This window comes from Pinus tabuliformis, chromosome 5_2 (assembly GCF_031772625.1).
Source record: "Pinus tabuliformis cultivar Carrire ecotype Pingquan chromosome 5_2, CPIR1, whole genome shotgun sequence".
Classification (NCBI taxonomy): domain Eukaryota; kingdom Viridiplantae; phylum Streptophyta; class Pinopsida; order Pinales; family Pinaceae; genus Pinus; species Pinus tabuliformis.
In genome coordinates, this window is record NC_142306.1 from 574,628,196 (window position 1) to 574,700,284 (window position 72,089).

Sequence of the window (72,089 nt, forward strand, 5' to 3'; positions counted from 1 at the left end):
GTGGTCCATGGATGTTGGTGAGGGTTGGAACCTTAAATGAGGAAGTCGAAGCTTCCTGCCAGTAGAAGCTAGTGATCAGATCAAGGGGTTGGAGCTCCCTTCAATTAGGAGATAGACAACGAGTGAAGGTTGTAGCCTTCAGTAAGTGGGTTCCTATGTACTGGTATGAGTCTGAACCAGTACAATAATTTAATAAGTTTTTGATATTAATAAGTTTTGAAGACTGAGATGACAACAACGGTGGTTTTCCTCCCATATTAGTTTTCCACCTTAAATCCTGGTGTTCATGTGTTTTACTTATGTGTGATACTTTCTTCTATTCTTATTGCACCTATATACTGCTTATCAAATGCCTAATAAATCTCTTACATTCTGGTTCAAGGTTAACAGATAAAGAATTAGCTATTTTACAAGTTTACTGAGCATACACTAGTTTAGTTTCTTTTACAACAGTCACATATATATGGTAGTTGGCTTCACTCAAGTCATGTATACATTTTAGAAAAGAAAATTATTATTGTGAGTTTTTAAAATACTGATTCACCCCCCCCCCCTAGTATTTTTCCCAACAATTTGTATCAGAGCAATTCCTTCAAAAGAATCTTGATCGATTGAAGGAAGATCTCCCAAGATGAGCAATAAAGATGGAATGACAGCTATCGTACGACCACTCTTCAACAGAAATAATTTTATATGTTTGAAGACAAGAACCGAATCCTATCTTCAGTATCTAGGAGTAGACATTTGGGAAATTATGTAAGGGGTTACCAATATCCAGCTACAGTTCCCACAGATGCAGCATAAAAGAAGATGTATGAAACCAATGCCAAAGTTGTCAATGCATTATTGGGAAGTCTGACAGAATAATAATTTGTCAAAGTTATGTAGCTAAACAAAACAAAAGAAATATGGGACAAAATCATTCAAAGTTATGAAGGTGATACCAAGGTAAAAAGTGCTAAACACCAAACTCTTAGAATTCAATATGAAATTCTTAGAATGCATAATGATGAAAGTATTGCCAGTTTCTTTCTACATATAGATGAGATTGTAAATCACATGAAAAATATGGGTGAAGAAATAAAGGACACTACTTTAGTAGAGAAAATCTTAAGATCTCTAACTCCTAAATTCGAGTCAAAAGTATCTGCGATTGAAGATAAGCATGATTTGCAGACTCTTACTGTTTTTCAACTTCTTGGGATCCTGACTGATTTTGGAATGAGGAAAGAAGGTCCCTCATAAGTCAGAAAATATGCATTTAAAGCATCTGTAAAAGGAAAATAAAAGGAAGAACACAAGGCATCATGATACATATCAAAAGAAGATGAGGTGAACTTTGTAAAGAAACTTCAACTTGGCACCAGAAGGTTAAGAGATAAGCTTCCCTTAAAATGTTTTGCTTGTGGTAGAGTTGATCATTATGCTACTAAAGGTCCTCATAAAGACAACCATGGCAAAGGGAAGGATACTGCAAAAGATAATAGGAGATTATTTGACATTAGAAGAAGTTATTATTCTAATGAAGATAGTGATGGTTTGTCAAATAGCGAAGAAGGTTAATCTGATCAAGATCTTAAATTAATCGTGGCTTTTGAGAAAAATAATAATGAGTCTAATGATAAATTTATGGATGCTGTAGAGGAAAAATATTTCTTTGAAGAAATTACACAGCTCAAAATTTGCTTGGAAGAAAACAAAGTAGCCAGAGATACTTTGAAGCATCAACTCATAGAAAAGGAAAAGCATAATGGGAAGTTAGAATGTGAAATAGTAAGTCTAAGAAAGGAACTTGAAAAAATAAAAAATCTGAATCTTAGATTTGCTAAAGGATTTGAAATCTTAGATGAAATCATCAAGGTACAATTCTCTCCTCTTATGAAGACAAGTCTTGGATACACTAGAGAAACATATAAAACATAAATGTCTTCAGCGATCACCAAAAGCTATCAAAATGCAACAAGAACCGGTTAGCAAAGCTTCAGTCAGGCAACAAACATCAATCAGGAAAGCTTCAATAATGCAACAAAAACTAGTAAGCAAAGATTCAGTCCTCAGCAAAAGAATAAAGGCATTCCACAGGTAAATCATGTTCACTCGAATCCAAGGATGAACAACAATAGAAGAACCAGTCAAAAGGTAAACAAAACTAAAATATTCTATGATCACAAAAATTTCTTCTTTAATGGAAATTTTTTCTCATGTCATAATTTGGTCATAAGGTTGCTCAATGTGTTCCATAAAAAACTACCATGACTAGAGAAGCAAGAAAACAAAAGAATGAGACAAGAGTAAAGAAGAACACGTAGAATATATTCTCACCTCCTATAGATGAAATTTAATTCTCATTTTGAATTAACTTTGGACATGAAGAATCTGAATGCAGGAGAAAATTACAGCCAACATTTCAAAAGGAGAAAATATCAACAAATTCTAAGGTTTGGAAAAGGAAGGATTTACAGTGTGAAAGTTGTGGCATAGCATTGTTTGTAGAAGGACAAGAAAATCAATGGTACATTGATAAGAGATGCTCGAAACACATGATAGGTGATAAAGATAAACTTATTTCATAAAATGCTTTAGAGAAAGAAAAGAATGTCACTTCTGGAAATGACTCATGTGCTATCATTAAGGGTAAATGTTCTATTTTTCTAAAATAAAAAGCTAAAGCTGGTAATCTTATGTATGTTGATGGATTAAATCATAACTTTCTGAGTGTTAGCCAAATGTGTGACCAAGGAAATGAGTTGGTATTATGATCACAAGAATGTGTGGTTCGTGAACTTGACACGGGAAATACCATAATAAAAGGAACAAGAACCCCAAAAAATATGTATATATTGAAAGGTGGCGAAGAACAATGTTACCTAGGTAAGGCAAAATAAAAATGGTTATGTTATCCAAGATCTTTTACTTACAAATGCATCGAAATTACATATAACAGAGTTAATTAACCATGGAACTTAAAAGAACATAAACAATTCCAAAAATAATACGAAGAACACAAAAAATCATGACACAATGATTTGATTATGGAGTTCATCCTGTTTGGACTATGTCTCCGAGCCCAATTTAGATAATTAGGCCATCTACAACCTTCTCAGAACCTCCCTGATACTCAAGGAAAGGCTCTGGCCTACTACTAGGGTTAGGGTCTGTTGTATGCGGTAAAATATATGTATTCAGCTAGTCCTCCCCTCCCTTTCTCTGACATAACTGTCATATATATAAGATCATGGAGGAATCCCACAAAATCAGGAAGTTACAACATAATGTAGGAATTTACAGGGTAAGTTCCTCAGAAAGAATACCAAAAGGACACCGCTCACAACCAGATCTCAAATCAATACACCAGTATTTTTGACGTGGTTAAAACCCTCAGAGTGCAAGGAGGGAAACAGTCCACGGCCTGTCCCAACGTGGGTACAGACAATTTATTAATCAAAGAATGAAAATTTACATAAGCTTCTCTCATGCACGGATTACCCGAACAATGACCCTCCATGCGCTTTAAATAGAACTCATGGACCAATCGGGTGTCAAGCCACGGATCAAGTGTCGGTAATACCGAGGTGAGAGTGAACCGTCGGATCACTACATATCGTGACCGTCGGATTGTAAGTTACAAAATGTACAACGCTAAAGAAACACACTTTACCTAACTCTAACCTAACTCTATACTAGACCAAGTTGAACTTAACTATATCCTATGTGTCGGAATATCCTAACATCCCCCCTTAAGAACAACTTGGGATAGGATTGAAGGATTTACAAATATGACACAATAGGAGAAGGAAGGAGGCACTAGAGCCTATCCCCCCTTAGTGACAACTTCCTGAACTCCAAGCATATATCGAAGTTTAGTGAACTTCGCCTCTGTGAGAGCCTTTGTGAAGATGTCTGCAACCTGATCATCTGTTGGACAATATTGCACTTCAAGAACATGGTCATGAATGAGCTTTCTGATGAAGTGCATGTGTAGTTCAATGTGTTTGCTGCGCTGATGCTGGACTGGATCTTTGCATAGCTGAATGGCACTTTGATTATCACACCAAAGTGTGGTTGGATGCTGCTGCTCAAAGCCAAACTCTGATAGGATCTGACGAAGCCACAAGGCTTCCTTACTAGCTTCCACGGCACCATGATACTCTGCTTCTGCTGATGAAAGAGAAATGGCAGCCTGTTTCTTACAAGCCCATGTAATAGGTCCTGAACCAAGAGTGAAGACATAACCGGCAAAGTGCGCGAATGTGCGGGAATGAAAAAATCCGCCCCCACAAAATGGAGACTTGAACCCAAGACCTCTACTCTCTTAAAAAGTCTTTGAACCAATTGATCTATACAAAATATTTGAGAGAGAGAGAGAGAGAGAGAGAGAGAGAGAGGGGGGGGGGGGGGGGGGGGGGCCTCGATTTGCGTGCTTGCCTTGGGAAGGCTCTTTTCCCCTACAAAACACATAACACAAAACCCAACACGAATATGCAAAGAAAAAACGAACCTTACGGCTCAAAGTTAGCTTTAGCCAAAAAACTAGAATTTTTAAAAAAAAAATCTCAAAGTTAGCTTTTAACCGAAAAACTAAATATTTTTCTCAATGTTTCTGATTTTCCAAGATCACACTAAGGTGCAGGGAAAAGAGCATACGCATGAGAAAAATCCTTTCTTTCTGTTTCTGATTTGCCCAGATCGCACAGAGTCGCAGGGCAAAGAGCATACGTAGAAATGAAAGGTATAGATCCGGGAAAAAAAAGGCTAAATAAACCGAAACCGAAATAAGCAGAGAGAAAATGACAGTAAACTGCAAAAAAAAAACACTGTATACCTCCCGATCTGAAAAATGACGCAGCTAGGGCTACCGGAAACCTTTTCGCGTGAAACGAAAGGGGTTCCTCACTGAAACAGATGCTCTGAACGCAACAGAGCAGTCCTCTCGGCCTGAAAGCAGTCAGAAATAGCAGATCTAGGAAACGACAGCCGCATGCAGTTCTACCGGCTTCAGATTTGGATCACCAACGGACGCGGCCCTCAAATAGCTTTGATACCATGTAGGAATTTACAGGGTAAGTTCCTCAGAAAGAATACCAAAAGGACACCGCTCACAACCAGATCTCAAATCAATACACCAGTATTTTTGACGTGGTTAAAACCCTCAGAGTGCAAGGAGGGAAACAGTCCACGGCCTGTCCCAACGTGGGTACAGACAATTTATTAATCAAAGAATGAAAATTTACATAAGCTTCTCTCATGCACGGATTACCCGAACAATGACCCTCCATGCGCTTTAAATAGAACTCATGGACCAATCGGGTGTCAAGCCACGGATCAAGTGTCGGTAATACCGAGGTGAGAGTGAACCGTCGGATCACTACATATCGTGACCGTCGGATTGTAAGTTACAAAATGTACAACGGTAAAGAAACACACTTTACCTAACTCTAACCTAACTCTATACTAGACCAAGTTGAACTTAACTATATCCTATGTGTCGGAATATCCTAACACATAATACCCAAGGTTAGCAGGTAGAAGGGATTCATGGCAACAAGTCTTCCATAGTAGAAAATCCAATGTAGAAGAAAGAAACCCATTACAACAACGCATCAGTCTCGGAGGTAGTTTTATCAGTGCTTCCAACTTATCGGCAAACAATCCAAGCCCAGACACAGGCATCCCATGATAACTATGGATCCAATAGGAGTATTCATCGTATGCCATAATGTTTCACATCCAACACTCCCATCACATTATCGCAATCAGCGTGAAACCCTCGGTGCACTGGTTAGCGCTCTCCAACATCTACGGACCCTCCGGGTTTATTAATCATGATATATAATATATCGGGTCTGGTCCCCATATCATAGTATCACAGTCAGCGCCCACCATGAAATCATAATCGATACTTTTTCCTGAACCACATCGCAAGGACCAACTCTTTTGTGCGATTGTGATATGCGATGTATATCACTTCACATCTAAGTCTTGCCAGGGCTGATTCGTAACTCTTGTGGCCTACGATATGCGATATCAAAATCACAGTCGGGAATACCAGGGGACGATTCTTGCTTAAGCGCTCCTCCCTTTCGCCGATATGCGATATGTGGGGTCCAATGGCATCCTGCCACATGGCGCTCCCTTATTCACTGAAAATATGTCATGTCATCTCTTCCTTGCTACATGGAGAAGTCAAACTCAAACTTTGACTTGCTATAACTTTCTCATGTGGACTCGGATTTGAATTTCATTCACACCATTGGAATGAGGATGATGAGTTGTTTGATCTGATGCTAATCTTATCGAGATTTTTCCACTTTGATTTTTGAGCCTTTTGTCATGCCACTGGTACTTTTTTGAAGATCCACCTTGATCAAGCCTCCCCACTAAGAGATTTTGGACCTCCAAAAGACTTTTTAGTCAATTGGTAAGTGAGAAAATTTCTCCCTCACTTTTTCCTCCATCCATCGAGCTTTTCTTGGATTAATTCCTTTGTAGCCAACATGGATGTACTACACATCTCCCCATTGTGGAGTTATGGTCCTTTGGTTGAGTATGATATATTCTGGTAACTTATCTAGATAATCAAGTGTAAAATCATCCACTGTAGGAATCTATGCTACCTCCTTGGTATCCACAATAAATGTAGGTTCATAAATCTTTAGGTTTTCCACATTTAGCACATAGTACATTTGCATATAAGATAGCAAGTCAAGATGAAAATCATTATCTCCAATCTTTTCTAATATGGTGAAGGGACCATATCTAATGGGTCTTAGTTTCTTCCCTTCTCCCTTCATTCTATCTTTGGTGATATGGATCCATACTTTTTCCCCAACTTGAAACTCATGGTTAACTCAGTGCTTATCATGTCAAGATTTATACCGAGCTTGAATCTTCTCCAATTGATCCTACACTACCTGCTGAATTACTTGTATCTGCTAAATGAACTTCCGTGCCTTGTCCCTATAATATGGTCCATTGCCATCTTCCTCCTTCCCAAACACCATGTCCAAGGGATCTATGGGTAGATAGCCAAAACATGTCTCAAATGGTGAGATCTGTGTAGATGAATGTGCTGCTCAATTCTATGCATGTTGCACAAAAGGAAGTTATTCATCCAACAACTTGGGATGTTTCCCACAATAGCCTCGCAACAAGTGTACCATGATGTGGTTGAGAACCTCTATCTGTCCATCAGTCTGTGGATGAAATGTCATACTTCATTTCAGCTTGGGGTCCATCATTCTCCACAAGCTGGTCCAAAACTTTCCAAGATAGCGGGAGTCTTGATCTGACACAATAGATGTGGGCAACCCAAAATGGATGCAAACATGCTGAAAGAAAATAAAAGCAATCTGCTCAGTAGTGACCTAATTTTTACAAGGCATTAAAGTACACATTTTACTAAACCTATCCACAATGACATACAAATAGTTGTGACCTTTCGTAGACATTGGTAAACCTCCTACGAAGTCCATGGACACACTATCCCATGGTCGACTCGGAATAGGGAGTGGTGTTTAGAGCCCGTGTTTTCTATTAGAGGGCTTTGAAATAGAACAAAACACACAACCCTTTACAAAGCGAGTCACAATGTTTTTCATATGAGGCCAAAAACAAAACCTCTGCAAATGACATAAAGTTTTCTCAATGCCAAAATGACCAGACACTAGAGAGGTATGAGCCTCTTAGATTACACGAACCCTTTCACTAATAGGTATACAGAGTTTTCCGAGGTGGTACAATAGATTTCCCTGCAAGAAATAATTGTCCACCTGCAATCCATGAGTCAATTTCTCATATATTTCTTCAAAATCATTATCGTTAGCATATAGTTCATCGTAACTTTCTAACGACAAAGAAATATTTTGCAAAACTACAGATGCAGAAATAGGAGGGTGAGAAAGCATATATGCTACTTTTTTGCTGACACCCTTCTTATATTTTATTACCAAATGAAACTGTTGGAGGAATCCCATCCATCTGAAGTGACGGGCTTGCTGAAGCTTGGTGTGTGACTGAAGATATTGCAAGGGTTGATGATCCAGGTGGATGATGGTATCCTTTTCGAGAAGATAGTGTTTCCACTTCTTTACACTCTAAACCAAGGCATACAAGTCCCGGTCAGACGTAGGATAATTCGTAATAGCCTGGGAGAAAGTCTCTTAATGGTAACAAACTAGATTTCTTTGTTGCATCAATACAACACCCATGGAATATCCATTGAAATCTATTTCAATTTATAAAGGATGTTGAAGGTATGGTAAGGCTAGCACCAGTGCCGTGCTGATCTTCTCTTTCATTGTATCGAAGGATTTCTATTGTTTTACTCCCCACTAAAAGGTCTACTTCACACTAGTCAAGGAATGCAAGGAGGATGCAATAATGGAGAAGTTCTCTATGAACCTTCTCCAATATTGCACTGCACCCAGAAAACTTTAGGCTTCTATGACATTTGTGGGCTCATGGCACTCCATTATCGCCTCCACTTTAGAGGGATATATCCTTAATTTCCCATTACCGACAATATGGCATAAATAAATTAGAGAAGTCTTTCCAAATTCACACTTTGACAATTTCAAATATAATTTCTCTTTCTTCAAAACATCAAGAAATTTCTTTATGTGACACACATGATCCTCCCATGCCCTACTGTACACAAGAATATCATCCAAATACATTAGGAAAAAATGATCAAGAAATGGCCAAAATAATTCATTCATTACCCTCATGAACGTGGCTGGAGCATTACACAGTCCGAACGGTATCACCATCCATTTGAACAACCCCTGCTTGGATTTGTATGTAGTTTTCCAGACCTCCTTCTCTGCAATTCTCACCTGGTGGTAACCACGTGATCTTTTTCAATGCCTTGTAATCCATGCACATTCTCCATGTGTTGTCTTTCTTGGGCACCAACATGATTGGTGAGCTGTAAGAAGAAGAAATTGGTCAAATGAATCCTTGATTTAACAATTCCTGCACCTATTTCTTGATCTCCTCCATATCAATAGAAGCCATCCTATAAATTCCAACATTTGGTAAAGGAGAATCTTGTTGTAAATGGATCTCATGTTGGATTTCTCATTTAGGGGGCAATCCTCTCGGTTCCTAAAACAATTCATCATAGTTAGAAACAATTTCAAATAATGTGTTCTTATGATCAAGATCATAACCTCTGAAAGTGTTAGCCATCTCGACTTATTTCACCCTCACTACCATGAGCATGCACCCTTTACTGGAATTAACTAGTATTTTAATCTGTCCTACACTGACAAGGCTAGCACTAACTTTTGTGTGATGAGATCTGACTATATATTCTACCCCATCCTTGGTGAGGTGGTATTTGTTTTCATGCAGAAAGAAAAAAACCTTTCTATCATATAAATATGGGCTTCCCAAGATGATTCCATATATGTCTAAAAGTACTACGTCTAACTTTACCTCATCAACTAGTTTAGAAGCGATTACAAATCTGGCCCTACATTGCTTGGTGACCTGCAATTTGGCTTTATCTCTTACCCGACCAAGTAGGTATGGACTCGGATGAGGTTTAGTTTCAAGGTCTATCCTTTTCACAAAGGAATATGAGATTAAGTTTGCTTAGGAACCTGAATCAAACAGAGTTTCCACCTTTGTGTGCTTTATGACAACTCAAATGTGGAACAACTCAATTCTCTTTCTCTCACAAATGACAGGCTCATTTAAATAACTAGTGCTTGTAACCGAATTAGAACTATCATTAATAGAAATAGCACCTCTTGCACCCATGGTTGTGATCAATGTCCCATCACCAGAATCCGATCCAAGGTCCTGCGCTGTTGCCACTGTCTTTTGCTTCCCCTTTCCATTAAATCTCTTCAGTCTCCGTTCTAGATGTAGCTTCTTGCAGTGGTCCTTGTCATGCCCATCCTTCTTGCAGTGAGTACACAACAGTGTTTCTCTGCCCCCCTTCTTGATAGTAATGGTCTTCTTATCCGTCCCTTTTCCTTTCCTCTGGAATTTTTCATGTTGAGGGTTGAATGACATCTTCTTGGTTTAGTAATCTCGGTCATTCTTGCCTTGAATTTCAAGATGTATAGCTTTCATGATGGCCATATCAATTAAAGTAGGATCGAATAGTTATAATGAGTGTAAGATGTAACTATGTAGCTCACCTATGTACTTAGTTACAGTTTCGGGCGCATTTAATGAGATGCCTAGATTCAGTGCTTGTTTCTGAAATTCCTCCGTGAAGCTTTGTACATTTTGGCCCTTACCTTACCTTAAATATTTCTAGTCCATAAGTACGTTTTTCTTATAACCCAAAGGGTAGAACTGGTCCTTTAATACATAAATAAAACTAGACCAAGAAGACAAAAGGTTTCCTAACCTCGTGCTTCCCTTCTGTAACTTGCTCTCCCACCAAACGAGAGCAGTCCTACTCACCCAAAGAGATGCTAACTGGAGTTTCACCTCATCTTCTTCAATTTGTTGGATTCGAAAGTAAACCTCTATCTATCTGATCCAATTATTTATTTTTTCTACACTACATTCTCCATTTTACATGGGCAGATCGAACTTCATGTCTAGCTTGAAGAACGATTTCTTAGAGGGCTATTTGGAATTTCTATGAGAGTGATGAGAACTATCACTGGAAGAAGGAGAGGGAGGAGGATCTTCTCCAACACCTACCTGATTTCCTGATCGATGATCATCAACATCCTTCTTCTCATGCCAAAGTGCCTTCTCATACTTTGCGAACAACTGGTCAACTTTTCCTGCCATAATGTAGAATACCTTTTGGAAATTCTTTTCCTCTTCCCAAAAAGCTTCTTCATTAGCCATGTTTATTCTTCACTATGCACATCCTACTTCAAGATCAAAGAAATTAAGTGTTCCTTATCCTCTTCACAACTTGTTCTGCGTTAGCATAAACTCATGCAATTCACATCTACAAAGACCTCCTCTGCTACCAAACTTGATCCAAGATATTTTACTTACATATGGATCAGAATTACATATAATAGAGTTAATTATCCATGGAACTTAAAAGCACATAAACGATGCAGAAAATAATCAGAACAACAAAGAAAACCATGACACAATGATTTGATTATGGAGTTCGTCTAGTTTGGACTACGTCTCTGGGCCCTTCTCAATAGTGGGGAGGTCTTCTTTGTATTAGTGGAATAAAATAGATAAAATTATAGAAGCAAGCAATTACAACCATTATAGCTCCAAGCTGATAGATGGGCAGAGAATGGAGAGCCTAGCTTTGAAAGCAAACAAAAGCATAAACTCCTCACTAAAAATAGTGCAAAAATGCCTATCCAAATTCCTAATTTGGATAATCAGGCCTTCTGCAACCATCTCAGAACCTCCCTACTACTCAAGGCAAGGTTCTGGCCTACGACCCAGGTCAGGGTTTGTTGTATACAGTAAAATCTGTGTATTTGGCCAATTCTCCCCTCCCTTTCTCTAACACAACAGTCATATATATAAGATCATGGATGCATCCCTCAAAATTGAGCAGTTCCAACATAATACCCAAGGTTAACAAGCGGAAGGATTCATGGCAACAACCCTTCCATAATAGAAAAGCCAATGTATAATAAAGCAACCCATTACAACAATGCATGAGTCTTGGCTGTGGGTTTAACAACGCTTCCAACTTATCGGCAGACAATCCAAGCTCAGACACAAGCATCTCATGATAACTATGGATCTAATAGGGGTATTCACCGTATGCCATAATGTTTTGTGCCTAGCACTCCCATCACATTATCGCAATTGGCGTGAAACCCTCGGCACACTAGTTAGCACTCTGCAACATCTACGGACCCGGTGAGTTTATTAAGCATGATATATAGTATATTGGGTTTGGGCCCCTTATCACAGTATCACAATCGGCACTTTTTCCAAAACGCATCACAAGCACCAACTCTTTTGTGTGATTGTGATATGTGATATGTGATGTATATCACATCGCATCAAAGTCTTGTCGGGGTCAATTCGTAACTCCTCTAGCCTGTGATATGTGATATCTCAATCGCAGCCGGAATGCCAGGGGTCGATTCTTCTTTAAGCACTCCTCCCTTTCATCGATATGTGATATGCGGGGTCTAGTGGAATCTTGCCACATGGCACTCCCTTATTCGTTGAAACTATTCCATGTTATCTTCTCGCTACTACCTGAACAAGTCAAACTCAAACTTTGAATTTCTCTAATTTTGTCATCTGGACTCAGATTTGAGTGTCGTTTTGCACCATTAGAATCAGGATTATGAGCACTTCAATCCGATGCTAAGATTATCTAGATTATGCCACTTTGAGTTTTGAGATTTTTGTCATGCCACTGGTACTTTTCTAAAGATCCACCTAGATCATTATGGCACATAAGGTTGGAACATCTAAGCTTCTCTTAAATAAGCAAATCAAGTAGGGTCAAAGTTGTTTGTGATATACCCTACATCACCATACTAGAAAGTACAATATCTAAGTCATGTCAATTCAGTAACCAAACTAGAGTTCAATTCAATGCCAAATAAGGATCAGCAAGTAAGCCCATTGAACTTATACATACTGATTTGTGTGGACCAGTAAGGGAAAAGTCACCTCGTGGAGAACAATACTATATTTATTCATTGATGACTTTTCTAGAATGTGCTGGATCAATTTATTGAAACACAAAGATGAAGAATTTGATAAATTTAAAGTCTTCAAGGCATCAGGTGAAAATGAATCAGATCTAAAATCAAATGTCTCAGATCTGACTAAGGAGGAGAATACATATCAGATGAATTCTTTGATTTATGTGAACATCATGGCATAAAAAGACAATTTTTTGTAGCTAGAACTCCTCAAAAAAATGGTGTGGAAGAAAGAATGAATAGAACTGTTCAACAAATGGCTTATGCTATTCTTGATGAGTCTAGAAATACTGACACATTCCGGGGTGACATTGCACATACTGTAGTAAATATTATCAACAAGGCCCATGTTTCTGTGAATAGTGATAAAACTTTGTATGAACTTTGGCATGGTAAGCCTCCCACTGTAAAACATTTTAGAGTTTTTGGAAGCAAATGTTTCATAAAAAATAATAATGAAAAACTTGGTAAGCTTGAAGCTAGAGAAGATGAAGGAATACTTATTGGTTACTCATCTATAAGCAAAGGATACACATGTTACAATAAGAGACTTCAGAAAATTGTTGGGTGTATTGTTGTTGTGATTGATGAAGCATGCACAGGGCCCAAAAAGGTAACATCAACAAAAGAGGATGATGATGATGAATGCTTTCCCACATCAAATCGTAATGATATAGAAGAAGAAACTAATGAAGCAACAAAAGAAGATACATTAGACAAAGAAAAGGCTCCATCCAAGTATGTTCAAAAGAATCATCCAAAAACTCAAATTCTAGGAGAAAAGGAATCTGTGGTACAAAAAAGAATAACCCTTGTAGGCTCTTCTAGTTATCTAGCTTTATTAGCCACCATTAAACCACAAAATATAAATCAAGCTAGTAAAGATGAATGTTGGGTTAAGGCCATGAATGAAGAACTTGATCAAATTGAAAAGAATGATACTTGGGAATTGGTTCCAAGGCCTCATGATAAAAATGTTATTGGGACAAAATGGATATTCAAAAATAAGTTGAATGAAAATGGAGAGGTCATTAGGAACAAAGCTAGACTTTTTTGTAAAGGTTATGCTCAACAAGAAGGTATAGAATTTGAAGAAAAATTTGCACCAGTAGCCAAACTTGAAGCCATAAGAATGTTTCTTGTATTTTCAAGTTTTCAAAATTTCAAAGTTTATCAAATGGATGTAAAATCTGCTTTCCTTAATGGAGATCTAGAAGAAGAAGTATATATTGAACAATGGAAGGATTCATTTTGGGAATGATGAAAACCTTGTATGCAAACTCAAAAATGCTTTATATGGGCTAAGAAACACTTCGCAGGCATGGCATTATCGTCTTGACAAATATCTTCAACAACAAGGTTTCACAAAAGTATCTGCATACAACAACTTGTACACAAAAATTGAGGGTGATAAACTGGTAATTATTGTTGTTTATGTTGATGATATCATCTTTGGTAGTAATGAATAATCTATGAGTTAAAACATTGTTTCTGTTATGCAGAAAGAATTTGAAATGTATTTACTTGGGGAACTAACCTATTTTCTTGGTCTACAAGTGCAACAAGAAAAGAATGGCATCTTTCTCTTACAAAAAATTATCTCAAGCAGATTCTGAAGAAGTATGGGATGAAAGATTACAAACCTGTATGTACTCCCATGATGACAATATGTAGCCTCAGTTCTAATGGTGATTCTCTCTTAGTAAACCAACCAAAGTACAAGTCTATGATTGGAAGTTTTCTTTATCTATCAGGTACCAGACTAGATATCATGCATGCAGTTGGGATTGTTGGATGTTTCGAAGCCAATCCAAAGGAATCACATCTTCAGTCAGTAAAGAGAATATTCAAATATCTCCAAGGAACCGAAGACTTTCGTCTATGGTATCTAAAGGATTCATATCTTAGCCTTCATGCAAACATAGATGCAAATTAGGCTGGAAATGTTGATGACCAGAAAAGCACTAGTGGAGGTGCATTTTACATGGGGCCTCAATTGGTATCTTGGTTCAACAAAAAACAAAGTTCCATTTCCTTATCTACAGCAGAAGAAAAATATGTAGTTGCTGCATATTGTTGCACACAACTTCTCTAGATGATCCAAACATTACAAGATATACAAAACAAATTTTCTCCACCCATCTCCATCCTGTGTGATAATACAAGTGCTATTAGTATTTTGAAAAATCCTGTTATGCACTTCAAGCCCAACCATATTCCCATTATCATTTTCTACAAGAACAAGTGAGTGAGAAAAAGGTTAAATTGGAGTATGTTCCCTTCAAAGAACAAGTTGATGATATATTTACTAAGTTGGGTGGTAGTGTCAAAAATGTAATCCCATTTGGTTGGGTGGTTGAGTCAAATATGTATCCCCACTTGGTTGGGAAATTGATGTAAGTATGAGTCCTTGGTGATAGAAAGTTCATACTCAGTTGATTTATAGATTCATGTTATGCATTTTTCCAAATCAGATCCAACAGGGGGAGCTTTGGTCCACCCTTTAGCCTTGATGTCAAAGGGCAAGAATATCTTGGTGTTTGAATAATGGTTATTTGATGTATCTACCAGGTTTCTATAGGTTGAGGTGATCAAAACCAACATGGTTTCCATCAAATCCAAAGGGGGGATTGTTGGCATTATTATGCATGTGTTTTACTTGATGGAAACTCACTTGTAATAGGACAAGTATATCATAACTAGATGAATCCACAGGTCAGTTCAAAGGTGACAGAATGATGGAAAAGAATGCCAAAATGATGGGTCAAAGGTTTACAGATCATAATCAGAAGTTTGATACAGGTGAATATTTGAAAATATATACACGAGTTTGGTGAAGCAAAGCAACATATGGTTTTTTCAACATGGTATTATAAATACTAGGGGTCTTTTACCATGGTATTGGCTCATAGTGATGAGCGTGACAATGAATATTGATCATGTCAAATATTACCACCGAAACTAGTGTAGTTTTGACTCGTGGTATTGGATAAGGGCTAAAATATATAAAGAGGTGAAGATCAAAGTGTTAGGTTTGCAAGTGAAATGGTTTTTGATGAGTACTTAAAACTGAAGTATATTTGCATTGTAAGGGCCATAATTTTCACATAGATTTGAAATAATTATGCACCGATGAATAAAATGATGGATTAGGAACATGAGACCTGAAATGAATTTCCATTATATGATATGCTCATGGATTGACTAGATCTAAGTACTGACACATGTTTTTATCTCTAAATATTATGATATGTGTCTTTCTGAAGTTTTGAATAACTACGAAATTTTAGGTCAAAATTTGTAGATCTATATGCTTGTTAGTCGGGAAAAGCGCATATACACTCGGGTTTGCTTCTTCAAAGTCGCATATATAAGGTGAAGGTGTTTTTTATTATAAATGACTGATCAACCTGATCAGTGCTACTATTTCTCTTTTGTCTTTCAACAATGTCCTCATGATGATCTGGGTTGAGTGATAATTTCTGAAGTAGAACTGATTGAATGATGAAATTGAATTTGTTTACATGTTGATTGGTTGAAAATATTATTGATGTTGCTGAATATATGAGGGTTTTGTAAGCTAATAGAATATTTCAAAATATCTCTGGTCAACTCTGTGTATCATTCAGAATTAGAAGTTTTTAGTTTTTAGTATATTAAGATCTGTATGCTGGTTTCTCTACAGAAAAGTGCGTATAAATGTGGGTTGCCTTAAGTGAAGTAGAGAATACATTTTGTCATTTGAATGATCACGGTTGCAGTTAATTCTGTGTGTTGAAGAAGTATTCTGAGTTCAATTCTGTGTACTAGTTACAGTGATTTGACTATTCCAATTGATTGGTTGCATTTTGATTAAGTTTCAGTTGATTAGGTTTCTATGATTAACTGATTCAGTTGTGTCAGATATTGATGATTGTATTACAGTGATGAGTTATAGTGTTATTATTGAGCTTAAGTGTTGATATTGGATCCAATGTGAAAATTTATGAAATGTGGTCCATGGATGTTGGTGAGGGTTGGAGCCTTCATTGAGGAAGTTGAAGCTTCCTCCTAGTAGAATCTGGTGATCAGATCAGGGGGTTGGAGCTGGAGAACGAGTGAAGATTGTAGCCTTTAGCAGGTGGGTGCTTGCATACTGGTATGAGTCTGCACTAGTACAAGAACATAAGAATTTTTTGATATTAATAAGGTTTGAATAGTGAGATGACATAAGCGGTGGTTTTTATCCCACATTGGGTTTCCACCTCAAATCCTGGTGTTCATGTGTGTTACTTATGTGTGATACTTTATTCTATTCTTACTGCACATGTTTACTGTTTATTAAATGCCTGATAAATCTCTTACATTTTGGTTCAAGTTTAACAAATAAAAAATTAGTTGTTTTACAGGTTTACTGAGAATATGCTAGTTTCTTTTACAACAATCATGTATATATGCTTGTTGGGTTTAGTCAAGTTGCGTATACATTTTAGAAAATAAAATTATTAGTCTGAGTTTTTAAAATACTGGTTCAGCCCCCCCCTCCCTCTCTCAGTATTTTTCCTAACAACTTAACAAACCCAAAACCTTTCACGGGATGCGTAGAATTGTCTCAAAGAATTATCCTTAAATTATTCTCCCTTTCTATCAGATCAGAGTGTACTTCTTTATAACTAGAGAAATGATGAGTGGCCCCACTATCAACTAACCAACTATCCCACAAATACAGTGGAGAAGAACTAGTAAGAACATAAATGAGAATGTATTTAGATTTATTCATTACATTACTTTTGTACCTCAGAGTCTTTGATTTCTTTTGAAGAGGATGACATTCTTCATGATCACTTGAAGAGTCTTTTCTTATTATTCCATATCTTCTGTCATGGTCATTATTTTGATAGTCCTTTCTTTTTTTGTTATTTAAGTTGCCTCTAGTGTTGTAGTGATGTCTCTTGCTCCTTTCGGGACAATCACGAGCATAATGACCTATCTTGTGACAATTGAAGCATTCAATATGAGATAATGATTTGTCAGACCTTATTTTTGACTTCTGAGAAGGAAGTTTCCTTGATGGATCCCCTTTTGCCTTTTTCCTTTTATCATGAGAGATATATGCGTCAGGCTCACCCTCTTCATGTTTTTGAATCCTTCCTCTTGCAATCATTCTTGACTCTTCTTGAGTGAGATTTCCAACAATTTCATCAAATGTTGGAAGGAAATTTCTATTGTTGATGGTAGTAATGAAGGTTTCCCAAATAGAGGGGAGACCTCTAAGGGTCATGGTTACTAGTTCCCTGTCAGGTATATTCTCTCAAACTCTTTGCAATTGATCTTTAAGATGAGAGGTCCTCATAATGTAATATTGAAAAATTTCCCCTTTGTTCATCTTGAATTCCTTGAGTTGATATTTTACAGTGATGATTTCATTTAAGTTTTTCACTTCATACATGTTGGCTATCTTGTCATACATATCTTTATACCTTCAAAAATTCCCAACATAAGCAAGTAAATGATCTTGTAAACCATAAACTATAATTTTATTTTCTTTAGACTCACCTTTCTTCTACCTATTCTTGAGTGTAGTGGAAGAATCTTCTGAAGGCTCAAGTATACTTCCTTGAATATATTCCAACACATCATTGTTATCGGCTATGATATCCACTATGACTTTCCATGCAGCCAAGTTTGATGCATCACCCAACTTTTCGTGCTCCTTGAAGGTAGAGGATGACATCTTGAATTTGAATAAGGAAATTTTATTTCTGAAGAAGAGGGCTTTAAAGCATGTCTTCTCTTGGGCTTGAATTTCACCTTAGCTCTGATACCATGTTAAATTTTCAAATTGTTCAATGTTGTATCAGTTACTTTAGCCCAATTTATCTTTTCATTAACAATGCATCCAATTTGTTAGCAGTATAATCAATCATAAACGTAACTAAAGAAAGAACAACATATGAAATGATTGAGAAGACAACAACATTGGTCCAAGACCAGGGAAAAACCCCACTAGGGGGAAACCCTTTCAAATATTCTTCTTTAGCAGATCATCATGAAAATTTTACAACAAAGAGTACAATGAGCTCAATACATATAATTTGTAGTGGAAAATAATAGATCAAATCTACAAATATATAGATCTATAATAACAACAGAGAAACTAGGATCTAATAGATCATTGAAGATAACTGAAGCTGAGATGCCAAAAACTTAGATCTGGAATGGGTCACTCTCAACAACACTGTCTGCGAGCAACTTAAATTTTAGGGTCGCTCTCATGAAGACTGCATTTGTGTGACTATAGCTTCACAGTCACTCTCAGTAGGTCATTATGCATTTCGACCTCAGCCTCAAAATGAAGAAACCCAGAGTCGTACCCTTAAGAAGCTGTGTGAGTGACTAGAAGGACCAAATTCACTCTTTGGATGAATTGTGCCAACGACTACACTGTTAGAGTCACTCCCAGGGCTTCCTAGCGTGAGCGACCAAGGATTGAACCCTTCAAAACTCATAGTCACTCCCTCTAAACTATGTTAGAGCAGCCAGAGAGCCAAAGTCGCTCTCTTTACCACTTTGTTCCTGTGACCATGGACGAAAAACATTAGATTTGAGCCTGTGACTGAGATCTAGAATACCCTAACTCAGAGAAAACCTTTCACTTGTGATATTGGACCCAATGAGGACTTCTGCCAATGAACCTGTGCAAGCTAAGAAAAAGTAGAAGAAATAAAAACATAACTTCAGTGTGTGTCAAATGAGCTTGAGGTATCTTCCTTTTATAGTTTTTCTTGAGGGTTTACTTGAGGCTAAGATTGACCCAAGTAGTTACTCATGTGGTTAGAGTCAAGCCATTCCCTAATGAATGAATTAATAATATGATTTAAAACTTAACTTCCACTTGACAAAATCAAGTGATCTTTAAGTTGTTTTCGGTCCTCTCAAAAAGAGAAATTTAATTCACATATTTTCTTGATCATTTGAGTTTTCTAATGTGGAATTTGTCCCTAGTTGCAAAAATTAACATACACTACTTATTGTAATTTCAATTTTGGTTTCATTTATTTCCCTTTATGCCATAGCACCAGGGATCTCAACATGTATTTTTCAAAATAGTTAGTCAATTAAGAACTATGAATTTTACAAACATTGTAGTTTTCTTTTCTTTAACATGATGTATGTGAATTTCTCGACACATGTTTTATGGCTAAAGTAAAGGAAATGAAATTGTCTTTCCTATGGTAATTATGTGTCATTCAAATAGAACATAACATATTAGTAACAAAGAACAAGCATTTAAAAAACGCGCGCGCGATAGGGAATGCGTTCTGCTAGGTTTACGACCAGCTGCCGCCGCCATGGCTGCTCCAGGGGGTGCAGAGCCCTCTCCCACCCCTCCGATTTCGCTTGCAGAAGCCTTCAAGAAGATCCTTACGCAGAGAGGGAAAAAACGAATGCAGCCTGAAGCTCCGAAGTTTATCAAAAAATTAGAAGAAATTCCAGAAATTGCTCTGCCAGAAGACCAGACAATCAAAATCGCCCTTGCCCTGGCTGACAGAGGTTTAGTAGGGCAGTTTATGGGACGATGGCCAACAACCAAATCGACTGATGAATGGGTGCAAAGAAACTGGAGACCCCTGCTCCCAAACAATGTAATCAGCTACCCGATTGGAAGGGGCTACTTCATCTTTGAATTCACTACCAAGGAAGACCGAGATTTGGTGTTCAGAAATGGCCCATATTTCATGGGAAACCAAGGTCTCTTTCTGAATAAATGGACACCCAACTTTGACCCCTCAGTCGATGTCCCAAAGGAGGTCCCTGTTTGGGTTCGGCTCCCCAATCTTCCAATACACTGTTGGAGCTACCAAGCACTGCAAAAGATAGGAAATGGACTGGGAAGATTCATCGACAAAGCTGATAACAAGGGCCAATACACCTGCGCCAGAATATGCATGGAAGTGGATCTCGAAGCTGGGCTACTGGAAGCTATCAAGTTGACAGTGGGAGATTGGCATCACTACCAGAAGCTAGACTATGAGAAACTCCCATTTAAATGTAGGATCTGCCATGAACATGGCCATTTTCAACGAAACTGCCCTAAAGCACCATCAGGGGATAAAGAGGAAGAAGAAGGATGGAAGGAAATAAAAAAAGGAAAGGTAGTCTCAAAGCCAAACGAGAAGAAGCAGACAGAATCAAAGGGAAATCCCCAGCCCAACGACAAAACCAAACCAGTCTCAAATGAAGGCCCATCCACAGCTGAAAAGGGGGAGGCCTCAGAGAAACATGAAGAAACTGAAGGTCAGCCGAAGGAAAGGAAAGAATCCGAAGAAGAATCAAATCCCCAACTAACCAAGGCAGATCAAGGGGGAAAAGTAGGCGATGACGAGCACATTAGTCTTGGCTCTGAATCAGGAGAAGAATCAGAAGAAAGAGAATCTGAATCAGACAGTTCTCAAATCTCTCCTATCAAAACATCCAGGGGCTGAAAATCCAAGAAGAAGCAAAGAGAGGAGAAAACCTACATGGATGTTCTCCAAGGTTCCCAGAAAACCCTCAAGGGAATGATGAATACCAGATCCGGGCACAAGAATAACAAGGCTCCAAAAGGAGCCACTCCCCCCCTCTCCAGTAAATAATGAAATACGTCTCCTGGAATTGCAGAGGATTAGGTAGCAGGCTGAAAGAAGAGGCCCTGAAAGACATTGTAAGGTTGCATATGCCTGAAATCCTTCTCATCCAGGAGACAAAGATGGAGGACTCTCTTCTCCTCCAATCCAGCAAAACATTCTGGCGCAAAGGCCCTGGAAGAGCTGTCAGTGCTAGAGGTGCCTCTGGTGGGATCGCCTCCTTCTGGGACAGCTCCAAATACGACTTGATTCAAGAAGAAAGTGGCCAGCACTGGATTTTCACTCAACTCCTTCACAAAGATTCTGGTCAACAAGTAAGTTTATTTAACCTTTATGCTCCAGTCTTGCCATCGGAGAAAAAAATTTGCTGGGACTCGCTCCAGTCCTTTCTTGTTTTGCACAATCCAGGAAATATCATTATTGCAGGGGATCTGAACGTTACGCTAGCTGCTGAAGAGAAAAAAGGTGGTTCACCTGTAAGGGACCCTGCCAGAGAATGGGTAGAAGACATCATGAACGAGTGGGATTTGGAGGACATCAAACCTTCAGCCGGGAAATATACTTGGTCTAATAAAAGACTAGGTCCCAGCCATATAGCAGCTCGCTTGGACAGATTCCTTGTCCAAACCTCCTTCCTCACTAGTGGTCTAATGACCTCATCCAAAATTCTGCCCAACTGCACCTCTGACCACAAACCCATAAGTCTGGAGCTCTCAGTGGATAGATTTCTTGGACCCATTCCATTTAGATTTAGCCCATTATGGATTCAGCAAGAGGGGTTCAATGATGTGGTTGCTGAAGTCTGGAACCGGAAAATTCAGGGTTCCCCTTTCTTCGTGTGGGAAGAAAAATTGCGGGCTCTTAAGAGAAAGCTCAAGGAATGGGCAAAAGCTTTGAAAACTCCTGCTGCCAATCGAAAAGAGTCTATAGAAAATCTTGCTGCCCTCCAATCCTCAATGGAGAATTCAGATATTACCCAAAGTCTGCTCCAAAAAGAAGTTGAGTTACAAAAGGCCTTTCATAAAGCCAGTAGGGACGAAGAGGAGTATTGGAGACAGAAATCTAGAAACTTATGGTTACAAGCTGGCGACAAAAATACTAGTTTCTTACACAAACATGCCGAAGCCCGAAAGCAATACAAAAATGTTTCAGAAATCCGATTCCAAGATACAGTGGTTAATGATTTTGAGGGCATAAAGAGAGCAGCATTCTCCTTTTTTAAAGATCTCTATTCAGCTCCTGATTACCAGCCTATAGATCCTCAAGCATATCCATACAATCTGATACCCTTCTGTGTGCAAGACCCCGTCAATAATATGCTGACTGCCCCGATCAGCATGGATGAGCTCAAGAAAGCTTTGGATTGCATGGATCCGGATAAAGCACCAGGGCCTGATGGGTTCACTGCCGGGTTCTTTCAGTCTTGCTGGTCAATTATCAACAAAGACCTTCTGAGAATGGTAAGGAAATCCCAATTTTGTACTAAGATAGGAGGCAGCACCAATTCAGCCTTCCTGGCTTTGCTTCCGAAAGAAAAAGGAGCTTCTGAGTTCAGTAGATTTCGCCCCATTTCGTTGTGTAATACTAGCTATAAACTTATTACCAAAATAATATCCATGCGCCTCAAGAATATATTGCCGGACATCATACCGGAGAACCAAGGAGGCTTCATCAAAGGGAGAAAGATACTGGATAATATTGTACTGGTTCAAGAGGCAGTACATTCAAGTGTCCAGAGAAAAGAGAAAGGAATGGTAATAAAACTAGATCTGGCTAATGCCTTTGACAGGGTGAGGCATGACTTCCTATTTGCAGTTATGACAAAAATGGGCTTTTCAACAAAATTCACAAATTGGGTGAAAGCCTGCATCGCCTCTCCTTGGATTGCTCCGCTGGTAAATGGAAGATCAACTGAATTTTTTACAGCTTCAAGGGGATTAAGGCAAGGCTGTCCGCTGTCCCCGCTTCTCTATGCCATACAAGCCTCAGTGTTGAGTTTCCAGCTCGACTACTGTCAGCAAATCCAAATTCTGCCAGGTCTCAGAATGGTGCAAAATGTCAAAGAAATAAACCATGCTCAATTTGCCGATGATACTCTGCTACTAGGTGGAGCGAGTATTATTTCGGCCAATTCTTTCAAAAAGGAACTGGACATCTATAAGGAAGCATCCGGCAGCAAGATTAACTACTCAAAAAGTACAATCTATGGCTGGAATTGCTCAGCTAAAAACCTTGCTGATATAGCTAGGCTTCTTGAAATGAAAATCTGTCAAGACTGGGATTCTTTCAAATATCTTGGGATCCCAATTTTCAGATCCATCCCCAAAGTTTCCCATTGGATGCCCCTTTTGGACAAGCTCAAACTCAGAATTAATGCCTGGGGAGCCTCCTGGCTGAACACTGCTGGGAAAATTATCCTTATAAAATCTGTCTTAACAAGCATGCCTCTGTTTCAGCATTCCATTCTCCTCGCCCCCAAAACCTTTCTCAGTAAAATGGATGGTATGCTGAGAAGATTTCTGTGGGAAGGGGGAAAAAACAACGAAAGAAGGCTTCATTTAGTAAATTGGGATACCATTAAGAAACCTTTCATAGAAGGAGGCCTGCAAATTAGAGACTTGGCTGCCCAAAATCTCGCTCTTGGCTCAAAAATATTGTGGAATATTGTGGCAGGAAAAATAAGCTGGAGCAAGAAAGTGCTGTGGAAGAAATACTTTCAAGGTCAACGATTGAGATGTCTTGATCTTCCTCCAAAAAATTCCAAAGGCTCCCCAATATCCAAACTTTGTATCGCTACTCTGGACAACTTCAGGCCCAACCTCTATTGGATCCCAGGTAATGGGAAAAAAATAAGAATTTGGAATGATCAGATTCTTGGAGACCAGCCTCTTCATCATATAAAAGGCCTGGCAAATATTAAGCTATGGCTGCATTCCAACAACAAGGAAACTCTATGGGACATAACCAACTGGACGGAGGATGCTGAAAGAAGATGGGACAGCTGGAATCTCGGGGAGGTACCACACCATTTGCAATCTGAAGCTTCTTTACTGTTAGACAATCTGCAAGGGAAATCACCATTATCAGCAACAGCCAAGGATAAAAGAGGGTGGGGCTCCCATACTGGCTCCTACTCGGTAGCTGAAGGATACAAAAGTTTAATTACTGTCCCGAATGTCCCTCCAGACCCAACGCAATGGAAATTCATATGGAACTTTCCTTCTCTCCCTAAAATAGACTTTTTCTGCTGGACACTTGCTCATAATAGTATTCTCACAGGAGACAACCTGAGAAAACGGGGAATGGAAGGGCCCTCCAGATGTCCATTATGTATATCAGAGGAAGAAACAGCTGATCACCTGTTGCTGCTGTGCCCCTTTGCCAAGGCAGTCTGGAAAGGGGTCCTGAGTTCAAGGGCGGACAAGATTGAGCTACCAAGAAGTGTGTCATCCCTGTTCTACGAGTGGGCCAAGCTACCTCCAATATGCACCAACAATAAAAACCTCCTTAGGACTGCTTGGATGTGGACCCCTAAATACATATGTTGGAAATTATGGCTGGAAAGGAACAACAGAATCTTCAGAGGAGAAATCTACACTGTAAACAATGTTATATCCAAAATTAAAGCTTTATTGGGAGAGACTTTGGAAGCTAAGCCAACCCTAAGGAATGAAGCAAAGCTGGACAATGAGGAGGAGCTGTGGCTAAAAGAAATCGTTCCAAATAATCAACCCATCCCTACTATTCCTACCACTTGCCATGCTAAGTGGGAAATCCGTCTGGAAGAACAGGAATTTCTAAAGTGGAGATCGGCACTAGATGACCATTGTCTTTTCTTCGACGGGGCCTCTAAAGGCAATCCAGGAGCTGCGGGAGGAGGTGGAGTGCTGCTGAAACCCGATGGGTCTACTTTACTCAAGTACCATTGGGGTCTGGGAATCGAATCAAATAATAGAGCTGAGGCTCTAGCTTTGTGGCAGGGGCTGACTCTGGCTCTAAAACGGAACATTCAAACATTGACGGTCTTCGGAGACTCTCGGCTCATCATTCAAGCAATGAATTCTCCTTCGAATCAGTGGCAGATCCATTTAGGCCGAATTCTAAAGAAAATAAGACCCATGATGGCTAAGTTTCAGAAAATCTCCTTCTTCCACATTATGAGGCAGCTTAATACTCAAGCTGATTTTGAAGCCAACCTTGGAGCTGCCAGAAGCCAAAGAACCCTATCAGTCAACTTGGAAGATTCTCTCTGCATCATCCCATAATCGGATTAACCAGTAATTCTGTTTTAACACAGAAAACCCAGAAATTTGCTTGCTGGAAATGGTGTTTCAGCAACACAGTTATTTTATCAGTTGCTGAAACTGGTGTTTCAGCAACGCCGCTCGTGGTGTTTCAGCAACGCAAAATTTGACGTCAGGCTCTGTACATTCAATCGGACAGCTGCCCATTTCGCACGGCTCTTTCTGCTCCAGGGGAAATTGCTTTGGCAAAAATCAAGGCGCTGGAAGGTTAGAATGAAGACTAGAGATGGAAAACGATTTTCATACTCCCAAGTGGAAATAGCTCATATCCGATTCGCTCCTCTGGCAACAGAGTTAGAGGAAGGCTCCAGAAAGGCATACTCAGGTTGTCAGAAACAGCTGGTAACATCAAGGTAAAGAACCCTCCGGCAGAGACACAGCGTTGCTTCTCCAAAAGACGACCCTGAATCAAAGATTGATCATGGAATCGTGGACTTCATGAACTCAGAGAGAAATGAAATTGAGAAACTCAATCCAATGTAAAAGCAAGCGGCAGCTGTTTTGCCGCCTTTTAAATAAAAATCTAACCGTTAAAGTCAAAAAAAAATTATGTGTCATTCACAATTTTTCTGAATAGTTTCTTTGTTGTACGAATACGGTCTTCTCCTATTTTCTCTAAAGAATTGTTTACATATTATCTTTAATTTTCAATTAGTATTTATCGTAACTTCTTCCCGTTTCTAGCACTAGTTAGTTAGACATTGAATATCTAGTTGTTGAACTAGTGAATAATAAGTTGATTCTCATTTTATTATTATTATTGATTCCTGTGCATAGATGTTTACTTTTTATGAGGTTATATGTTGATCCTAATTCCCATAAGGGGTTAAATATATAAGTTGATTTCAATAGTCATAGGAAAAATAGTGGTTTTCAAGCTTGTAAGGTAGGGTGAACTCGCCTTAATTAAATCTGAACCAGGGAAAGAAACTACAACCATATAAAAATGGAAAAGGCCCTACAAGTCCATGCATTATTCCTACCAGGACTTCTAGGTTCATTCTCAATCCATGCTAGTAAGTCCATAACCTTGCTCGACACTTTAGTAGTTTCAAATATTCTTTAACTGGAAAGATCACACTTAGCTCGATTTTTGACCTTCCTCCATTTAATTTGTTGCCTAGATTTAATAGTATTCCTTGAATTTAGGATGTGTATACTATAGTTAACCATTTACTTCAAAGTAAGGATAGTGGAGAAATTACTCTATCTACTAATACAATATATATATATATATATATTTTTTTTTTTATAGCATATTGTTCGTACTTTCCTCTATATATACTTATCATTGTAATTACAACCATTCCTACATCCCCTTTATCCCCTTCTATCAAATATTACATGCTTCTTTACTTTTCACATTTTAATGAAGTCATAACTTTGAATAGAGTTTGTCTTTAAGAAAAAAAAATTAATCTCTTTCTCTTACATGGTTGCATATAATCCCAACACAGGGAAGATAGTAATAAATCATCTGTACATGCATTTTTTGTATTATAAAATCTAAACAAAAGCATGTATTATTTATGTTATTATGGCAACTCATCAATTAAACCATTAATATAAAACCAAGAACTTAACCAAATTAAAATAAGAACTTAATAGAGTTTAGTTTACCCATTACTGCCTTAGGAATATGCCAAAATCGAGCACATTCCACCCAACCTTGAACTACCTCCCATAGCCCCCCCCCCCCACGAGCTAAAGCCTTCCTGCCATCATGAATAAACAACCACTGTTGATGCCTTCAATAGGTATTTAATACCCTTCCTTCTTGATAATGTTTCCTTTAGTGGTGTCCCACTTTGTGGACCTTTTTTTATCCACTTACCTAGGCTTTTCCATAAAAGCCCGCCTTTCTCTCTCATGGAGTTTTTATGCTTTTCCATGTTTAGCATATTTCTCCAACTAAACAGCTTAATGGATCTTTCTCTCCCATCCATTAATCTCATCTAGAATTTCATCTAAAACTATTATCATGAAGGCATGAAAAAAAGTCTTCTAAAATCTAGTTCTCGTTTCAAGAATATTTCCAAATTGTTTATTTATTAACTCAATTAAAAATAAAATAATTACATCGTCATATGTTTTTCATCATGGATTCCCTATCCAATCAATCCAATAATAGTTCCTTGTCTAACCATAATAGTTTTTTTGAAAGAAGTATCACAGGGGTGTTACATCTTCCCCCCTTGAAGTAAACACCATCCTTGGTGTTTCCTCAGTTCCATATACATATATTTTTTAATGAAGGGAAGCAAATGATGCGTGTGTTTTCTTTTGTCCCTTTTCACTATAAGCATATATCTATATTTTAAGTGATGGATTAGTTCCAGAAAAAACATACTCATCCTGATTTCAATTTTGTTCTCTAGCATGTTTTAATACATGCTAAACATGTGTTTCCGACCACAATTTGCAAGCACACAACAAAGTCAACAATGCCAATATAGTAGACCAATAATAAAAATAGATCCCCTTTTTGTACCCTTACCTACCAAGTGTGATAAGTGATATGTAACTCATTCAAGATTTATTTCATGTAATTGCCAAGTTCCTTTACAACAGTAAAATTAAAATTCTAGTCACTTACTTCACTACTCGTTATTTGTCACGACTAGTGATCTATCATATCGTATAGCGTTCCATGATATTCTATCCTATTTTAAATACTTTTAATTCAAATTATTTCTTTTATACGATATTAAAATACTTGTTCTAGAAAAATTTCATACATATACCCATGATTACTTTTCCTATACCTATATAGATGGGTTGAGATTTTATTAATATATACTGTGATCATAACAACCCTGCTATTAACCATTTCTTATGGTAAAGTAGGGATGCCATAACATTTACGTATGCACTATGTAACTATAAAGCCTTTGTTCCCTTTCAACATTTGTGGGGAACCCATAATTCCAGTCTATACATGGCAATATCAAGCCTGCTTTTTTTTTATTTTTTATAAAACCTTATTCACTATTTTCATTTATCTTACTCCCTTCCATTTCCAACCTTTCCCACATTGTAGGTTATTTATGTAGATTATGTTCATTTAGCTTCTGCATACAACTATGGGGTCGTTGCCCTTTCCTTTATGAGACGTATCCCCTATTTTAACATATACTATGTTACTAAAATGGGCTCAAACATGATCATTCTCTATTTTTAAATTTCATAGGAGAATAACTAACCATGCACTGAATCCACCATTCAAGAATACATTAGATCTGCCTATAGTTAAGGGTCATAGTCAATACTATATATATATATATTATTTATTCTCTCAGACCAGCGTCTTCATACCGAAGGTTCCAAAACTTCTAAGTCTTTGTGGAACAATTGTCCTTTTATCTAGTTTTATGAATATATCAAAAATAAATATTATATTTTAACTTACATACCATACATCCATCAAGGTCTAGATCAAGCTCACTATGCTTCCCTATCCAACAACAAGTAACATTTCGTTGTTTTTTTTTTTAAATATAAAAAAAGAGACATTGATCAGTACAAACATGTGTATTTTTAACATAAGCAAGACATTTTTAGACTATAGAGAACATTTTTTTTCATGCATGTCCACTATTTTTTTTATAAGTAAAAACTCATGCTTAGAACAAATCACAAACATACTTAGTCCTGCTTGATATTGGACTACAAGATATGTGGGACTAAATTTTCCCACTAACCATTGGATAACTTATAAGGGCCACTTCCCTTAGGTCACTTTTCTTTTCCTTCTAGCACATATTCTCTACGATTCTAGAGTTATGATGGTATAGGTGTCATAAACTACAGTGATTCTATTATGGTATGATTGTGTTGTCCGACTTATATTTATGTTCATTTTCCCCTTATTCTATTGATTCGTGGCACATTCATATGATTAACTATTTTTATTTTTATTTTTTTTAGTTTTTATATTTTCAATAGGTGGTTCCTAGCCCTAAAATTTTAGAATCCTATTGGGCTACAACAACCAATTTAATCCACCTTCCCTGACTTGTAATATTTCGTAAACTTAATTAATCTTTAATTGATTACCATTCCAATCAACCAACTTTTTTAGTTACTTTTATTTAATGCTATAAAATGGACTAGTTGACAAAATTTCTGATGTATCAACAATAATAGTCTATAATCCCATATAGATCAAAAGTCAATTTTGTCCTTTAGGTCTATGCTAAGTGAGGGTTGTTTAATGCTTTTCAGGGCCTTTAAAATTCCTTCTTTTGGAATTACCTGTTCTCAATATTGAATTTGACTTTAATCCATTTCCTTCTTACGCATATATCTGGGTCACCATTTTTTTATCGTAAAGCTCCCCTGGAATCTTATATACGCATCTTCTCTTACATAGTTATATAGTAACTTGGACACTGCAACTATAAGAGCACCTTTGCTCAAGCTCGTCCCACAGAACTATATATGTGCTCTTTGTTTTTCTTCCTTTCTACCACTTATTTCATTATTACTTAATTCAGTTATCTCGATTTTCGATTTCGCATACATGTTTCTTCCTATAAAATACATGTTTTATTTTCTTACAATGACCATATTTGACTGAGACTATTTCATTACCGTCAATAATTTTAAGCTATTTTGTGTTTCGAAGTGACTAAAATTCATTAGTGCATGTTGTTGCGTCACTAATTTATCACTATTATTATCACTTCTTAACATCCATTTAATCGATTTCTATTGTTCTATTTATCATAATTCATCATATAATTCCATTTCATAATTATTTATGCTCTTGTGGATAAGTAATACTTATTCTCCTTTATTTTTAATAAATTGATGATTATTATGCATGATTTTGCCAATGATGGTTTTGTTATAACATCACTCACCATTTTAGCCTCCAAGATCTCTTCCAGATTGGAAATTTTATCTTTAGCTCATAATCAAATATTCCAACTAAGAAATTTGTTGGGATAAAAAGTGACACTTTTGTGTTGGATGTTTTGGGCAAACAAAGAAGAATCGTGAAAATCAGAGACATGGGTTTCGTGTAGAATAGATCAAATTAGTTTTTCGATATGAAGTTTTGCAAAATCCAGTCTGGATTGAGAGAAAAGCAAGGTTCTTTGAACAACATTTTCGTAGATTTTCTATTGTGACTCTTTTCTAAATTGCTCCAATTGCAATACTAGATTCAACTTGTTCCAGCTAAATCATGATGGAAAGACTTCTGAGATCTCATCTTGCTTATTGAAATTTTGTAACCAATATAAATTGTATGGGAAATCATTTTGTAGTCAGTTTGTTGTAAATTTCCCTTTGATATTTATGTATTTAAAATACACAAATTAGAGAGAAAAAGGAGATAACACATATGGAGCATATCAAATATTGAAGGATCTTCTTTTGGTGTGTAACAACAGAAATTTAGCTTGTAATTCATTTTTATGAATTAATGAGAATATTAGTATATTGCAATTATGTGTAGTCCATAAGTCTTAGCCACGACCCTGATCGGATAGTTGGGCCCAATATTTTAGTTAGGTGGTATTGTATATGGTTCATGTGGATAGGTATGCTTTTTAATTATATCATTAAAACTTTATGATTGTTGTTTCATTTCTTGTTGCTTTATTATATTGATGTTATTTCATATTGCTATTATTTCAAATTGTTGTTACTCAAAATTGGTGTTACTCTGAATTGTTGTTACTTTGAATTGTTGTTACTCCTTATTGATGTTATTTAAGATTAATGTTATTTGGTTTGTTAATTTCTGTTGGATTGATTTAGAAATATTTTGGGTCAACGACCTTGTATTTAGTAATTTCCCAATACTGGGTATGGAACCTGTGGCCTTCATAGACCTTGCATGATAATATTGAAATAAACAGATCTACCATGGATTGACAAATAAATGTAAGAGGGTATGAATCTATAAACAATATTAAGACCTAAAAATTTTGTCACTACTGTCAGGGAGGCTATCAAAGGTGCAAAAGTACAACCAGTATTGACCATAAGAACCACTTTCTCATCTTGGTCAAGCGAAGCCTGCACCAAACCTTTTCTAGGACCCAAACATTATATTGTTTTGATTATTTTAATTTTATTCCTTTTAATTAATCATAGGAACCCCTATCTCATCCTAGTCAGACAAGGATTTGCACCAAATCTTTTCTAGGACCCAAGCATTAGATCACTTTGATTGTTTCAATTTCATGCCTTTTGATTGATTATAGGAACCTCTCTCTCGTCTTGGTTAGGAAAGGTTTGTACAAACCCTTTTCTAGGACCTCAACATTAGATCACTTTAATTGATTTAATTTCCTTCCTTTTGATTTATTATAGGAACCACTCTCTCATCCTGGTTAGGCAAGGTTTCTACCAAACCTTCTCTTAGACCCGAGTATTAGATTGCCTTGTTTGTTTTAAGTTTCTACCTTTTTTACTGTGAAAAACACTCTCTCGTCCTGGTCAAGAGAGGTTTGTACCAACCCTTTTCCAGGACCTGAACATAAGACTTGTTTTGGTTGTTTTGATTTAATTATTTGTCTCTTAGATTGCATGAACAGGGAAACAAAGTTAAGGGGCAGAGGAAGACCCCCAAAAATCACAAGTCGAGGTCAATAAGAAATTCACAATATGAAAACTATGGGAAATCAAGTCTATATTGAATACTGGCTTCACTTTGTCATTTTCTTGCAACATCACTCCCTACTTCAACAATTCTTGGCACCATCCTTAACGGGGAAGTTGGTCTCTCATACCCTAGTATTTATTAACATGCATTTTTCAAATTTGGGTATGTGCATACTTGAGGCCTTATTTTGAAAATGGATCCATTGGAAGTACTCTTATACATAAGTATATTTTATTTTTCAAGGTAGATTAGGTTAATGTAGAAAATATAATAAATAAGGAGATAAATAAATAAATTTATGTATATGTAAAAATAGTTGTTTTTGTTGCAACACGTTGTGAAAATTAACATCGGTGATAAATATTTGAATTTATTTATGTATGTAGATGAATTATATCAAAAATAACGTTTATACAAACATCCATATTCATTTTTATTACAATTTTTGAAAAATTGCTTAATTATTATATCTTATGGATTGTGGGCTTGACAAAATTACAAAAAACATAGTTGGTAAAGTCATGTTTTGAGGGACCAAATGGACATATTTTAAAAACTTGTTTATATCCTAAGCATTCCTTTATCTCCACTTTCTAATCCAATTTAAATCACTCAATTTGTATTTGAAACTAAAACGTTATGACCAAAACATTGACAGGATGTCTAGTAGGAAGCTCAGAAACAAAGTTTGGTTAGTCCATTTTTGGAGGCCTAAATGACTAGATTTTGGAAACCTGTTACTATTACTCTATTAATATAGTTTACAAATAAATTTAAATCACTCTATTTCAATATCATATGATAAAGTTATGGCAAAACATTGACTACCTATTGCAAATCAGAATTCTTAAAACCCTGGTTTTTTGGTTGTTCATTGACATATTTTACCCATCAATTCTTCATGCCTTCAAAAATATTTCTATTGGATATATTTACATTAATATACTTTAATATCAATTTTTAATCAGCTCAATCCATCATCAGATGAAAACGTTATGCTTAAAATATCAACTGTTGGTCTAAGATGGGAAATTGAAAATGGATCTGCTTTGTGGGTTTTTCTAACTAAATTTGACATATTATTGCATGGATTTTTTAAAACTTGTTTCTATTGGTGATATGTATTTTAATTGTATTTTATCTTTTTTGGAATCATTCAAATCAGATGAAAAACAAAAGGATTTATGATTAAAACATTGTTGGTTACTATGTCGACCACTGGTCTCCCACAAGTGACAAATAAATTTTACTTTGTTATTTATTTTTGTGGATTTGTTTTATAGAGTAAACACTTGTTTTTTTTTCATATTTCTTGGATTAAGAAAGCTTGTATACCTCTCTTCTTCCATGATTTCATGTTTTATTGTAGGTAGATGCTCGTTTTTTGTAGGTTCGAGGAGAATAAAGAAGATCAATTTATGAACGAGTGATTCTTGAAGGAAATGATAATGAAATAAGAGAATTTCATCCAAGAATATATTAATAAATTTGATATTATATTATTTTGATTATTTCTAGGTGCCATGATCTAAAAAAAAAAACAAATTTGATCATAAGAGCTTGTTGCAAAATTGTTCCCACTATTGTTCACCAACATAGAGAAAACAACATGAAGACTTTTCATCACTTAACAGATTTATAACAAAAGAAATGGGGAGTTGATTTCCATTTGAAGATCTAATTCATTTCCACCAAAACATTTTTCCATTCTTTCACCATTGATAAATTGTTGTTCTTGGAAGCCGATTGATGTTCCCTTAGGAAACGACATTGCTGCAACCAAAATCACAGCCATTGTAACTTAAGTTATTTATTTATTTATTGTTTTTCAATAAAGTGTTGTTTCTTTTCTGATTTCCCGAATGTTTTTATGTTTCGGGTGTTGTTTGCTTCAAAGTCACATTTTTTTTTCTCAAAATAAAAGAAGAAAGTTTTTAAGTTTCATGATGTTGCTCCACATATATACTTTTGTTCCCTGTTCTTATCAAGTATATGGTTTGCTAAAATCTAATATAAAAAAACTCTTATGGTAAGTCTTCTTAGGAATGATTCACTCTTAATTGCTCAATATTTTTGAAAGTGGCTATGATTGTTGGATGACTAATCATCCTCCATGTCACCTTGCTAGGATCACCCATTGAGTTAGTTTTGGGTAGGATTGCAACAGTCATACTTGATACTTCATGTCTACAAGCTTAAAATGGTATGGGTAGTTTTGAGGTTCTAACATGCAAAAATGGTACTATTGGATAAATAAATTTCAAATCATAATTTTTTCTACCTTACTTATAGTTGTTTTTCCCTATGTCACAACCATTGTTTCATTTTTTCCTCTCCCTGCTGCTACTCCAGTCACAATGCCCTTTTTCCCTTTTCCCTACTGCTACTCCAGTCATGGTGCCTTTTTTTCCTTTCCCTTCTGCTACTCCAATCACAGTTCCCTTTTTCCCTTCCCATGCCACTACTCCAGTCACAATGCCATTTTTTCCCTTTCCCTGCTACTACTCCAGTCACAATGCCCTTTTTCCATTTCCCTACTATACGCTCAGTCACAGCTGTTGTTACCTCTATCACAATTGTTATTACCTAAGTCATGGTTGTTGTTACCTCTATCACAACTATTATTACCTAAGTCATGGTTGTTGTTACCAAAGTCACGGTTTTTGTTACCTCAGTCACAACTATTGTTATTGGCCAATTTTCACATTTGATTCAACACATGTAGGTCTTTCTAAATTTTTTTTTCTCCTTGGTGAATGGAAAATAATTTTAATGTTCTAGGTCCTCTTTGACATAATGATTGGGTAGTCAATTTATTTTTGTTTATCTATAAAAATAATATTATTTTTAAGGAATAATTATGCAAAGATGATTTCATCATGCCAACTTTCAACTTTGCTAATTTTTCAAGTCCTCGATCTTGTAAAATTTATGATTATGACCACAAAATTGTACTTAAATCATTCTATCACTATCTAATGAATTGTTCCTCAAACATAATCTTAACAAAGGAAAACATATTTATCAACAATCATTTGAAGATTATTATTTTTTGAGAAGAAAAATTACCCAAGTTGAAAATAGTTACTATAAAACTTTTTACACCATCCCTAGCTCTTAAGGAGTTGAGATGCCACCCCATCTCCTAAGTAATATTTTGTTGATTAATAATAAAAATAAACATAAATAGTCAACTAGAGGATGGGAGGTCTCATCACGAGCCGATCTGCCATGATCATAGGTCTTAATGAAGTGACATTACCACTACTAGTCACAAAGCTAGGATAATGGCCTTCGGTAATAAAACTGAAGGATAAGAGGTCTCATCACGAGACAACTTGTTCACTTTTATTAGCTCCTTAGGTTGGAATTGTTATTAAATGGTTACCAAGCCAGAACAATGATCTTAACTAGACATCTAATTAAATTGAAATTCTTTTGTAACTATGTACTTATTTCTAATAGATGGGACACTTACATCTCAATGGGTTAAAAAGACATCCTTGTCGAGGCTATGGACATCAGCTAGCAGTCGTGGTGATGCCTATGGTATAGAAGTTAATTAAATACTATGATCTACTTGGTTACCTTGTTTTCTCAAAACTAATTTTCGATAAAGCCTACAATTGCATATATAAGGTTTGCTAGACCTCATGGTTCATGGGGTAATATTTAATGAGTTCTTATATGATGATGGCTATGATTTATATCTATTATTGATTTATAAATATTCACTTTACACTTCAGGGATGAAACTTTTAGGATATTTTATATTTGACATCTTGTATCATCTAATCTATCATTCCTTTATTCTACAATTTTCATATCTTTAACCAATGATAGTTTCTTTTGCCAATCAGTGTCCATTTATTCGTAGCTTAACAACACTTATTATTTTGGGGTAGGATAAAGAGACCTAATTCTGATTTTGAATCCTAGGTTATTGGTCAGACCTTGAGAAGCAAAGACTGAGATAACTAATTCTCACAATTTTTGTGCTCATAATGACCAAAGCTTAATGGTCTAGGGAATGCATCATTTTATCCTCATTTTACACTCTTTTATATTCCTTTTTTATCCATTATTATCGCATGACCTTCACAACATGATTATGTCACTTTTATATATAATGAGGTAATTGAGGTGACAAATCACTGATTGAGGATACTCATGAGATGTGTTATAAAGATCTTGATGATAAGCATGCTAATCATTTTGGGGGAAGGAAACCCTGCTACACTTTCTGATTACTTCTTTTTTCAGCTTGCATGGCTTCCACCTTATGCATCACTTTTAGCATCAGATTAGCCTGCATAAGCTTCAACAAATATCATTCCATACATGTCATTCCACATTTTTACAGAAGTAAAATAACATAAGTTTTTTATTTATTAAAATTTTAGGAGAATGTCATGAAAAACCACTGAGCATTATTTACTCATATTTTTGAACCATTATTTCCCCTTCTTTATCACTTCCCATTTTTTTCTTTTTTGAGAGACACAAAAGCTTTCAGTTTGGGGGAGTGTTACTTTCATTAATTTATTTATCATGACAACACCATTAATATTATTTATCATCCATCGATCTCCTTATTCATTCTCAAAACCCACCTTATTCCATGTTGTTATACACCAAGCAAGAATTTCAACAACGATTGTGGCAACCACCTGAATTTGTTTTCTAGTGTATTGCATGAGGACATGCAACATGTTCAGTTTGGGGGAAAAGAAGGAGTTGCTATGCATGATGGATGTTTTCTCATTTCTTCCTCATTTAAGGGATACAATTTCACTTTTATACAATGCATAAATTTCTTTGCATATATATTTAAAACTAACAACTATATTCTTGTGATTTTCAGACAACAAGAAGGTATCATTAAAATGAACAAACCCATAAATTTTCAAGCTAAACTAGTTTGTAAGACTCTAGAAATCATGCACTATCACCTACATCCATTCTTCTTATATCTCGGGATATGTGGATCATATAGCTCTACTTTTTGGAGTGAGGAGGTATTAATATAGTAGAAATCTTCCTACAAAATTTCAGCAAGATCTTATTTTAGATATCATTTTTGGGATTCAACTGCGTTAAGTAAGTCATTCAAAGTATGACCATTTCCATGAGAGGTAGTCGTAAAGTGACTAATTTCTCATGATTTTTGAATAGTTCACTTAGCACTCATTGCATCGGGTGATGCTCACAGGGGTGAAGAAGTGGGATTGAAACTAGTGAAATGTGGAGAACGAATCACATAGCATCAATCATCACTTCCGGGGCTTGCACCCGGTAACCAGGACTTCCCAGGAGGTCACCCATCCCAGAACTCCTCTGGCTCAAGCGCGCTTAACTGTGGAGTTTTTCCCCACAATCAAGCCCACTTAGCTTGCTACCCCATTTGCAAAACCTTAGCAAGTATTGTGCCTCATGAGGCACAATACTTGCTAAGGTTTTGCAAATGGGGTAGCAAGCTAAGTGGGCTTGATTGTGGGGAAAAACTCCACAGTTAAGCGCGCTTGAGCCAGAGGAGTTCTGGGATGGGTGACCTCCTGGGAAGTCCTGGTTACCGGGTGCAAGCCCCGGAAGTGATGATTGATGCTATGTGATTCGTTCTCCACATTTCACTAGTTTCAATCCCACTTCTTCACCCCTGTGAGCATCACCCGATGCAATGAGTGCTAAGTGAACTATTCAAAAATCATGAGAAATTAGTCACTTTACGACTACCTCTCATGGAAATGGTCATACTTTGAATGACTTACTTAACGCAGTTGAATCCCAAAAATGATATCTAATATAATGCACTGCGAAAATCCCCCATACTTAAGATCTTATTTGCAGTTTTTGAGAAAATGGTTAATGAAGTTTGTTGTTACTTGTATCATATTTTGCTACAAATTCATATACATATGGTTGAAAGTCAATGTGAAAATTGTTACAGCTTCACCAACATTGCTAGAACTGAATAACTATTGTTTTAAAGAAGCATTTGGGGAAGAAGCATGTTGTTCCATCAATATCATGAGTTGGGGTGAGCATTTTGATTATTGTATTATAGCTTGGTTAATATAGAGACATTGGATTGTATGAGGAGATGCAACATGTTCAATTTGGGGGAGATATTGGGCCACTAATTTATCATTATTATTATCACTTCTTAACATCCATTTCATCCATTTCTATTGTTCTATTTATCATAATTCATCATATAATTCCATTTCATAATTATTTATGCTCTTGTGGATAAGTAATACTCATTATTATTTATTTTTAATAAATTGATAATTATTATGCATGATTTTTCTAATGATGGTTTTGTTATAGCATCACTCACCATTTTAGGTTCCAAGATCTCTTCCATATTGTAAATTTATTCTTCAGCTGATAATAAAATATTCCAACTCAAAAATTCAATGGGTAAAAGGTAACAGTTTTGCATTGGATGTTTTAGGAAAATGAATAAGAATCTTGAAAATCCGAGACATGCGTTTTGTGAAGAACAAAGCAAATTTCTTTTCTTGTGAGCAATTTTCCAAACGTTGATCTGGATTGAGAGAAAAGAAAGGTTCATCGAAGGACATTTTTGTAGATTTTTTATTGTGGCCGTTTTCCAAATTGCTCCAATTGCAATACCAAATTTGACTTGTGCCAGGGAAATCATGATTGAAAGATCTCTCAGATCTCGTCTTGCTTATTGAGATTTTGTAATCAATCTAAATTGTATGGGAAAACATTTTGTAATCAGTTTGTTGTAAATTTCCTTTTGTTGTTTGTGTATTTAAAATACACAAATCAGAGAGAAAGGGAGATAAGACATAAGCGGATCAAATATTGAAGGATCATCCTTTGGTGTGTAATAATAGAACTTTATATTGTAATTCATTTTTATGAATTGATTAAAATATCAGCATATTGTAATTTCGTGTAGTCCATAATTCTCAGCGATGACCCTGATTGGAGAGTTGGGCCCGCTCTTTTGATATGGTTTGTGTGGATAAGTATGATTTTTAATTATATCATTAATGCCTTATGATTTTTGTTTCACTTATTGCTACTTTATTATCTTTTCATTGTTTCAGATTGTTGTTACTCATAATTGTTGTGACTCCGAATTATTGTTACTCTGAATTTATGTTACTTCTGATTGTTGTTACTTAGAGTTGATGTTATTTAAGATTGTTGTTATTTGGTTTGTTACTTTCTGCTAGATTGATTTAGAACCCTTTCGGGCCAATGATCTTATATTTAGTAATTGCTTAATATTGGGTAGGGAACTTGTGGCCTGCATAGACCTTGCATGATAACCTTGAAATAACCAGACAGACCCCAGGTTGACAAATAAATGTAAGAGGGACTGAATCTATAAACCATATTTAGACCCCAACACATGCCATAATCAACCTATGCAACTATTATCTTGAAATCCTCTTCATTATTAATTTATTACACCTTCAACTGATTCAGTTGATCATGTAGCGAGTACTTATACATGTAAGTTTATTTACAAGAACAATATCCTAAATTTATAATATATAAGTAATTGATACCAATACATATGGTATTTACAATAAGCATCCACTCAGCTATTTATATATTGTTGACATTTAATGAATCATTTTAGCACTATTCTTCAGTGCATTATTCCTTGTTGGTTCCTTAGGAAACCTAAATAACATTATCATGATCATTTTTAATTTTATAATCTCAAAATATTTTACTTACTTTTCCATTTCTGGCATTAATTTCCTCCCAACCATGATTTATTATAATCTACTATCCTGGTTTACCACCTTTTTTTTTAAGAACTTTAAACCGATAATCTATTTTGGTACCACACATTGTCTTCATATAAATGTCATGTATATCTAAGCTAATTGTAGTATACGTTAACATTGAGAATCTCCTTAGATTGTGCTAAACAGTGGCTTCTCTACCCTCTTGAAATCTTTTCTATAGTTACCTACTCCCCTTAAGAGCATCTTTCATAATCCTTGTTTTTCTTCGTTTATGAGAGTAATAAAACTCTATGTTTTAGAGTTAAATCACTACCTGGTTCTCTATTTAGTTAAGCCATACAGTTTCCAACTTGCCTTCAACTCCTTTTTGGGTTATTCCAATTATTCATTTCCATATCAAATAGAATATTAATCTCTTATACTAATGATGCTACTACGATTACCCTAAGGGCCACAATAAGGTCCTATAAATATCCTCCCATGATAGAAATTATTGACAGATGTCAAATCTGTATAGATTGGGTGTGCTAGTCATTCTAATGAAAACCTTCATTATTGCATATCTATGGAAAATGTATAACACATAAGGTTAGTCTACCTAGGAGTTTTCCCTATACTATTCTTACTTGGGAATGTTACTTAGATAGACTTGCATTATTTTATTTTTATTTTTAACCTAAAGGGCCTCAATATCTTGTAATTTATGTTTTTTTTTCAAATATAAATTTCAATTACCTGAGTTTTTGTACTCATTTTGGCCACTTCTATTGTTGGGTCCCTATAATACTAGTGATTACCCCATTACTATTGTAGTTGCATCCCTTATTAATATTATTGTGCCCATATTGTACCCATATTGTTATTACTGTGCCCCATAGAATCCCTCTATTGTTATTTTTGTGGCTTTATATTATTATTGTTAGGTCAGCTGGGTTATATTGTGACTCCTTAGACTCCTATATATAGAAAGGAGGTTTTGTCATTTGAATCATCGAAGAATTGTTCATTTATGTAATGTAAAGGAGGTTTCCGCCTCGAAGAGGCTGAATTCTAAGGCGTTGATTTACCTTTTCTATCTTTTCTTGAGCTGGTTTCATAACATTTGGTATCAGAACTTTGGATTCTAGGGTTTCGCTGCTCCAAACAGGTCATCGTGGAATTTTCGCTATAACTTTTTTTTTGCGACGTTTCAGAAGCTAAAAAGAAAACTCATTTGAGAAGACATCGTGCTGAAGCTTGGGTCCAAATTTCAGAGCTTTTCGTGCTATATTTACGGAGATATGATCTTAATAAGTTGGCCTTTTTGCAGACTCCTGAATTACATTCCAAACAGGTGACCTGGGGAAAATCGTCATAACTTTCTCTCTGAGCATCAGATTGAAATTTCCTAAGAAGGTATAGAAAGAGGACGGACTGTAGTTTCTTGTATATATTTTTCAGAGCTAAAGGTCGAAGCAGTGACTCGTGGCACGTCGTACAAGTTTGCTCTATTGAACTAGTCTATAATCAGGTCACTGTGGTAGATTTCACATAACTCTTACTTGGAGAATCCAATTTGGATCAGACTGGTGGCATTGGAAAGACGACACAGAGAGCTACTGTAGGTCACAATTTCAAAACTGAATGATTTGAATGTATAGAGATACATCAGAGGCAATATCGAGCTCCTACAAAGTGAAAAAAGCTGTGTAGATTCTTTTAAATTTTTGCTTAATATTGATTTGAAATTTATTTTGAAGGAATTCAAAGGGCATAGTAGAGAATTATTATCGGTAACTGATGCCCCGAGGAAAGAAAATGCAAACACCTAGTAAGGAACCTAAAAGCTCTAGCATGACTCATGAAGAAGAGGAAGAAATGCAACACGATATATCAAAATTACAAGACCAAGTGCAACAATTGTCCCTTGCACAAAAAGGAACAGAATCTAAGATGGATGGTTTAAAGAAATATGTAGAAGCTAAGATGGATGGTTTAAAGAAAGGTGTAGAAGCTAAGATGGACTGTTTAAAGAAAGGTGTAGAAGCTAAGATGATTGACGTGGAAGCTAAGATGGATGATTTGAAGATAGATTTGAAGACAAACATGGAAGATTTGAAGACAGGCATGGAAGATTTGAAGACAGATTTGAAGATAGATTTAACAAAGTTTCTACAAGAAATGCTTACTAATGGTGAAAGGGTAGTAAAGGAAACTCATGATGAGAACAAAAGAAATGTTAATCATGATTTCATAGACTCTAATGTTCGATTGAAGACCCACCAAATTCCAAAAATCGATGTGAGGAAGTTTGATGGCAGGGATCCCACAACATGGATATTACAGATGGAGAAATTTTTCAATCTCAATAATGTGAAAAACACACAAAAGGTACGTATTGCAACTTTATATTTGGAACCAAATCAATTTGTATGGTATCAATGGCTTTGCTCTTGTAAACAATTTATCACTTGGGCAATTTTTACGAAAAAATTGATAGCACATTATGAGGATACAAAAAGCAACACTTTTTTTAGCCAATTGATAAGTCTCAAACAAAAGGGTTCAATAATGGAGCACAGTGAGGAGTTCCAAAAATTGAACATAAGGGTAAAAAATATTCCAGAGGAGCATAGGATTGATGTGTTCATAGGGTCTTTAAAGGATAATATCCAACATGATGTTCACATTTGGGAACCTGATTCATTAGAGAAGGCATTTAGGTTAGCAAGAAAAATGGAAAGCAAAATTATGGCAACCAAGAAGAATACCACTCACAACTATAAAGACGGAAGTGTTGTTGCTCCTATTATTCCACAACCTATAAGGTTGACACCACAACAATTGGAAGAAAAAAGAGCAAAAGGGCTTTGTTACAGTTGTGATAGCAAATACACTAAAGGTCATAAGTGTGCTGAGAAGAAATTATTCTACATAGATTGTGAAGAGGAAGAAGAAAAGGAGCAAGAAGGGTCAAAAGAAGAGGATATACTCCAAGAACAAAGCCTAGATAAAGAAGAAATGAATCCGACCATATCTTGTAATGCATTGGCGGGAATTACCACTCCTCAAACCATCAAGATAGAAGGACAAATCAAGAAGAAAAAGGTAATAGTGTTGATTGATTCAGGAAGTACCCACAATTTTATTTATTGTAAGGTAGCAAAAGAATTGAATTGCTTCTTATATCTAGCACCAGAGTGTCAAGTGATGGTTGCAAATGGCGGAACAATAAATTGCTCTGGAAAGTGCCATAATATCAAGCTATCCATGGGAGAATATGTATTGACTAGCACATTATGAGGATACAAAAAGCAACACTTTTTTTAGCCAATTGATAAGTCTCAAACAAAAGGGTTCAATAATGGAGCACAGTGAGGAGTTCCAAAAATTGAACATAAGGGTAAAAAATATTCCAGAGGAGCATAGGATTGATGTGTTCATAGGGTCTTTAAAGGATAATATCCAACATGATGTTCACATTTGGGAACCTGATTCATTAGAGAAGGCATTTAGGTTAGCAAGAAAAATGGAAAGCAAAATTATGGCAACCAAGAAGAATACCACTCACAACTATAAAGATGGAAGTGTTGTTGCTCCTAGTATTCCACAACCTATAAGGTTGACACCACAACAATTGGAAGAAAAAAGAGCAAAAGGGCTTTGTTACAGTTGTGATAGAAAATACACTAAAGGTCATAAGTGTGCTGAGAAGAAATTATTCTACATAGATTGTGAAGAGGAAGAAGAAAAGGAGCAAGAAGGGTCAAAAGAAGAGGATATACTCCAAGAACAAAGCCTAGATAAAGAAGAAATGAATCCGACCATATCTTGTAATGCATTGGCGGGAATTACCACTCCTCAAACCATCAAGATAGAAGGACAAATCAAGAAGAAAAAGGTAATAGTGTTGATTGATTCAGGAAGTACCCACAATTTTATTTATTGTAAGGTAGCAAAAGAATTGAATTGCTTCTTATATCTAGCACCAGAGTGTCAAGTGATGGTTGCAAATGGCGGAACAATAAATTGCTCTGGAAAGTGCCATAATATCAAGCTATCCATGGGAGAATATGTATTGACTAGCCCAATGCTTTCCATTCCAATGGGAGGTGTTGATGTTGTACTAGGAGTCCAATGGCCACAATCCTTGGGTACAATAGCTTTTAATTTTCAAGAACTTTTCATGAAATTTTCTGTGGAAGGAAAGGAAGTTGTATTAAGGGGTATTGTAGGGAAACGAGAAAAGATAATCAGCTCTAATGGTATGACAAAGCTTCTAAAAAAGGAACAAAGAGGTGTAATTGCACAATTATGTTCACTAGATCTTTCCACATTGGAATCATCTATTTCTCCAGATCTCCAAAAAGTATTCAACAATCATTCCAAGGTATTTGAGACTCCCAAAGGTCTCCCACCTATGCGTGATCATGATCATGCTATTCATCTGATTCTAGGAAGTGTTCCTCCAAACATCAGGTCATACAGATATCCCTATGCCCAAAAGAATGAAATTGAACGTATGGTTGTAGAAATGCTAGAGGCTGGTATAATTCAACCGAGTCAAAGTTCTTTCTCTGCTCTAGTAGTATTGGTGCACAAGAAGGATGGATCATGGTGCATGTGTCCAGATTATAGGGAGCTCAACAAGCTCACTACTAAAGATAAGTTTCCCATTCCTGCCATTGATGAATTACTGGATGAATTGCATGGATCAATTTACTTCACCAAGTTGGATCTTCGTTCAGGATATCATCAAATCAGAATGAAGACTGAAGACATTCAGAAAACAACATTTAGAACTCATGAGGGTCATTATGAATTTCTGGTCATGCCTTTTGGCCTTACCAATGCACCTTCAACATTTCAAGGTTTGATGAATTCCATTTTCAAACCATTCCTTAGAAAAATTGTGTTAGTATTTTTTGATGATATACTAATCTACAACAAGTCTTGGAAGGATCATGTTGAACATGTTGATAGGGTGCTACAACTATTGGAGGAGAAACAATTATATGCAAAGAGATCCAAATGTTTCTTTGGAGTACAAGAGGTGGAATATCTGGGTCATATTGTATCTCATGAAGGAGTTAAGGTAGACCCTAGCAAAATTAAAGCCATTAAGGAATGGAAAATCCCTACATCCATAAAGCATTTGCGAGGATTTCTTGGGTTGACAGGGTATTATCGCAAGTTTGTTAAGAATTATGGGAGAATAGAAGCACCTCTAACAACATTATTGAAGAAAGATGCATTTTCATGGACTCCAGAAGCAACAAAGACCTTCGAACATCTTAAAGAGGCAATGTGCCAAGCACCGGTCTTAGCTACACCGGACTTCACAAAAACCTTTATTGTGGAATGTGATGCTTCAGGAAATGGAATTGGTGTTGTTTTAATGCAAGATGAAAGACCCATTGCTTTTGAAAGTCGTCCAATCAAGGGAAAGTTTTTACACAAAGCTATTTATGAGAAGGAAATGTTGGCAATACTCCATGCACTTAAGAAATGGCGGCCCTACCTAATGGGAAGACACTTCAAGGTAATAAACGGATCATGATAGCCTTACATACTTTTTAGAACAAAGATTATCCTCTGAAGAGCAACAAAAGTGGGTCACAAAGATGTTGGGCTATGACTTTGAAATCATCTACAAAAAAGGGAAGCAAAAGGTGGTGGCAAATGCACTCTCAAGAAAGGATGAGGATGTGGAAGCATTGTTGTGCTCCATTTCTATTATCCAACCAGATTGGATAAACGAAGCAAGGGAGGAGTGGAAGAATGACGAAGAAGTTTGGGCACTTATTCGAAAGTTACAACATGATTCCATTGGTCTGATACATTTAGCTAGCAAAATGATTCGTTATGGTACAAAGATCGCTTATACCTTTGTAAGAATTACCAGCTAAAACAAAAGATTCTTATGGAATTGCATACTTCTCCCTTAGGAGGGCACACAGGATTTTTAAAAACTTACCACAGGGTTAAGAAGGATTTTTTTTGGGATGGACTTAAATCATATATTCAAAATTTTGTGGTTGAATGTTTGGTTTGCCAACAAAATAAAGTTGAAACAATTAAGACACCGGGTCTATTACAACCTTTATCCATTCCAAGCCAACGTTGGGAGGAGGTTTCAATGGATTTTATCACAGGTTTACCGAGGTCTGAGGGAAAGAGTGTCATCATGGTGGTAGTTGACAAACTTACCAAGTATGCACACTTTTGTGCATTATCACATCCATTTAAAGCCAGTACAGTTTCTACTGCATTTATGGAAACAGTTCAAAAGCTACATGGGAACCCAAAGATTATTGTAAGTGATAGAGATCCCATTTTCATTGGAAATTTTTGGACAAAATTATTTTCTTGTCTTGGTACTCAGTTAGCTCATAGCTCATCTTATCATCTTCAATCTAATGGGCAAACTGAGATAGTAAACAAATTTTTGGAAGGATATCTTCGTTGCTTTGTATCTGATAAATAGACACAATGGGTCAAATGGTTGCCTCTGGCTGAATGGTGGTATAACACTTCCTTCCATACAGCAACAAAAATGACCCCATTTATGGAACTTTATGCATATCAGCCACCATCCATCACATCATATTTAAGAGAAAATTCTAAGGTTCAAGTAGTAGAACATCACATCGAACATCAACAACAAGTCCTCCAAATCTTAAAGGATAACCTCGTGTTGGCACATAATAGAATGAAACAACAGGCAGATCAACATCACAACGAAAGAAGTTTTGATGTAGGTGATTGGGTATTCCTACGACTACAACCATATAAGCAAATGTCTCTCAAGAAAGCTAAGAAGGATAATAAATTATCACCAAAGTATTATGGTCTGTACAAGGTGTTGCAAAAGATTGGTACTATGGCATACAAATTGGAGCTTCCTTCAGCTTCTCGATTGCACCCAGTTTTCCATGTTTCATGTTTAAAGAAGGTTATAGGCGACAAGCTCCCAGTTCAAACAATATTGCCAGAACTTGACGAGGAAGGAAAAATTATATTGGAACCAGAAGCAGTCACAGAAACAAGAACTCGTCAGCTATGAAATTGATCAATTTCGGAGTATCTTATAGAGTGGAAGAACTTATCCGCTGAAGACTCCACGTGGGAGGATGAAAATTTTATACAGAAGCATCCAGAACTACTCAAGCCTTGAGGACAACACTTTTTTAAAGGAGAGGTGCATGTTGGGTCCCTATAATACTAGTGATTACCCCATTACTATTGTAGTTGCATCCCTTATTAATATTGTTGTGCCCCTATTGTACCCATATTGTTATTACTGTGCCCCATAGAATCCCTCTATTATTATTTTTGTGGCTTTATATTATTATTGTTAGGTCGGCTGGGTTATATTCTGACTCCTTAGACTCCTATATATAGAAAGGAGGTTTTGTCATTTGAATCATCGAAGAATTATTCATTTATGTAATGTAAAGGGGGTTGCCCCCTCGAAGAGGCTGAATTCTAAGGCGTTGATTTATCTTTTCTATCTTTTCTTGAGTTGGTTTCATAACAGCTATCATATCCTTTACAATAATTTTCTCACTACATATTTTCCACCCTATTTGGATATTTGTGGTTGATACATACAGTTATTTTCTTATCCTTTTGTCTTTCTATGCCTTGTTATTTTTAATTCTTCTACTCAATCTTATGCTTTTTAATCCTTGATAATGTTTCTTAATCATGCCAATATTTCTTACTATTTGTAAAGTTTGTAATTACTAGATTACTAATATATCTCTTTGTCCCATTTGTAGTATTTACCAGTCTTCTCTAGAGTGAGCTTACTACCGAATCATTATTTCTAGGTCTTTCACTATATCTAAGCATTGTGTGGTAGGAGGATCCATTTCATCTACTATCTGCACCCAAATTTGTCCTCCTTTATCAAAGGTTCTCGAAGATGCTTTTGCCTTTCTTTATTTCTTACTTCCTAATTTTAGGTAACACAGAAATTAACTTTGCTACACTTTAGCTGTGGGTTGGCCCATAGGCCTTAACATTGAACCTACAAATCTAATACCATTTGTAACAAACCTCTCTTTATACCCATTCCTATATGTGAAAAACCTTCCATTATTTTTTTTAACACTTGATTAATACTTTCCCTTAGTCACACGTATATGGTAAATCAGTTGTATTAGGATTTATTCTTTCCATACTATGAAATATATATATCTAATGTAACTATATTAAGTTTTGGTTTTGATAAGGTTTTGGGAAACTCCTCCTAGGTAATGTTAAATGTTATAGTTATGGTAGCCACCACCTATATCATTTAACTATATATTATTGTTTTATGTTGACCCTATAGGAAATCTCTGTGCTACATATGTATTGCATTCACCAATTGACTTCACCTTAATGGACATAATTTTATATTTTGGTTTCCTTTACTTGGGATTATTTGATGGTATCAAACCCCGTGATTGCAATCTGTACAAAATGTATTACTCGAATGAAAACACTTTATCCTACAGAGACCTCGCTCTTCCATGTGTCATTCATGCCCACTCCGCTCCATAGGTTTCATCCTCGTATTCTCTATACCTACCCCCTGGTGGGATCCTGCATAAGGTGGGATTCTCGAGGTATTCAGTTTTGATGACTGGAGTTTTATGCTTACTTACCCTAAATAAATGCCTTGCTTTTCAAATTTATGCCACAATAAATATTGGTTTTAATCTAGTATTTTTTGCCCATTCAGTGAGTTACAAGTCATTCAATACCATGTGATCTTCTAGGTGATTGTGTTAGTTTTAGTACTAAATGATGGCAATATGAGTTGGGAAAATCAACAATGATAATTCCATCCCTAACCCCTACCCTAGCCATGAGACAAATTTCATTTTGTTTACTAGTTTTCTACACTACAACTATTTCTCCAATGCCTTAACTCATTTATTCCCTTACTGACACTTAGAATAAGTTTTTGGTTACAATGTGGAATTTCTTGCTTAATCCCCTCCAGTAGTTTATTCCTCTTTCAGAGTTATTTATATACTTGAAGGATGGTTTTTCTTTGCTTCCTTCATAGTGGAGGCCCTTCCGGTTCTAAAGGCTAAATTTCCTTTTCAAATCTAGAGGAACATTGGCAACTCCCTCTGTATTTATTTTCTTACCATTCTCTGTGCATGGGTAGTAGAGTATTTCACTGCTGGACATCGAATTTGGTGGTTCCGCTTGTTTCTGAGTTGACCCTCTCTGGCCTTTCTTCATTATTCTTCTACTGGTTAGTTTATTTCCTAGCTACAAACTTAGTAGGGTGAAACGAATGGGGTAATAAGTTTTGTTTCATTTTCTTCCATTTCTCAGGAGATGGCAAGGGCCTATGGAACAACCCAGGTTCAATTCACAAGAGAGTTTTCCAGAAGGTAAATTTTTAGCATTACCCTAAGCTTTGCTTACCTTTCCAACTATGTTTGTTACAATTAGTTTTCTTCTTAGGTGTCAAATTAAATTTGTCACAGCTAATCCTATTTTCCATTATTATAACCAGAGATTGACAAGTGGAGGGATTGATGTGAACATGTATGGTCCATATAGTTTCAGTGTTACTCCACAAGGATTTGTTGTTCCTTTTCATTTTTTTTTTCTATAATATCTTTCTCATCCCTTTTATGCTCTTTGGTATTTCAGGTATATGGGGGTTTGTCTCATGTTCTCCTTTCCTTTTCTTGTAGGTAAAGGTCACACGTCATTTCTTAACTTCCTCTCACTTGACTTCCATGTCATTTTTATCATGTAATTGAAGTTTCCAATGAGTTGTGATGCTTATAAAAATGGTCTCCCTTACGTTTAGTCTATAGTATCTTATGGTTGAAATCCCTTAGAGGACTATATAGGTGCTTACGCTACTTATTGTAATTTGAATTTTTGTTACATTTCTTTCCATCTACATCCTAGCACCAAGGATCTCAACATGTACTTTTCTGAATAGTTAGCCAATTAAGAACTATGAAGTTTTACGAACATTGTAATTTTATTTTCCTTCACATGATGTATGTAAATTTCTGGGCACATGTTCTGTGGCTAAGGTAAATGAAATGAAATTGTCTTTCCTATGATAATTATGTGTCATTCACAATTTACTCTAAATAGTTTCTTTGTTGTATGAATACAGTCTTCTCATGTTTTCTCTAAAAAAAGTTTGCATATTCTCTTTAATTGTCAATTAGTGTTTATGGTAAGTTCTTCCAATTTCCACCACTAGTTAGTTAGACATTGAATATACAACTGTGGAACTAGTGAATAATAACGTGCGATGAACTCGCCCTAATTGAATCTGAACCATGGCAAGAACCTACAACCATAGAAAAATGGAAAATTCCCTACAATTTCGCACAATATTCCTACCATGATTTTTGGGTTCATTCTCCATCCATGCTACTAAGTCCATAACCTTGATCAACACTCTAGTACTTTCATATATTCTTTAACTAAAAAGATCACCCTTAGCTCAATTTTTGATGTTCCTCCATTTCGTGTATTACTAAGATGTAATAGTATTCCTTGAATTTAGGATGTGTATACTGCAGTTAACCATTTACTTCAGAGGAAGGACATTGGAGAAATTACTCTATCTACCAATACAATATTTTTTTTTTTTTTCCTTATAACATACTATTCTTACTGTCCTATATATATACTTATCATTGTAATTAAAACCAGATTTCTACATCCCCTTTATCCCCTTCTATCAAATATTAAATGCTTCTTTGATTTTCACATTTTAATGGAGTACTAACTTCGAATAGAGTTTTCCTTTAAGAATTTTTTGTTTAATCACTTCCTCCTACATGATTGCATATTAAATAGCACACAGAAGATAGTAATAAATCATCTGTGCATGCAGATCTTGTAATATAAAATCTAAACACAAGAATGTATTCTTTCTATTATTAGGTCAACTCATAAATCAAATCATTAATATTCAAACAAGAACTTAACTGAATTCAAATAAGAACTTAATAGATTTTAGTCTAACCATTACTACCTTGGGAATATGTTGAAATGGAGCACATTCCACCCAACCTTGAACTACCTCCCATAGTTCCCTTTGAGCTAAATCCTTCTTTCCATAAGGAATCAACCACCCTTATTGATGCCTTAAATAGGTATTTAATACCTTTCCTTCTTGATAAGGTTTCTTTTAGTGGCGTCCCACTTTGTGGACCTTTTCTTATCCACTTACCTAGGCTTTTCCATAAAAGCTCGCCTTTCTCTCCCGCAGAGCTTTTATGCTTTTCCACATTTAGTATCTTTCTCCAGCTAAACAACTTAATGGATCTTTCTCTCCCATCCATTAATCTTATCTAGAATTTTATCTAGAATTCTTATCACGAAGGCATGGCAAGAAGTCTTCTAAACTCTAGTGCTCTTTTCCAGAATATTTCCAAACTATTTATTTATTAACTCAAATAAAAATAAAATAATTACATCATCATATGTGTTTCATCATGGCTTCCCTAGCCACTCAATCTAATAATAGTTCCATGTCTAAGAATAATACGTGTTTTGAAAGAAGTATGACATGGGCGTTACAACCGGTATGTATACAAGCACAATGCATGTAATGCTTATATATCTAGCTATCATACACAGGACTTATATTCATCCTACTAAACATATTCTATTGATAACTTAGGATGGGTCATTACATACACCCCTCCTTTAAAAAACATTGTCCCGAAGATAGGGTTTATATAGTATAATATCAATAATTATCTTAACAATTGATATACTCAGGTAAGGATTTCATTCTTTGACTATATTCTCATTTATAATATAATGACACTTAAATTTTGTATTCTAAACATTTTTTGGTTGCAAAATTAATAACACTACCCTGCCCAAGCAGAGCTCCCATGCTATGCTAGAGTCATCATATCCATCCTAATCTCTCTCCCTCCCCCCATTACTATCTATCCTCTACTGGAATATACCATGGAATCAACTATATTGACGTAACCATCCATAGAACCCCAAAGGTGAGAGCGTTGACTACATCGACCCAACTTCCTCAGTAGGAATCTAGTAGTCACCATCATACATCTAGGGGTGCGTGACTCACACAATCTTCCCATGACTCCAGGTTTTGGAGGATAAATGGTGGGAAACAATTCCACCCCTCATGGTAGGACCTTATACCCTAACATGGAATCTCATTGGGTCTCAACTATTCTTGGAGATTTGTCATCACACAATCAGTTTCTATAATGATAACATTTGCAACATAAATACTTGTCCACACATCTATCATATGCATCGATATATTCACAATCAAAATATATTCAAATCACATTTTCTTAGTATTCATATTTTGTTGACATATATGATATATATATATATATATATATATATATATATATATATATATATATATATATATATATATATATATATATATATATATATATATATTTTAAGTTAATGTAACATACTTGGCTACGTCTAGCCAATATACCTACAATTAACTTTCACATCAAAATAGTAAAGTGAAATCACTATAATTATATCCATCTCATCAATAATAATAAATCTACGCTATTTCAACATAGTCACATAAGTAAAAGATCCTATGTATACATTTCTTTCATATCATAATTCACATGGGTCCACATACCAACAATATGTGCATATTTAATTAAACATACATGACAAAACATAATTATTTGAAATCACATGCTTATGTGTAACTCTTCATATTTATAAATAAGTTCAAAATGATAGTTTCATGAATATGACTAATAAAAATAAAGATATACAAAATAAATTTTTAATTGTTTCAAAAATCAAAACAAGTTGTGGTAATTCTGATGCATGGTCTCTATGTCTTCCCATGTGGTAGATCTAGGACTATACTTGTCCCACTTAATCTTAAGTTGGTCCACTAAATGGTGTCTCAGTTGTCAAACCTTACGATATAGTATATGTTATGGTTCGACCATAATAGTCCCCTTGTTTGATACTTGCAGTTCCTTACGTTGATGTTTATGAGAATTGTCAGCTATGTAGAGTCTTAGTACAAATATATGAAAATATTATGAATTTTATGCAAGTAGGGTGGAAGTGCAAGATGGTAAGTGATTGGTCCAATTATCTATAGAATTTTAAATGGTCCAATACACTGGGGTCACAATTTGTTTTCCATTTCCAATTTTGATAGTGGTTTTGTTTGCTTTGATGCAGATAAACTTGACCTCCTACTTTATAATTCCTATGCATCCTCTGAGCATCAACATAACTTTTCTATTTATCTTGTGCTTCTTGTAACTGTTGTGTAATTTGTATTACATGTTCTTCCATCTCTTGAATTAACTATAGCCCCATAATAAATTGATCCTCAAACTTCTCCCAACTTAATGTTGTCCTACAAGGTCTTCCATATAATGCTTCGTATGGAGGTATTCCTATTGAACTATGTTAATTGCTATTATAGGAAAATTCAAGTAAAGGAAAGTACATTTTCCAATGTTTGTTGATCCATAACATACATTCACATTGTATCTTCCATTCTTGGTTCACTTTTTATGTCTTTCCATTCGTTTGAGGGCGATAAGTTGTACTTAAATTTAGATGGGTTCCTAAAATTGATTGGATGCAAGTACAAAACCTCAAAGTGAACCATGAGTACCTATCTGATAAGATATTCTTAGGTACTCTATGGAATCTAATAATTTCATTTATAAAAAATCGAGCCATATCGACAACTTCATAAGTATCTTTTATGGGAATAAAGTGAGTACTTTTAGTTAGCTTGTCTACCATGACCAAGATGGCATTGTGCCTTTGGGGTAAGAGGTTTCCCCATGACAAAATGTATTGAAATCACCTACCACTTGGTCATCGGAATTATGTGTGGTTGTAGGAGACATAGTGGGTGATGATGGTTGGATTTTACTTGTTGACATTTGAGACATTTTAGAATGAACTTGAAAATATTGCACTTCATTCTTGCCAAAAAGAATAGTTTCCTCATGTCAGCACACATTTTCTTTACATGTGGATGTGCACAATAAAGTGTTCTATGGGATTATTTTAGGATGGTGTTTTGAATATCTCCATCATGAGGGACATGCATCCTTCTTTGGAATCATAACAATCCATCTTTCTCTAGTTCATATCCTTGAAATTTGGGTTCTCTTAGGTTTTTTCTTTGAAGCAGGAATATTTACTTTTAAATACCAGTTATCTCCCATGAGATATTCGAGCACACTCTCCATCAAATCTAGTTTAATTGGTATAATGGAAAAGGTGGGGAAAATACCCTTGGTCTTATACTTAGAACATCTTCCACTACATTCTATTCCCCTTTGATATATGAAATTCCAAATTTGTATTCCCTTCTGAATTCACTCCAATGTAGTTTCCTCACATTTAAGTATTTATAGTCCATACATAGTCACAAGGAGCCATCCTTCCTCTTGAAAAAAATTACAGTGGCAGTTGATGAATCTTATGTCCGATATTTCCTTGAGTTGCATTCGCAATCTTAAAGTTCTCGATCAATCATTCTTGTTACTATATATTTATATTATCATATTTTATACACATGAAATTTTTTTTCTTCTTGTATACTTTACCCCTGTTTTTTTTTCTTAACAATTATATCTTACTTTATGTTATTCTACTATTCTCTAATAATATGTATTATGTAAACTTCATATATATATTGTATCTATTATATACATTTTCCTTTAAACACATTCTCAATAATTTTATATTTAATTTTGTATTCTTTATATTAACTTTTGCTATCCTATTATTCTTGTATCAAGTTTTGCTAATTATATTTGTTCTATTTACAACAATCACTTTAATTATATTTGTTCTATTTACAACAATCACTTTAGCTATCCACCTATTACTATACATGCAATCTTGTATACCATTGACTCTATTATCCACCTATTACTATACATGCAATCTTGTGTACCATTGACTCTATTTTATTAGATAAATATATGTTCATACATATTATCATTACTATATTATATGCCCCTTAGACACCCTTCTATACTGCTATCTTATAACTGCGTTGACTTTTACTTCGCATTTACACTCCACCTACTTTGCATCTAATGCTAATTATTAGTATTACACACTATTTTTCATTGGCTATACAATTTAATTATTATTTGTACTCTTGATTTCTTTCCTTTTTCTGGAACAAGTAATTCATAACCTTGTTATTTATTATTCTTTTTATCTATTCAATTACTATAAACTATAATTTGATCATATTTACGCATTCATTCCTTTTATATTTATTTATCTTTCACACTTAATTGTTCAAGATTTACTCTATATTATTTTTAGATTTTATATTGTATTTATTTGTACTCTACTTGTATATATTAATAAGATTTTTTTAATACACATTATATCATTGCTGGTTAGTTATGCATCTATCATTCATGTCTAACCTCTATTTGCTTCTTGCTCCCTCACCTTTATTATTATTATTATTATTATTATTTCTTATATATTACTCCTACTACTTGATCTCCTCCTCTAAATACTATTCTAGCACTGATATATTTGTACTTATTATTCATGAATAACGGAACATAAGTCGTTGAACGCTTTTACACTAGGTCTATTATTTAGTTTGTATTTGCTTATCATTGCTGTATTAATAACGGCATTCACTTTCTGCCGTCCCATATATATTATATACATGGGATATCATTTCTTTCTTTTTTTCAACTTATATATTCTACTTATTATATTATTATTGTGTACATTTTTTTTTACAGCAAACGCGTTTATATCTATTAACTTGATTGGTACAACCTAATTAAACGATTAGGAAAATATTTTAATAATAGCAAAATTTGTATAATGGTCGAGAAGAGGTTAAGGTGATTCCTTAAGGCATAACATAATATATAAAATAAAAATACCACTTCCTCGAAATTTTCACTGGTTCAGTTCAATCTTACGGACAACCATAGTTATACGTTATCATGTCAAAGGGTTTTTGTACATGCTAGAATCTATTACCATAATATACACATATTTTATTCTCTTATAAATTTCAAATTAAGGTATTTTACTTTCTTATAAATTTCAAATTATGACCTTATCAAAGGAAACACAATTTTACTATTCATTAGGTCCATACATGTTCTACATCATTTATAAAAATATAATTACATCATAAAAATATACTCGGCATAGATTTATTTTTTATTTCAATTTCTTTACTTTTAAAAAATAATTATAATAATTTTTCCTACCGATTATTTTTTATGTTTTTACATTAAAAAAGACCAGTATTAAATAACTAAACTACATATTACACTACTACTTATTACATATTACATGTTTAGTAACTTTAAACTAATTACTGGAACTGGATTTTTTTTGACACAACAACTAGGAGCATTTTGGCATGATATGTTGGCAATAGCAGTCATGGTTTCCATCTGAAACGACTTGAAGTATAAGGTGGAATTAGAGCATAAATCCTACACATTTTGAACCCCAAATGCACAGTTGTACTCGCTGCCGAGCCTACCCATCAGATCCTTACGCATCTCAGAAAAAGAGTCTCATGTGACCGACATACCCTAAGTATTACATAACTTAAATTAATTGCGTGTAAGCGGTTGGATCTTTAAAGATAAAGAATACAGAAGATAGAAGTTAATAGAGTAGAATGCTTATTGAGCTTAGTTGCCATTATATTGTTCTTATAAATAAAACGTGGTTTTCCTACCATCTACTATTTAAATATTTATTGCATAAAATTACCATTTTCTATAACATCTCATAATGTAAAAACGAAATGTTCGACGACAGAAACTTTGGTTAAATTTCTCATCGGGAAAGATTTTTCATATTACACAAGAGACTCAAATATGCTGTGGTGTGTTCTCTTTTAAATTAAATTATATTAATGTATAAGAATTTTTCGCAAAAAATTACATTGAAGATTTTGATAACACTTTTAGAACCAACCAACGAGTATGGTTCAATTTCTTGACACCCTCTCTCTTATTAAAATTGAATATTTTAATTATGTTGCTAATTAAAAATTAACAAAAAATATATTGATTTAATAGTAAAAATTGAAAATAAGATTATTTTAAACATGTAAATTGAAAATACATTTGATTTAATGGTGTAAATGGAAAGATATTAACATATTTTCACTATATCAATAAATAGAATGTAAGGAAGTACCTATCTAAATTATATAATTAAACTTTCTTTAAATTAATTTTTTTACTAGTGTAACAGTTATACATAACCATGTGTGATGATTAGAGAAAATGAAATTAAGTAAAAAATTGAAACGTAAATTGGAAATGTGTGCAAATTGAAACGTGATGGTTGCATTGTGTGCGTTACATTTAGAAAAATACGCGTTTCATAAATTTAAATCACCCAAATATCAAAATATATTATGTCGACGGTGGCCATTTTTAACAAAATATCAATATCAACGGAGGTGATGCCCATGGCAGTAAATACCAAAGAATTGTTTATTGCATTTTTTTCAAGTAATAATGTAATGTGTTATGTTGATTTTTTAACATTAAAGTTTTATTGTGAATTTAGGGTTTTAGAATAGAGTTTCTGTGTTCATTTTGCCATTATTGTTGTCTATAATCCTAGCGCATCCCAATCTCATGGGTTTTTAGTATTGTACGTTAGCTTTCACAGAAAGACAAGTTATTCTCTGCCATTAGCTTCTACGTTAATTTTTTCATTTTTGGTGTTAATTTAGGCATTGCATTCTTCTGGTCAATGCCTTATTTGTATGGGGAAACAATATTTTTTTATTATAAAATGATCAGATGAATTTATGTGTTAATGTTTTGTTTCGATTTCTTGTCATTAGAAAAGGATTTGGTGATAGCTTTATGGGTATAAAGTAAATTAAAGAGAGTATAATTATATTAATAAATAAAATTTAATTAAAAAAAACTATTTTTAATTTTAATTAAAAAAATTAATAAATTTCAAGTTTATAAAAAATACATTATAGTGATATTCTTACACAGATAATGGTCTATCCATATTAGCCAATCCATCCTAGCCTGACATGACATTATATCATTGAATTTCCAAATGCACAAAGAAATATGAGATTGCATTGAATGACAAATACATGAAAATATCAAGTGAACCAACTATTGAAAATAATCTTTGAAGCTTTTGGATGGTTGGAAAACATGTGTTATATTGAAATGTTTACAAATTGGTGCAATTTTATTATTTATCTAAACAATGTTAACACTTTTCAAACCAACCAATTAATGTCATTCAATTTTTTGACACTTTGTCTTTTATTAAAATTGAATATTTTAAATATGTTACTAATTAAAAATTAAGAAAAGTATTAATTTAATAGTAAAAATTGAAAATAAAATTATTTTAACCATGTAAATTGAAAATACATTTTGTTTAATGGTGTAAATCGAAAGATATTAACATATTTTCACTATATCAATAAATAAAATGTAAGGAAGTACCTATCTAAATTATATAATTAAACTTTCTTTATATTAATTTTTTTACTAGTGTAACAGTTATACATAAACATGTGTGATGATTAGAGAAATTGAAATTAAGTAAAAAATTGAAACGTAAATTGGAAATGTGTGCAAATTGAAACATGATGGTTGCATTGTGTGCGTTACATTTAGAAAAATACGCGTTTCATAAATTTAAATCACCCAAATATCAAAATATATTATGTCGACGGTGGCCATTTTTAACAAAATATCAATATCAACGGAGGTGATGCCCATGGCAGTAAATACCAAAGAATTGTTTATTGCATTTTTTTCAAGTAATAATGTAATGTGTTATGTTGATTTTTTAACATTAAAGTTTTATTGTGAATTTAGGGTTTTAGAATAGAGTTTCTGTGTTCAGTTCCAATTTGCCATTATTGTTGTCTATAATCCTAGCGCATCCCAATCTCATGGGTTTTTAGTATTGTACGTTAGCTTTCACAGAAAGACAAGTTATTCTCTGCCATTAGCTTCTACGTTAATTTTTTCATTTTTGGTGTTAATTTAGGCATTGCATTCTTCTGGTCAATGCCTTATTTGTATGGGGAAACAATATTTTTTTTATTATAAAATGATCAGATGAATTTATATGTTAATGTTTTGTTTCGATTTCTTGTCATTAGAAAAGGATTTGGTGATAGCTTTATGGGTATAAAGTAAATTAAATAGAGTATAATTATATTAATAAATAAAATTTAATTAAAAAAAACTATTTTTAATTTTAATTAAAAAAATTAATAAATTTCAAGTTTATAAAAAATACATTATAGTGATATTCTTACACAGATAATGGTCTATCCATATTAGCCAATCCATCCTAGCCTCACATGACATTATATCATTGAATTTCCAAATGCACAAAGAAATATGAGATTGCATTGAATGACAAATACATGAAAATATCAAGTGAACCAACTATTGAAAATAATCTTTGAAGCTTTTGGATGGTTGGAAAACATGTGTTATATTGAAATGTTTACAAATTGGTGCAATTTTATTATTTATCTAAACAATGTTAAAAGGGAAAGCTAATTATTCATTTGATTGTGGCAGAGGTTGTACTATTGGGGAGAATTACGAAAGGACAAATACATAATTAAGTGAAAAGTTTACCATGAAAATTCCATAATCATGTGAGTAATAAGTTTTTAATTTAATAGATTCTGTTTTTCTTACCTGCTCAAAGGAGAAATTATGATGGAGAAATGATCTGGAATTCAAATTTATATTTTTATTTATATAAATAACATTTATTAATATATAAAATCTCAAAATCTATATATAAACTTTTGTAAACTTTAATGAAATTAAATTCTAATAATTGTTTAATAAAATAATAATTAATAATAATACAAACTATTTAACTTAACTATTTTAAAAAACATATATAAAAAATTATTATTATTATTTTAATTATTCTATAAAAATTCGACTAACCAGAATTCTTCATAATGAGGGTAGTCCCTTTATATACACAACCAGTATCAGCAATGAGATAAAGCATGCACCATTTGATTCCATGTTAAGATTGATTTTTAAATATTAATTTAATGTTTAATAATAACATTATACAGTAACTAAAAAATATTTAATGGGTTTCCAGCTTGCAAAGGAATCATTTGGACTGAAAGCAGGTGCAATAAAAACTTGGAGGCAGTTAAAAGGTCGTCTCTGTAGGGTACTTCCATCATTATCACCCAACTGTAAGTAAAACAGACTCATGGAATTTAGTATTTAAATTGAAATGAGAAGACATGAATGCAAGTGATAGCATTTAACATCTAATTTCAAATGGAGGAAATACATGAGCTCACTCTATTTAATATTTTATTTCGAATGGCCGGTATGCTCATAAATGACAATACATAACAAATCGTAAGAAAAGATTAAGTATTAATATATTAATTAAAATATTAGTACATAATTTTTTTCCCCTGGGAAAAAGTCGTAATTTCTATTAGAGTTAAGAAATTACATTTTGTATATGCCGAAGCATTCATATAGAGGCAGCTGTGCCTGTCAAGTTCATAGTCTGCTAAATTAGATAATCAAAAATAAAGCAAGTTGTCTCCACGCAGGGAGCATTCCAAAACTATATACTAGTAGTGTTCAAAATTGAAGCCATTGCTCTACGCAGAGAGCCATATATATATGCTGTTAATATCAAAAGTATAGTGTTGTACTGAACTAGACAAAGTAAAATATATACAGGCTATTAACAACAAAACAAGAAAAGTCTGTAATGGGCTTTTATAGCCCATCACCCATATGATCATCAAAGGGTCTGTGATAATGCTGATAGTATGATCCATCGATTTCCTCCTGTATCAGCCAGTTATCTCCTTGTCTGTGCGCTGCCTCTTTGGAGAGTTGATCGGCGATGGTGTTTTGTTCCCTGTAGATGTGACGACAGACAAATGATTCAAAGGAAGTAGTCAGTCTCTTTGCTTCATCTAATATGTGTCTCAACGAAAATGCATGACAATGAGATGCATCATTCAGCCAATTGCATACTATTTTAGAGTCTCCAAACAGCTGGAGGTGTCTGCACTGTTTTTGAATGGCAAAGTATATGATGTGTTTAGCTGTGCACAGTTCAGCATAGTTATTTGTGCCTCTGCCTAAATTTATTTGAATTTTATAGCAGTGTGATTCGTTGAGATAAAGAATTGCTCCTCCTCCGCAACCCACTTCTTGCGCCGAGCCATCAAAGAATGCCCATGGTTTCGATTTGTCAATATTCACCTGTCTAATGATACGAACAGGGCCTGAGGTTTCATCTTCAGGTATCATGTTATAATCAGCAATAGTGTGGTGAAGGATAGTGGGCCAATGAGGGGCTCTAAGGTTAAAGATAGCCTGATTCCGGGCAATCCAAACGGCCCAGCAAGCAAGCAGCGGAATATTGATGGATTTCCCTGAGTGGTTATGATTCCAGTTCTCCCATGCATCCATTATATTATTGCCTTGCCAATTTTTCAAATGCGGGAGGTGAGTGATGAGGGCATGCCAAAACTGTAATGTAATGCTACAGTTCAAGAATAAATGTACAGTGCTTTCTTCCTCCTCATGACAAAGATGACAGCGAAAAGGTCCATGAAAGGATCTCTTCATGAGATTAGTGCCCGTTGGTATTTTATCAAACAGAATGTTCCACATAAGCAATCGAGTACGGGGGGCTGACTTGAGTTTCCATAATGCTTTCCATGAGGGGTGGATATTCTGAGGTTTGTGTGGCTCCATGAGTTTTAGATAGCCAAGCTTCGGGACGTATGCTCCATGTTTAGCAAAGGCCCATATGATTTCATCAGGTCCTTCAGTGAGCCTGATGTGGGCTTGAGTGAGCGCGTCCGTGTACTCTGTCCATTCATTTTGCCACTGTGCCGGAATTTCTAATGCTTGCGCACTGGTCCAAGCCTGATGAAGGAAGGAGGAGTTTGCTTGATCTCCAATATGCATGATATTGATGATACCTCTGTCATTAAGGTGCCTGATGAGTCCAGCTGATAGTCTATGAATGTTTCCACATCCGACCCATGGGTCCTGACCTATACGAACCGCATTGCCTGCCTTAATGCGCCAAGTTAGTCCTTCACGTAACAGAGGTAAAGTACCAATAACTGCTTTCCAAATGATAGATATGTGATGATTTGTTCCATGTTGAGTGCAAATCCAGTCCAGCACGTTCAGGGGCTTGATGTATTTTGTATATGCTACCCGTGTCCATAGTCCATCAGTGGTAAGGAGCTGCCACCCAAGTTTGGCAGCCAGTGCCCTGGAGAAAAGGTCGAGCCTCTTGATACCCCATCCCCCCCAGCGCTTGGGTTTGGCGATGGTGTCCCATTTAACCCAAGCAAATAGTCTGCCTGGCTGATGTCCCTTCCAAAGAAATCTGCTGCAAATATGCCCTTAGGTATCCAGGTAAGAGCCATCCAGTAGACTGGCGTGGCTTCAATCACAGCTTTAATGAGGATCAGTCTGCCTGCACGGGAGAGATATCGATGATACCATACTTGGAGTCTCTTTTCCACCTTAGCTATGAGCCATAACCAGTCAGCAATTCTGTAGCCATTAGGTTTCAATCTGAAACCAAGGTACTTTATACCATCCGACAGGGTCAAGTTGATAAAGGGGAATCGCTGAGTAGCAAAAGATGTTTCATGTATAGAGCAGCCAATAGTAGTGATGGTGGATTTATTATCATTAATCTTCATACCTGTAGCTTGCTGAAAGAGAAGAATGGAGTTATGGAGGGTAGTGGAATCCCCAATACTGCCATTCAAAAAAATCAGGATATCATCAACAAATAATAGATGGGTGAGGTAGAAATTATCCGCAAGTTTAATGCCAGACAAAAGATGCCTGTCACGGGCAGATGAGATAACTCTACTTAAACCTTCCATAATAAGTAAAAACAACAGAGGTGAGAGCGGACAACCCTGTCTGAGTCCTCTCTCAGAAGTAAAGAACGAGGTAGCTTCCCCATTAAGTAATACACTGTAGGATACATCAGTGATGCAGCTCATAGTCCATTTGATGAAGTCATAGGGGAACCCCAGATGAGTGAGCAGCAGCCTTAAGTATAACCAGTTAGTTCTGTCAAATGCCTTGGACAAATCCACTTTTAGGATCATTCCTTTTTGTTTTTTGATCTGCAAGGTGTGCATGAGTTCTTGGGCAGTGGCTATAGCCTCGTGGATCTGTCTGTGGTGAAGGAAAGCAAATTGTTCGGAGGATATGTGATGCGAAAGAATAGGCTTGAGGCGATTAGCGATGGTCTTGGCTATGATCTTGTAGAGGCAGTTGCAGAGGGAGATGGGACGGAAGTCATCGAAGGTGCTCGGGGCATTTGATTTGGGGATGAGAGCGATGAAGGTGGATTTAATGGCAGAGGATATTCTGCCTCTCCTTCTGCTGTCTTCTACTATCTTCAGAAGGTCATTACCCAGGAGTTCAAAGAACGCAAGGTAGAATTCAATGGTCCATCCATCTGGGCCAGGGCTTTTATCTTTTTTGAACCATTTCAGTGTAGCCTCCAATTCTGCCATGGTCACTTCCTTCTGTAGTTCCTCAGATTCTTCCTGTTCAATGTATCTAGGGAAGAGCTCGGCCACTCTCATGATTTCTAAGATATTAACTTCTTCAGGAGCTTTATAAATGCCTCTAAAGTGCTCTGTGGCCAGCCTGGCCAGGTTCCGCTGAGAAGTAACAGGATGCCCTTGGTCGTTCTTTAACTCCCAGATAGTATTGATAACTTTCCGGCCATTAGCAAACTTGTGATAAAATTTAGTATTAGCATCCCCTTCCGTGAGCCAAATAGCTCTGCTTCTAAGTCTCCAGCTTTCTTCCCTTTCTCTCAGGATTTGAGAGCGTTTTGCAATGAGAGAGGTGTAATTCTCCTTGCTTTCAGGGGAGAGGAAGGTCCCATTTGACGATTCTTCAAATTCGGCAATGACCCTTTCTGCCTCTTTTATGGTCTGATTATCTTGTATGCGCTTTTGATGAGCCCAGTTCTTGGTAATCTGCTTGAGTTCTGTAAGTTTCCTGACAAAACCCACTGAGATATCCTCTCCTTCTCTGATGAGATTGGATTGCCAATAATTATGGACCAATTGGATGTAAGAGGGATCCTGGAGCCAAGAGGCATTAAACTTGAAGGGGCTTTTGATTTTGTGGGAGTTGTCTTCAGCTTCTAAGTAAATAGGCCGATGATCTGAGATGCCTCCCGATCCAACCCATTGACGAACTCTGGGGAGGTTATTAAACAAAGATTCCTTGATAAGAAATCTATCGAGTCTCCTGGCAAGGCTTTGATCTCCACTTCTGTTATTTGACCAGGTATATTGTAGTCTAGCAGACGGTATATCCACCCATTGATGATCCTCTAGTAGGCTGGACATAGTATCTGTTAGGGAGTCGACCTGAGCTAAGTGCCCCCATGACTCACTGAAACCGAGTGAGAAGTTTAGATCCCCTCCAAGAATAATGTTGTCTGCTTGGAAGAGTTCAGATTCTAGTAAGGACCGCCAATAGTTGGCACGGTCAGCGCAAGGGCCATAGACATTGATTATTCTAATGTCCCTTTCTGCAGAATGCGAACTAATGTCTAGTCCAATGAAACCTCTTCCTCCAAAAATATTCCGGACCTCCGCAACTCTGTTATTGACCCCAATGGCCAAGCCCCCTGATCGTCCGGACGCATCCAGTGCATGGAAGGTCCAGTTAGGTAGCCAGGCAGTGAGGGTATGGATGAGGGGTTCGGCTTGACAGAGTGTTTCTTGAAGAAATATAAAATCCAGCAGTGATGATAAGAGCAGTCTCTTAAGCGCTAGTTTTTTGGCTAAACTAGCAAACCCCCGGCAATTGAAGGAGAGAAACTTCATGAGGGGAAGGGAGAAGGGCCATCCTTCGCTCTAAGGGCCCTGAATATAGTTTGCTGTCGCCCGAGGGCAACTTCTTCATCAGCAGTGTGTCTTGCCTTGGTAATGCGAGAGGGTCGACCACGAGAGTTCTTGAGGGCCATGGGGATGTTAGCCAGGTCGAGGCCAACAATGTTATAGACAATTTTGTGCCTTACAGCAACAGGCATGAATTGTCAATAATCCAAGGGATCCAAAGTTCCCTAAACATGATGTTCCTACCCCTAGAGGAACAAGGTCAGCAAACCAACAGCTCTCAAATCAGTTCTCCACCTGAAAACACTAAAAAACAAGCAATCCTGAAATCAAAGCAGGTGCTCCACTAGGCTTCTGCACTGAAACTCAGATCCCCCATGGTGTACCTGCGTTGCAAAGCAAGTGGAACAAAGGCCACCTGCGCTGAGCGAGATGGGACAAGTGGCACACTGAGTCATTACTCCAAAAATGACACTTGGATCAGGGATTTCGCCTTGTGATGAGTCAGAGGCTCTGTTTCTCCAAGTGGAAGCAAGGTTCTCCAAGTGGACTCAAGAACTGAAGATCAACTAAAGATTAACTGAAGAGAGAGAGGACACAAGGCATCTACACATCAGTTGCAAGCTGACTCATCCTTTCTCAATTCATCTATATATTGAGCTCTCTCCTATGAGCTCAGGAGGCTGGAATTTTGTGCAAAGTAATGATATGATGTTGGTTTCACTATAGAGCTATTGGATGATTGTTTGAGAGAGGTGAAGAGGAGAAATTCTTTCTGCTGGGAGGTGTTGCTGGATTGGAGCCTTCAATGGTTGTAATACTCTCAGAACCTTTACTTCTTCATTAATAAAAGCTATTGAGGTTCTTCTATGTGCTCTTGTTTCAATAATATATTGTGATAATTGCATGTTTGGTTTACACTAATCCTTGAACCAGTTATGATTGCATGCTTCTTGTAGTTTCCTTCTTTGTTATTTTGCAGGATATCGTTGTAGCTGGGCCAGCAAAAGAGCAAGGAGCTGGGAGCAAGCAGCCAAAGAGAAGAGTTTGGATTCGACATTAAGCGCAAGGCAACGGTTAGTGCATTTCTCCATTCTCTTTTGCTTTCATAAAGAAGTAAACCTTAAGTAGTTTGTTTTACAGTTGTTGCTGAGGTACTATCACCCTTAGAGTGGGATAGGGTCATCCGAGTCGGATACTTTCCCCTACAACAAACTGGCGACTCCACTGGGGATCGTATCTGTTTGATTGTTTGTAGTATTTTGCTATTCATTTCCTGAACGAAAGAGTACCAAATCGAAAAGCTTTTGACTATATCAAAAGCGAAGTAGAGGGCAGCTACTCTAGCTCATTTCTGAGCAAGTTCATGATTTGAAGAGCTGATCTACAAGGATCCTTGTAAGCTCTTAGTGATAGCTTTTCACCTTCCTAATCATCCCTTTGAGTGTGCTTGACTGATTGCTTCTGATTTGAGCAAAAACTGTGCATTTTTGAGAAAATTGTGACCCGGAAACTGTGAAAACGCAACTTTCGTTTTCCAAAGCAGGTAGTACACAGGCTACCTGCTTTGCAACGCAGGTCCCGAAGGGGCTACCTGCACTGAGAGCCAGACTGGCTGTGCAGCACCTGCGTTGGCCCAATTTTGCCTTGTGCAGTTGGGGTTTCCTCCCTTTCTCTTGCCTGTTTTCACTATAGATTTGGCAGCCAGTTACCAGTCTTGTACCTGTTCTGAAACCAACCTTACTTGCCATCATTCCGCCTCTGTTATATAATGAAATTGTACTTGTTCTTTGTATTTCTTACTCATTTACAATTTCCCATAACGAAGAGTAAACTAGTCTTGCTTTTGGCCTCTTAGATCTGAACCTGTGTTAGGCATTTTGCTGGTCTAAAGAGTTAGCTTGTTTGCTGTCCATAGCTGATTAGTCATTTTACTTTCGTCATTATGGTTTGATTTCATGCATTTCCAGTGATTAATCAAGTAAATCTTAAGGTGTCTTTTGATTTTGGACAAGCTTGTTCGTTTTCACTTTAAATCGAAATCAAAGTTATATAACAACTTTCTTTTTGTAACCCATCTACATTAAGAAAGGGAAAAGAAAATACATGCATTGTGCATTTTGCATTTGACTGTTTGCTTGACGATTTAGGAAAAATTTTCATTTAGTGTGTGCTCTATGATCTGTGTGAAAAGATTTGCCTTTCTTTTCCCTCAGTAGTTAAGGTTTTCAAAGTTGAAAGATTGAAAAGTTTGCTTCTCATCTTAGACTGCATTCAGGAATTTGTTACATACATCTCGTGGTGATCCTTAAAGGCAAACTGCTAAGCAAGATCAACATTAAAATAAATCCAATTTACATAACAACGCTTTGTAACATAACGCAAACACATAGAGGTATAGGTAGAGACGTGCATGGAAAATTTTAGGGGCTAATGTTCGCCCAGTGGGCTAATTTTCCATGATTTTTCCAAAAAAAAGATTCGCCAATTTCCAATTTTATAAAAGACGATTCGCCCAAATTTTAGAATATAAAATTATTTTACCTTAAAAATCGCCAACATTATAGAGAGACTATATATAAAATAATTATAAATTTGATTAATTTTACAAATATATCAATAAACATTTATAATTTGCATATTAGGGATTAGTGAGATTCGCCAATGTTTGAAACTTCAAGAAAATTTTCCATCCTTAAAATTTTCCTTGGAGACGTGTTCCGGCGTCGTTAAACATAGTGACTGTCGATCTCTACGAAGGTGGGTGATTCCTCCTGAGAGTCGGTGGCACTAATACGGACTTGTGCTCCCACGTACCGTCGCGTATATATTGGGAGACCCCTATAGGCAATTATCCTTTATCCATAGGAAGTCGTGTCGACCGCCCTACTGATCGCGATGCAGTGAACACAGCATTCACGAAGATCGACCACCCGTACCGTAAAACGTATTCTGTGGTTTCGCGAAAAGTTTGGCACACCCTCTGCCTAGAACTCCAGAGAAGTTTCTTTTGGCCTTTTTCAAACTCTATAACTGAAAAAGTCCATCCGAGCATTTGTCACTTCGGGCTCGTTAAAACATCGAAGGACACTAGAGTCATCTTTAGCTTTTTCTCGACTCTTAAAACATGAAAAAGCAAGTTTGTGTCTAAAAGCGTCGTTAATAAAACTTATTTTAAACGGAACATAATCACCTGTTATTCCCACGTTGATCTTTCAGTTGAAAAGTATGGAGCCCACCAACCAAGGAAGTAACCTTGGTGGAAGTCAAAATCCCTTCTCCTCTTGGGGAGATGTTGGTGCACCTCATATGGCCACATTGTCACTTCCAGGATTGACAATTCGCCTACCTGTATGGCTCTTTTCAACTAATGTAGTTCAGATCGCCACTAATCCTGAGCAGTCGAATCAACAGTCAGACCAGTCTAGAACTACCCACCAGCCTTCCACTTCTTATAATTCTCCCTCTGATCCTTCATCTTCACAAGGTAGAGCCGGCAAAAGTCAGCCTCCCATGGAGAAGAAGGAAAAGAAGAAGAGAGAAAAGAAGCAGAAGGGGCCTATGGCGAAGGCGACTGGGGGCAAGCAAAAGACAGTTGACAAAAACCCACACACTGCACCGACTGGGCCTAAATCGCCATGTGTCATTTGCAAAGGGGCCCACTTCCATCGTGATTGTCCTTGTATTCCCCGGATACTAAGGGACTGGTCCCCAAGGTTGCACAATCTGGTAGCATCAACCTCTGGTAGTCATGTTGATTGCAGTCCGTCAACTAGCGAGAGTGAAGGACGAAGAGGGAAACCAAGATCACCCTGTATGCTGTGTGAAGGCGATCACGCCATCCACCGATGTCCTTTCTTAGATGAGGCAAAGAAAGTTTTGGAAGATCGTCCGGTTTCACCGTTACGGCTTCCTCCTGGATACCAAAAACTCGTGCCTAATCCCTCGATAGTTGAAAATCCAGCTGACCCGCTCAAGTGGTCGGCTGAAGTGTCGGTCATTGAGAATGAACCTGCTGAATCCAGACCAGATGAAAGTCTAAAGGTCGAAACGGCAGTCGACCCGGTTCTTCCTTCAGAGGTTTCATCCTCCAATGACTCCGTCATTGAAGACCCATCTTCAAATGACACCCTCATTGAAGAGGATAAGGATGACACCGTCCATATTCTTTTCATCAACACAGACTCTGATGAGCATCAGGGCAATGCGCCCATTCCTTTATCGCAGGAAGGAACATCGTCAGGGTCGTATCCGGCCGTGTATTCGGTCCCACCACCAAGCAACCTAGTTGTATCCTTTGATTGGAATCAACTAGGCAGACCCCGGTTACCAGCCAGTATCCCATTTAGAATCATAGTCCAAATCTGTAGAATGGTGATGGCTGGAACTATCATTGATGAAGGGGCATCTGTGAGTATCCTTTCCTCTATTGCTTGGAAAGCACTGGGTTCCCCGGCGCTTTTACCTGAGATAAGAAATCTATCAGGTTTTGATAAAGGAACCAGTCACCCGTTAGGGATTCTTCCCAATGTTCCTGTTACATTGAAAGGGAAGACAGTTCATATGAACATCATGGTCGTCCAGGGGCCCTTGGTTTATAACTTACTCCTTGGACGAGACTATATATATTGCATGGAGGCAATAGTGTCCTCGTTCTTTAGAGTCATGTGTTTTCTGCACGAAGGAAGAATGGTCAAGCTCGTAGACCAACTTTCATTTCCAGGATCACGCATCGCAAATAGTCAAATACCATCCCTTAACGGTTTATTCACTCAAGGAATGCCACCACCCCCGGTTCTACTTCCCGATGAATGCGAGTAATTCGGAAAGAAAGAACTGGGACCCAGGGGGCATGCACCCTGGCCTGCCTTGGGCAGAGAAAACCTTAGGTATAAAGTTAATTTCCGCAGAAGAATGGACTAGTCCGTACCCCGTCCGAAAAAGGAAGAGAGGGTTGTTCTAGGATAAAATTCTTTTGTCAAAGTTATGTGAGCGAAAAGGATCGTCTCCCTTTGTCTAAAAAAGTAGGCTCTCCTAAGGAGGAGATCCACTTGTGGCAGCAAGTAGCCACCATCTTTGAATGTCAAGCCTCACCCATTAAAACAATATGTTTTGAAGGATAAGTAGGGGCAGTCTCCAAATAAAGAGATGAAATTGCTGAAACAAGTAGTCACCATCCTTAGCAACCTAATGATAGACACCGCCGAAAAGAGAGTTTAGTCTGCGGCAGCAAACAAAACCATTTTTCGAATAATAAGTAAGAGGGCCTCCCTCCGTAACACCAATGTTTTATCTGTTGCGATCTTGCAAAATCAAAAAGTGAACTGATGGGAAGACAAGTACCGTCGGCACCGAAAAATAACGAGAAGACAAGTATCGTTAAAAATATAGCAAGACGACAATTAGAAAAACAGAGGTGGGACAGGGGAGGGGCAGCCTTGAAATTATACTTTATACCTGGGTGCATGCAATCCTTTTGGAGTGCAAGCACGGGACAACTATTTATTTTTTAAATTTTTAGGTCCTCCCTTTAAACCTGTAGGTCTAACCCGTTAAACTCGTAGGATTAGCCGTTTCCAGCTTGCATAAAGAAAGGATGAAGGACAAAAGTTAAAACCTACCAAATTGGAGTAATTAGTGAGGTATCGCTCCTTAAATAAGATTACCTCACCTAAGGCATTCCTTGTATTAAGACTGGTAATTCGAGCAGTTTTAGCAATGTTCATGCTCGTTAAAAAATAAACGCAAGAATCGAGCAGTTTTTGTGCAGAGTTCATGCTCGTTAAAAAATAAACATAAATTGTGAGCAATCTTTCCCTAGCAGTTCAAGCTCACTCAGAAAAAATGAACCGGTAAATAACCATTGAGAAAAGTAACCTTTGAAAGCCATATTAAAAGCCCTTGGTCGTGTTTATATGCCATCACCTCCATCCGTTCATTTTGGCCAATCGTTCATCTCCATATGTGTGTTTACCCATTTTGAGGAACAGCTGCGAAGAGTGATTTCACTTAGCCATCCTTGTGACACTGCCGTGATTGGAAAATTCCAACCTGTACCTGGAATCTGCTGCTATCCCTGTTTATCACTCGTTCCTCAAAAGACGAGTCTTCTTTGAGCTCTTTTCACTGACTCGTAAAATATGAAAAGTTTGCCGAGTTTTGGCCTTCCAGATCGTTAAAAGGACCGGAAGAGCTATCCCTCCTCTAGATTTTAATCTTTTTGGACCTGAGGGATTATTGCACAAAAAGATCGAGCGCTTGTTTTGTTCGGCTCGTTAAGGAAATCAAAAATTCATCCCTTCTGTATGGTTTTATACTTTTTCGGACTTAAGGGATTAGAAGACGAAAAAGGAATTTTGGAGTTAACTTTTCGTACCTTTTCAGACTCTCTAAAAATGAAAAGGACCGAGTTTTCCTTGTCGTTAGACTCGTTAAAATGATTAAATAGTGACAAACTTGTCTTTAGACGAGAACGAGTTTCCCTATCGCTAGGCTCATTAAAACATAGCGATGGGCTTGCCCGAAGGGCAGGTTATAGAACAAGCATATGTTATCCTCCTCAAGCTTGAAAAAAATAAAGAGGTACTGGTCAGCAATGACTGGGGAAAAATTGGGAGGACCTCACAGCATTAATGGTAGCAAGTCGCTCTTGAACATGACACTTTGTCCTCCGTATCACATCGGGTTGGGTTGTTTCATTCACCGATCTCATAACCATGGTCCTCACCACACCATCCAAAATTGGGGTAATGCTACCAATCCATCACATCAGTGTCGTTATATGTTCAAGAGATGTGGTTCTGCAAAGAGTCAACCATGTCCCATCCACTGCCATACATTATCCTTCATCCACTTCATGACCGCCACCCTGAATCATACATCACAGTTTGTTTTCACCTCATCACAATCACTAGCTCCGTTCCGTGTCACTGATGTGGGATTCATTAAGGCCCTCCTTTGATGGATCGCTCCTTGTCGACATCAGCTCATTATCCAAGGAGTTGATCTATGAACACCCCCTTCAGTACTTTGAAGCTTGCATGCCTCAATGGCAAGTTTCTCACTTCCGGCGACAGGTATACATCAATGACCTTCGACCAGAAGATTTTGCATGGTGGTCGACGCCAAGTCCTTTATTCCCACCATGTGGATTGTACTGCCGTACCTTGAGGGTCATCATCCTTATCGGTGATTCCTCTCGCGCTTGTTAACGGTTTACATCATTGACCAGTAATCAAGCGATGTCTTTCCATGTTCG